At 62.2% G+C, this 59,272-nt stretch overlaps 1 protein-coding gene and 1 long non-coding RNA gene across 3 annotated transcripts; one reads left to right on the top strand and one right to left on the bottom strand.

Annotated features, from left to right (window-relative positions):
- Positions 1–2,267: 2,267 nt before the first annotated feature.
- Positions 2,268–8,715, top strand: LOC306640624. 2 transcript variants are annotated; one of them, XR_013757835.1, is made up of 3 exons: positions 2,268–2,325; positions 3,964–4,018; positions 7,730–8,715. It is a non-coding gene; the product is annotated as an uncharacterized lncRNA (long non-coding RNA). The 2 variants fall into 2 exon arrangements; XR_013757836.1 differs by lacking the exon at positions 2,268–2,325 and adding an exon at positions 2,878–3,719.
- A 162-nt stretch (positions 8,716–8,877) lies between these two features.
- MUC5AC (mucin 5AC, oligomeric mucus/gel-forming) lies at positions 8,878–32,509 on the bottom strand (the record flags this gene model as incomplete). Its single annotated transcript, XM_079101808.1, has 46 exons — positions 32,115–32,509; positions 31,778–31,895; positions 31,320–31,410; positions 30,525–30,631; positions 30,201–30,414; positions 29,974–30,099; positions 29,674–29,788; positions 29,429–29,567; positions 28,807–28,917; positions 28,334–28,403; positions 28,111–28,248; positions 27,873–28,037; positions 27,145–27,239; positions 26,642–26,768; positions 26,259–26,514; positions 26,122–26,174; positions 25,729–25,829; positions 25,334–25,485; positions 25,015–25,153; positions 24,805–24,918; positions 24,522–24,701; positions 23,513–23,752; positions 22,962–23,118; positions 22,531–22,659; positions 22,241–22,403; positions 21,693–21,736; positions 21,409–21,597; positions 19,229–20,750; positions 17,776–18,014; positions 15,570–16,064; positions 15,180–15,367; positions 14,531–14,897; positions 13,968–14,218; positions 13,689–13,872; positions 13,214–13,421; positions 12,698–12,876; positions 12,373–12,460; positions 12,123–12,226; positions 12,015–12,046; positions 11,233–11,512; positions 10,988–11,089; positions 10,685–10,722; positions 10,207–10,329; positions 10,029–10,127; positions 9,328–9,688; positions 8,878–9,221 (listed from the first exon to the last, which is right to left on the bottom strand). Exons 1-46 carry the CDS (start codon positions 32,441–32,443, stop codon positions 8,878–8,880), a joined length of 9,066 nt encoding a protein of 3,021 aa, XP_078957934.1. The 5' UTR covers positions 32,444–32,509.
- Positions 32,510–59,272: the final 26,763 nt, after the last annotated feature.

Raw genomic sequence — 59,272 nt, 5'->3', positions numbered from 1 at the left:
TGTGACATTATAGCTGTACATAATTATGGGATTTGTTGTTATATATTGTGCATGGACACAGTATAACTATATAATTTAGGCAATATCTTCCCCAACACTCTCCCCTACTTCACTAAAGTTTTAAAAGAGATTTTCTTGATTGACAGGAGTGTCCCCAGAGTTCATATCCTGGCTGTGGGTTGAAGCCATCGTTTGACACTGAGTTCAGCTCATTCTGAACCCATGAATTAGCATGAGGTGAGGTCTTGCCTGGCCACGATGGCAGCTTTCTAAATTCCCCTGTATACAGGCTGCTTTTGGATGTCTTAGTTTCCCAGATTCTTCCTCAGCTTGTCTAGGCCCTGAAGTCCGTTGGATATCTCCACCCTTAATCTCTTGCCCCAGGATTCTGGGCCTGTGGCCTCTGGAAGCTTTTATAAGTAGTGCACACTGCTTTTCCCACCTGAGTTCCAAATTAAGCAAAATAGTGCTGAAACTGGGCATCTCACATCAGTCCTCCAAGAGTCCTCCTAACAGGGTGGAGCAATTGGCCTTCTACGGCAGGGAGGTGACTCTTCAAGACTGGGGAGGCTGTGGGTGGTGTGAGTCAACGTGCTGGGAGCACTCTGCCCTTTTGAAGAGGCTTCTGCGTGCTGGGTGTTTGCTGGCTGCTGCCCGCCTGGCTCTGCCGTTCTCCAGAGCCCTGGTGAAGACGGTCAGGCAGTTTCTTCTTGCTTCCGGTGTTGTTGGTGGCAGTGTCGTTAATGCTCCTGTGGAGGAGGGAACTCAGAACTTTCTAGCCCACTATTTTGCTGGCTAATTTATAGCTTTAAAAATATCCATTCTGAAATAGGAACCTCTACTGAGATAAATGGAAAATGAAAAACAAATAAATGGAAGAGAAGAGAAAGCCCTTCCTGTAGCAACACCCACTAAGAAGGGTGGAAGGACTCCGCAGACCCCGGCAGAGTGGTAAAGGCAGGCTGAGGGAGCAGGAAGCCACGTGGTCCCAGCACCTCCCACAGGCACTTCTTAATTCCAAGGGGAAAATGGCAACTTCCCAAGAAAGCCCCGAACCAGGCAAGGAAGGTGGCCCTCAGGGAGGGCTCTGATGTGGCGCACTGGGAGGGCCTGTCTGCACCGCGTCCTTGCCTCAGTGTGCGCCCAGCCTGAGCGTGACAGTTCCGCGTGGTGCTGTGCATGCCCCACCAACGTCAGGGCCGAGAAACAGGGTGGGGGCAGTTCCAGACAGGAGACAAAAGAGGCACACTCCTGTGGCGCGTGGCCTCAGATCAGCTGTGGGGGCGCAGCCAGCGCATGGGGTCCCGAGTCAGGGCCCTGATGCTGTGGACACCCTGCGTCTCTGGGGGAAGGGGCTTGTTTGCTACACTCGAGTGGTTCAGGAAGAACTTGTAGATACGAAGAGTGACGTGCACGAAGCGGAATCTATGCCGGCCCATCGGGGAGAGGGCAGCGGGAGCTCTTGGTTCTGTTCCCACACTTAACCTGGGAATTCAAAATGGCATCAAGATAAGAAATCCCCAGAAGCTCTGCGTGGTTTGAAGAATGAGCTCGTGGGCAGCTAGGAGGGGCCAGCACAATAGCCTCACGTGGACATGGACAGGAGGCAAAGAGGAATGGGGAAGACTGGGGGGTGGGGGGGCAGCTGTGTCCAGGCAGAGCCACCTGAGCAGCTAGCTGAGGAGCCGGGCTGGCCACACCAGGCTCCCAGCAGCTGCTCCCGGCATCCCTGCCCACTGCCCCACCACTTGGGGTGCCCTCCCCCCGCCCCACTGACACCCTGTACAAGGCCATGGCCTTGGGCTGGCTCTCCGCAGTGGGCAGGAAGGGCCCTGATGCAGGCGGGTGTGCTGCAGGACAGAGCGAGGGGCAGCCCTCTGGCCATCACGTTTGCTCAGGCTCAGACGAGAGGAAAGCAAACATGAGCAGGGCCAGTGTCCTGTCCCGGGACTGCAAGGCCAAGTGTCCGTCAGCAAACAGGCCCTCCCTTGCTCCAGGAACCTAGTGTTGACTCAGGGACGGTGGGGTTTGCAGAGGGTGCTTCCCCAAAGGCCCAGTGCTGAGAGGAAGCGGTGCCCAGGCTGGCCAGGCCCCTCCCCCAGCTGCGGTCAGGGAGACCTTGGCCCTGCCTGGCCCAGGCACTGGGAAGGGGAAGCACAGGCCTGCCCTCAGGGCCAGACCTCGCAGGGGCACAGGCCCAGGTGTGGCCCTCAGCCTGCTTTCCTGCCTGGCTGGGAGTTTCCTGTCCCCATATTCTGGCCTCCCAGGGCCACAGCACCATGCCAGGGATGTGGAAGCTCAGAAACGAGTCTGCAGGTCACTGAGGTGAGTCGGCACTCCTGAGGGCCATGGGTCGGGGCTGCCCAAGGTCAGTGGCCGGCAAGCAACACTGAGCTGTACCTGGGGTGGTGGGCCTGAGGGCCTGGTGAGGACTGGTCTGTGTGGCTGGGCCAGGCAGTCACAGGGCCTCCCTCCCAGCAGTGCTCGGCCCCCAGCTGCTGGGGACACAGGAGCTGCCCCCAGGTCACCCCCATGCATTATTGTTTGGAAGAGGGGACCCCAGCCGGGGAGAGCCCCTCCTGCAGGGCCACGGCCCTGGGTGAGCCCTGGTGTGCACGTGGCGTGTCAGGCTGGCGACCTGCAGCACATGGCTGCACAGGCACGCCCATGTGCAAGCAGGCAAGCCCAGGCCCCGACCGCTGCAGACAGCAGGGGAAAGTGGCCTTCGCGGCCTCAGAGTCCCCAGCGGAGGCAAGGATGCCGCCCCAGGGACAGCTGCCCATGGCATCCTGGAGAAGAGACTGGGTCTCTGGAGTTGCGTGGGGGCTTCCTGAACCTGGAGCAGGTACCACAGTCCATGGCGGGCAGGTGCCAGCAACAGGGGATTCGAGGCAGGTCCTGCCACGGCGGTTCAGCCCCACCGTTTCCACACGAAACCCATCCAAATGGGGTTGCCCGTCAGGCCGGGAATCCTCAGTCTGTTTTCCTGCTCCCTTTCATGGAACAGGAGGCTCAAGAGCACAGCCCTCAGCCAGGAGGGGACTCGTCAGCAGTGGGGCCAGGAGGAGATACAGACCCACCCAGAGATGGAGCCCAGAGGGACGCAACAGGAGCTGCCCACCCCTGCCCCACAGGCTGGAGGCCGAGGCTGATGGAGGGTGTCTGGAGACATCCCTCCCCTCAGGCTCCACTTGGGAGTGGAAGGGAGATGGGTCTTGACATGAAGGCACAGGCTCTGCTCTTGCCTGGGGGCAGTTAAGGCTCCCTGCGCCGCCTGGCTCCCTGCTCAGATGCTCCCTGGGTCCGATGGGTGACCCCTTGGGTGTAAGCCGAAGGGTCAAGGGCCAAAGTGGGAGGGTGGCAGGAGGAGGCCTGTGTGTGGGAAGGGCCACCCTGCCAAGTGCCCCAGAGGTCCACTCCCCCAGCCTCCGCACTCAGATTGGGGTCTTTGGAGATGGCCCCGGAGGCTGGGGAGAGCTGAGACACTCACAGAACAGCTCCTGGGCTTGGCACTGGCCAGGGGCCTATTGATGGGCATAAGCCTGGCTACTCTGGAACATCACGGAGCTTCAGTTGTTTGTGTTGGAGGAGGAGAAGGTTTGCACAGGGCTGTGGCTGCTGTGACCTGTTTTGGGGACCCTTCTCTGGTGCCCTCCTGCAGTCCCCCTCTCAGCCCACAAAGGCCCACATCAGTTGCGGGGGCCTGGCAGAGGCAGCAGGTCAGGGGTGGGCCCAAGCCCTGGGGTGGGAGCCAGCCTCCGAAGCTCCAGATCAGCTGGGAGAAGCATCTGGGGGCTATGCACCATCCCGGTTTGGGGTACAGAACATCCACCGGTGGGTCTGGGGCTTAGGGTGGTGTGTGGGGCAGTGGTCATGGTGAGGAAAGCTCCCAGGAGGACAGGGCCCAGCCCAGGGCTCTGCCACGGCTCAGGAGGCCGAACCCTGTTTGTCCGCTTGTGCCAGGTTGAGGCAGAGCCAGGTGGGGTCCAGCACAGGAGACCCTGACCCAGGGTTACAGGTAAGGCCCCTGAGGCTGGGGCCCTGCACAGGGCTCTCAGGGCTGAGAAGCCCCAGACTGAAAGAGGGGGTGTGCGGGGTGGGGACAGTGGGGACAGGCAAGAAGGTGGCAGGGCATGGCCACCAGCAGGTAAATCGAGTCACTCCTTGGTAGTGGAGGATGAGGGAAGGGTGTGCACTCGCTTGCGAGCTCACTGTGTCCCGACTCACCGCCCACCAGCTTCCCTCCCTGTCTTCCTCCCAGACCCAGATTCCACATGGCCACAAATGGGCTGCCAGGGGCCACGCTATCATGGAAGGCCGGGGCAGGACCCCACTCAGAAGCATGCCACGCACGTCCCTGTGTGTGTTTGGGCTGCTTGGGGTCCTCCTGGTACAGCCACCGCACACTGGAAGCCTCAGTTGTAGGCCCAGGACGTGCTGAGGGTGGCCCTCCTCGTCCTGAGTCTTGCTGTGCTCTGTGAAAGGTGAATTCCTGGCACAGCCCACTAGCTGGGGTAGGAGGGGAGCGGCCCCCTCTGAGGTGAGGAGGGAAGCCCCCACAGTGAGAACAGGCTTCCAGGCCTGGCGCTCTGGCCCCTGTCCTGGGACCCTGCGGGCAGACCCCTCTGCGTTTGCCCATCCAAGCCCTGAGAGGTCTCTGTGCTTCTGTGTGGAGGGAAACAGTCTCCCGCTCCCACCTCCCCTCCCCCGGCTTTGCCACCCTAACCTCCAGGAGGCAACGGGGGTCTGGAGGCCCCTTCTCCACCTGGCCCTCTCTCCCCTGCCCCAGCCTTGCCCCTCCCACCTGTGCTGTCCCACCCTGCTCTGCCAGGATGGCCCAGGGGCCCAGTGCTCTGGCTCTGGCCTCAGACCTGGGTCAGGGCTGGATCATTTCTGCCAGGATCCAAGAAGTCCTGGGGCAGAGGGTCTGGCAGAAACTGTCCCCAGTATGAATCCCTGAGCATGAAGGAGGCGGAACTCACGTTCATGGGCCCCTGAGGCAGCCCCTAAAGTGAGCCCGCTCGGGGCCACCAGGAGCTGCCCAAGCCACGCCCACAGGTCCTCTTCCTGCTTGTCTCAAGTGTGACAGGTCATCCTGTCCCCTGCCCTGTTCAGGAGGAACAGGAAGGAGGGAGCCGCCCCTGCGGGCAGAGGAGCGGCCCGCCAAGGTGTTTGAGGCCACGTCCAGCTTCTGCGGCTCTGTCCGGAAACAGCGGCTTGCATAACCTGGCCTGGACTGCGGGGGGCAGGGTGGGCAGGTGCTCCCGCCCAGGGACATGCGATCCGCTACTTCCCGCCGCTGCACCAGGGTTCCAGGCAGGGCAGTGACGCAGGCCCGTGAATGCTCTGGGGCTGGAGGGTTGTCCTGCGGCGCCTACCCGCCCCCGACAGGAAGAGGCGGCTCGCTGAGACACCCGATCCTCTCCAGGGGTCAGCAGCACCAATTAGGGCCCTGGCAGCAGCTGCGAGGTCAGCAGGGTCAGCAGGCCTGCAGGACTGGCCAAGCTCCCAGGTTGTGCTTTGCCCTGCCACCCGTGGTCACAATGAGGGAGGCCCCTCTGCTGCCCCCACATGGTCACTAACGGAGTTGACCCTCCCCCCAGGTCAACTCTGTGGCCCACACAGCTAGGAGCAGATAGCCCCGTCCCATGAGGCAGCTGGGGACAAGACCTCTGGGAGAACCCAGGCACCCCGCCTCCACGCTGGCAGGACCTGCCAGACACCCCCAGGCAGGCAGCCTGCCAGGTAACCAGCCATCAAGGTGAAACCCTGTGGCCAGAAGCCCAGTGAGGACCGGGCCCAGGAGTGCTCCCTACCTTCCAGGCCTGCAGACAGCCTCAGGCAGGAGCTGGAAGGGCCTTGGGGGCCACAGGGCAGAAGGGTGGGAGGGCCACGGTCCTCCAGCCAGTCCCAACCTCCCCTGCCCAGTGGGACCCTGGAACCCTGAGAGGACGTCCTCACCTCACCAGGAGCCACACCACCCAGCTTCCCACTTGGGGCTATCTTGAGGGACGGTCTGCCGAGAACCTAAGCCCAGCCCCAGGCCCCGAGCCCTTGGCCCGGCCTGATCCCCTGGCAGACACAGGGCATGCGGCCACACTCCGGAAAACAATGTGGCACCATGACGTCCAACCTGGGCCCCCAGCCCCAACACAGCCAGGCCTGGAAATTGAGGCAGCCAGTGGCCAAACAGGGACATCAAACTCCAGGAGCCAGGCTGGGGAAGAGACCCACACAGACGGGACTCAAGTCCAGCTTCCCACGTCCATACTGCTGGTGGCCAGCATGCAGCCTCTCTGGGCCTCAGTTTCCCTTGATGAGACACGGACCAGACATGAGGGCTGTGTCCCCCACCTCCCGCCATCACAGGACATCTGGATGGAGTTGACTTCGCCCTGCCCACTCCAGCACTCCACATGCCTGCCCAGTGTCCACAGGTCTGAGGCCCTTTCTGCCTGGACAGAGGGGCTTTGGGCCCCTTAGATGTTGGGAGGCCTGGGCAGGACCCTTGGCCCCAGGATGTGCCCAGGTGTGCAGCTCCATCCAGCCTGTCAGCCCCTGCCCTCCAGAGCCCAGCTCAGGCCTCCCCACATGTGGCCAGGACTCAGCAGGCCGACACCTTGCCCATGGGCATCTGCTCTGGGTGCACTCGCCTCGCCCCGCCTGCCCAGTGCTGGGGCTGGGTCAGGTCTGAAACCCCTGGGACTGATGTGCTAGTGTGGCCCCTGGGCTGACTGCAGTTCCCTGCTCCTCCCAGGCCTGTCTGGGTCCCTCTGGCTGTTCCTGGAGCCTGGGGCCAGCAGTGCCTGCCACCTCCACTCCTGGTGTGGCTGGGGCTGAGTGACTGAGGCCAGGTGTCTCTGGGGGTCAGGCCTCCCTGGGGCTTCACAGAAGAGAGAGATACTAAGGTCATGGCAGTTCTGGGGGCCAGAGGGTGGGCGCAGGGAGGAGCAGGAGACAGCTGGACCCAAGAACTCTAGCCATACTCTGCAAAGCGTCCTTGGGTCCTCTGTGGGGTGCTGACCTCCCTGGGACCACACAGGCACACACAGGCTGGGCCAGGAAACAGCCTCTGCAAGCTTTGTGAGGTGCAGCGCGGGTTCACAGGGAAGCCTCAGCTCAGAGACCCTCACCTGGTGCATGGACATGTCTGGATGCCTCTGGTGGGGCCACCTGGATCCACTTCCTCACCCACTCACTCACTGAGTCATTCATTCATGCACTGACTCTCATTTATTCACTCACCCACTCACTCACCCACTCACCCACTCACCCACTCATTCACTCACCCACTCACTCACTCACTCACCCACTCACTCACTCACTCATTCACTCACTCACTCACTCACTCACTCACTCATTCACTCACCCACTCATTCACTCACTCACTCATTCACTCATTCACTCACTCACTCACTCACTCACTCATTCACTCACTCACTCACTCACTCACTCATTCACTCACTCACTCACTCATTCACTCACCCACTCACTCACTCACTCACTCACTCATTCACTCACTCACTCACTCATTCACTCACTCACTCACTCACTCATTCACTCACTCATTCACTCACTCACTCACTCACTCACTCATTCACCCACTCACTCATTCACTCACTCACACATTCATTTATTCATGAACACACTCACTCACTGATTTATTCACTCAATCACTCACTCTTTCACTCACTCTCTCACTCATTTGTTCATTCATTCATCCATCCAGGCACTCTGTGACTCTCCATGTGCTGTGACCAGATGCCTCCTTGACTCTGGTCAACAACTGGACCATCAATGGCCTCTGCAGAGTGACTATCACCTCTGGCAAACCTAAAGTCATGCCTGTCTTCCTCCTGGAATGGATGGACATTTCAAGGAGCTGGGGGCAGCAGGGTTCCCCCAGTAGCCCTAGTGTCCAGCCTAGGGTGTGAGTTCCCGGGCCTGGGCCTGACCTCACCCTATTCCTGGATTTATGACCAAGGTCAAGAATGCACATAGTCCACAAATTGCAAAATGCTCCAAGTGTATTTATGAAACAGATTGGTCATTTCCTGAGGAGGGGTACATGGGCCCAGGGCCGAGGTAGGAGCAAGGCCAGGCAGGCACTACCCACGTCCAAGAGACTGTCGTTAATGAGAGCTTTGTGTGATGCTGAAGTCCCAAGGAGCAGGCCAGAGCCACAGAGGAGCCCACTGCTCCATATTCCTGAACAGAGGGCACAGGTGGATAAGGGCTCCCCACTTCCAAGGACATCTCGAGGGTCAGATCGGCCCTGGAGAAGAACGTAGTGAGTGCATGATGTGTCCCAGACTGCAGTCACCTTGACGAGGGTGCACGGTCTACTGGCCTTGGAGGATGCAAAGGATGTTTTCCTTGGTGTGTCCAGGAAGACACAGCAGCACTGGCCAGCTCACTGGAGAGGACCAGGTGGCCCCTCCTGGCTACTACTCTCTGACTCTGAGCTCTGCTCTTTGCTCTCCTTAGACTCAGACTCCGATGACTCTGAGTGGCTGGCGTCACCTGGTGAGTGGCACCGCTGGCCCAGGCAGCCGCAGGCCTCGGCCTGGATGTAGCGGAAGGTCCGGCTGGAGCCATCGGGACAGCTCAGGCTCACCTTCCTCTGTGAGGTCCGCAGCGCCTGGCAGCAGCGGCACTTGTGCTGCACCATGCTGGCTTCCAGGGAGTACCTGTGGGCAGAGCCCGCTCAGGACCAGGTGCGCCCGCCCCTGACACAACCCAGGCTCTGGGGTCGCCCGTGGCCTGCGTTGAGCTTCCAGCTCCCGTTTGGAATCAGCCCTGATGGGAGCATCTGTCCCCAAACAATTGCGCCACAGGTCCAGGGGTCAGGAGAGACACACAGTGGGCTGGCTGCAGCTAACTAACACAGGGCGCTGGTCTGCGGTCAGCAAGAAGAGCCGATTCCACACAGGCCTCGCCTGTCCCACCCTGCTCGCCGCTGGCCCTCACAGCCTCCAGCCTCCTCCTCTCCCTTCGTGGTCCTGCCCCGTCTGCCCCCGACTGCACCCCACTGCCCACATCTGTGAACACTGCCCCACGGGACTCCCTGTGGATCTGGGAGGCACCAAGGAAAGGGGTCCCGTACATGGAGGTGCTGTTCCCGCAGTCCCCCTGACAGTAGGCGAGGCGCACAGGCTGGGCGGAGCTGCAGGCCCCCTGCCGGATGGTCTGGTCCCGGTGGCGTAGCACGCAGGATGTCTCTGGGGAAGGACAGACGCAGCAGGTGAGGCCATGGGAACGCCCGCCCAGTTGTTTCCTGGGCCTCTCAAGCTGGAGCCAGGCCTGCCAGCAGACATGCCCTCTTACCAATGGGTGGACAGACGAGGCAGCAACCATCAGAGCTCAGCTGGGCCTGGTCCTGTGCCAACAAGGGACTGCGGTTAGTGCCAGGGTGGCAGCTCAGCAGCCTACCCAGGAAAGGGGCTGCAGAGGGGCAGGCCAGGTTCAGACAGGAGTGGCCCCCTTCAGGAGGGCGACAGGCCCACTGGCCCCACAGGACTTGACCAGCCCAGTGAGCTGCAGCTGGGGTGGGAGGCCTGGAGCTCACCCGGGCACAGTTGAGCGAGGAACACTGCTTCTCCACGGTCACCACCACAAGCCCGTCTTGGTGCTTCTCACACCGGTGGGTCACACAGCGGTTCCCAGGGTCTGACCAGGACTCACCAGGCTGAAAGGACAAGAGTAAGTGCCCCTCGCCTAGGCATCTGCCTCGTCTCTGTCTGCACCCAGCCTATGGGCTTCCAGGGAGATTCTGGCTCTTCCCAGGCACAAGCCTTGTAGAGATGGCGCCCCAAGGACCCCCAGTGCACAGTGCCCCAGGACCCTGCCCGCTCAGGACACGCATGCTCTCTGTGCCTCCTTACCCTTGGACAGGGGCTGGCCTGGGCCCTCCTGGAGCTCCCACAGGGGTGTGGCAGCTTTGCCCCCTTCCAATCTGGAGCCCAAGACCTGCTTCTCCAAGCACCCAACACCCTGCCCCGAGGCCACCAGGTGCAGCAGCCACTCACGTAGAAGAGTCCGTCAGGGCCTCTGCTGGTGTTCGCAACACAGGTCTCCTGCACGCACCGTCCGCAGCACTGCCCGCTCTGAGCTTGGTACCTGAAGCCCTGAAGGGAGAGCGGATGTACAGCCTGAGCTCAGGCTGGCTGTCCAGTGGTCGAGCGTGGTGATGGGGCCGGCACTCACCAGGGGGCAGTGGGTGTTGCAGATCTGGGTCTCACAGTTGACCAGAAAGCTGCCCCACGGGGCACTGCTGAGCTTCTCACACCAGCAGTTCTCACACAGGCTAGAGGAGACCACAGCGCCAGGCTGCAAAAGTCAGACCAGCGTTAGTGGACTTGGACTGAGCCCAGGGAGAGGCTCCATCCCTCACTGGTCATCTGCCCCAGCCTGCCCACCAGCCCAACTCACACCCCTGGGGTGGCCCTGGGCATCCCTTGGGTGCAGAGCCCTGTCACAAGGATGAGCACCCAGCCCGGGACCAGGCTTGGGCTGCAGCCACACCATGCTATGGACTGGGCCCCTGGTCTGGGCAGGGGTCTGCAGGGGCTCAAAGTTCCCCAGCTGTTCTGAAGTCTGCTTGAGCCCCAAGAGTGTCAGGGAGCCCAGGAGCGGGAAACCCAGCCCCTGAGGCTGTGGGGTCTGAACGCTGGACAGTCCTTACCTGGTAGAAGGTCCCGTTGACATTGCAGCCTATCTGGCCTGTCCGGGAGATACAAGCTGTAGTCCTGGCAGGCAGGGACGCAGCCTGCCCCCTGCCGCACCCGCCTCCCTGCTCCTGCCACCTCCAGCCTCCCAGGCTCCGTCGTGCTCTGATGCCCCCTGCTCGAGTGATCAGGCCGACGGTGCCAACAGGCCAGCCCAGCCCAGCCTCGGCTTCTTCCAGTCATGCTCCTGGGAAACCCCAGGCCAGGTCCCTGGCCTGCAGCGTCCAGCATGGCCTGTGCCAAGGGCCAAGGACACTCACGGCAGTTCTGGCTTGGGCAGCAGGCCCCCTCCTCATGGGTCAGGACCAGGTGGGAGCCCCTGGGGCAGTCCAGGGGCTCGGGGCAGTAGCTGGCGTTGCAGGCTGCAGGATGAGGGAGGCACTCAGGCGCCGGGCCCCCTCTGCGCCTATGCCCACCCAGCCTCAGGGCCTGGCCCCAGGGGCTTCCAGGAGGGCAGGCAGAGCCGCACGCCCCCCACCCTGGGAGCTCCTGCAGCAGGGCGGACCCCACAGGAGCAGCGACTGGAGGACAGCCTCCAAACCCAGCGCCAAGCGCCCCGCCCTCCCAGCCCCCGGGTGTGGGCACAGACCACCCCCACCGAGCAAGGGCTCACCGCAGCTGAACCGGGGACAGCACTGGCCAGGCTCTGGAGCTGTGGGCACAGGCACGAAGCCGGGCCAGGGGCAGGCGGGGGGCAGGGGACAGGGCTTTCTGCGGCAGGTCGTGTTCAGGGAGCCATCCGTGCAGGTGCACTCCTGGCAGCCGGTGCTGATGGTGTGGCCCGGCTGCGAGGAGGGGTGTGTGAGCCCGCCACAGGTCAGCGGTGGGCCTGGGGCAGCTGCAGCCAGGCTGGCTCGCGGGCCGGGCCCACAGCAGATGCGGGGAGGCACTCAGGAGGGAGGGGAACTCAGGTCGGCCGTGGTACTAGAGATCCGGGAGGCCCGGAGGTGAGGTGGGAAGGGCTTTGGGGGGCGCCTGCTCCTCACACCCTCACATGTCTGTGGAGGGCAGAGGGGTCTCAAGAAGAGCAGAACATGGTCAGGCAGGATCTCAGCACCCACGAAGTAACTCCAGTTCACCCCAAGGCAAGCAGGGAGGGCACCTGAGAAGAGGAGCCTCCCGGGTCCTATTGGGCCACAGGCCGATTTCCTGCCCTTCCTCTGGGCCTCTGGCACTGACGGCAAGCCCCCAGTCCCAGCCCACACTGGCCATTCTGGGGCTTCTATTTCAGGAACCTCCTGCCCCGGCCTCCTAGGGTTCAGGGTTGGCCCGTCCCTGCACACTCACCTCCACCGGCTCCCCATGGGGCCCCAGGCACCCTGCAGAGGGAGAGATCAGAGGTTACCACCAGCAGGCACATCACCCTGCCACCCCCACCAAGCCCCGGGGACATACAGCTGCAGTTTGCAGGCACACAGACTTGGCTGTCGCTGCTGAAAAGCATCATGCTGTCCGGACAGAAGCAGCCCTCCGTGATGGGGCCAGCCTCCGGGAGGGCCCTGCAGGGAGGCAGAGAGTTGGCTGCGGTCCCTGCTCCCCAGGGCAGGGGGGCCTGGCCAGGGATGGCCAGGTGCCAGAGTGGGGTCTCCAGGGTGGCTCTGGGGAGGGTGGACCGAGGTGGGTGGGGTGGGGTGTGGGCACGTACAGGAAGCTGGTGCTGTCCTTCCCATAGCAGTAGGGGAGGTAGGATGGGCCGCAGGGCCGGTACACCTTGTTGGCTGGGCAGGTGAACGCTGCAGGGAGGAGAAGCCACACCTGAGAGGCCACCACAAGGCTGTGCCTCTGGGCTCCTGTCCCCAGCCACCCACCCAGCCCCCAGGAGCCTTTGGTAACTGCCAGTGGCAGCCTGTCCATCCAAGCTCTGCTGCTGCCCCCCAGGGGCCACAGGGACCCTGACTTAGATGCCCCCTCCTCCCCCAGGAAGCCCGCCTGTCGCTCTGCCTGGGGCAGCAGCCGGATCGAGCACTCACGGCAGGCTTGGTGGGTCTGGCCCCTCCAGTCGATGCACACGCCCTGGGAGGCACAGAGCCCGGCGTACAGCTGCAGTCCAGAGCACACCACGTCCAGGTTGGTCATGTGGCAGTGGTCGAAGAGGCAGCCCTCGTAGAAGGACTGTGGGGAGATGGTGCTGTGGCAGGGCTCGAAGACCCTGCAGGCAGATGGGGCAGACGGTGGGTCACAGCCAGCTCTGCAGCAGGCTTCCTGCACCAGGGAGGGCCTTGTCCCGCACACCCTTCCAGCAGACGCCTTTCACTAGGCCCTGTCCCCAGGTCGGCCTGCACCGGTGAGTGGACCAGCAAAGGACCTCAGTGCCGAGCGGCCAAGCCGTGGTGGTGTTCTGGCTGTGGCCACCGTGCCCAGAGCCCCAGGACAGCATTCTAGGCCGGTGACAGGCAGCCCTGGTCCTTTCCAGGAGGCTCCTGAGGCCCTCCAGCCCTTGGCAGGTGGGGCCAGCGGGCTGCAACCCCACCCCTATAGAGTCTCACTCGCTCAGAATCAGCTCGCAGAGTGGCGACGGTGGGCACTGGACAGGAGTGGGCGTGTGTGCGGCCGGGGTGGGTGTGGGGGGAGGCCCGTGGCAGCCTGGTTGACCGGGGATGTCCACCTTCCAGTGGCCTGCCATCTCAGAGCACGAGGCGGCCGCTGCACCCCCAGGCAGGCGACACTCATCCCTCTTGTCGTTGGTGCAGGTACCTGGGCAGACGGAGGTGATCAGAAGGCTGGAGGGCAGGGCCAGCACCCTGCCCGCTGCAACACCCTGTGCGCCCTTGCTGGGGTCTGGCCTGACACCTCCACCCTCACCTGCGGGACCCGCCCAGGCCCCTTCCCTTCCCTGGGCTTCATTGTCCCCACAAGAAGCCCACCCGAGGTGGTTCCCGCAGTGAGCGGGAGGGAGCCCCTGCAGCCCAGTGCTGGGCACCTCAGCCCACAAGCATGCTTCCAGGTCCCTGGGGGGCTCACCACACTGCCCCTCCGTGTTGTTGGCAAAGGTGCTGAAGGGCACTTCCACAGAGAAGATGAGGCCCGAGAACATGACCTGGACCCCAATCTCCCGGATGGTCACGTACATCTTAATGCCCACGCGGGAGACAGCGATGCCGTTTTTCTGGAAGCCAGGGCTGACCACCTTGTTGTTGAACAGGATCTGGGTGTGGGACACAGCCAATGGGAGTCAGGCCGGCCGGCGGGCCGCAGAGGCTGCAGGCTGAGCCCCCGCCTGCACCAGCAGGGCAGCCCCACCTGGTTGGTCATGACCCCGCCGACCAGCCTGCGGGTCAGCAGCACGAGGTCCTGGTGGTACTCAACGATGATGGACTTCGGGCAGGACAGCCCGTCCTTCGGGTCACAGAAGTCATTGTCCACCAGCACCCGGAGGTGGCCGTACACGGGCACCACCTGCTGCAGCAGCACGTAGGTGCAGTTGTCCAAGAACGTGTAGTAGGTGCCGTCGAACGTGATGTAGTGGGGGTCGCCCCAGCCGCTGCACACGCCTGGGGGAGGGAGGCCCTGCGAGCTCAGGCCTCCGTGCCCTGGCTCCCCGCCCCTCCAGGCTGGCAGCTCACCCCCCGCACTGTTGAGAAGCACGTGCCCAGCAGGGGCTTCGTGGGGCCTCAGGGAAGCAGGGAACGATGCCCCTCCCCTCCCCCGGCCGGCAGGGCCCAGGCTCTGGTGGCCCCACTAGACACTCGGTGCTGGGGGTCTCAACACCACCCATCCAGGCCTTTTTGCTGAAAAGTTCTGCCTGAAGTCTGACCCAATTCTGTCCTCCTCTGTCCTGACCCCACTCTGGGTCCCCAGCTCACACTGGCACTGGTAGTGTTGGCAGCAGCCGTCCTGGTCAGCCACCTTCAGGGCCGGGTAGCCGTTGGCGCAGGTGGGTGCCTTCAGCTCAGGACACTGGCGTGGACGCAGGGAGATGACACCATGGCCCTCGCAGGTGGCCTGAGTGCAGTTCGGCATGGCCCAGCTCTGGCCTTTCTGCAGAAGCAAAGCCCGCTGCAGGGTCCGACCCCGGACCTGGGGCCTCCCATCGGCTCTCAGGGAGATCGTCCCTGCGGTCCTCGTGGGAACAGGGGATGGCCACTGTGCTGTCTGGACCACTCCCGACCCAGCCTCCTCCTGCCTCGTGCCCCCACCCCAGGCCCCCAGGCCCAGGCTGCCCGGAGGGGTCTGCTGGTGCAGGTACCCCTCCCGCTCTCACCTGCTCTGGCTGTGCGGCCAGGTTCACACCATTGGCCACCTGCTTGGCCCCCACTTCACCCTCAGCCAGTGGAGTTCCAGCTTCAAGCCCACCCATCCAAAGTCCTGGGGGACAGGACCCCCAAGTGCACAGCAGGGCCATCTCCTGATGGTCAGCATGGCCCTCATGAGGTCTTGGGGTGAGGTCACATATAAAGACACGGAGGCCCCTGCAGTGGCCTCAGGGCCCAGATGGGCAGGAGGTGGGCTTACCTTCCTCTGGGGAAGCACGTTTGGGCATCCTGTCTCAGAGACGGGCGTCGACAGGGACGAAGCTGGGGTGGGGGGCCGTGTGGTAGAAGGACAGTCGTAATCAACCCCTTTGGTCACCTGGCAGTCCTGGCTACACAGGGCGTAGTAGCAATGGCCAGAGAGGTCTCTCCGGCGGTAGATGATGGACCCTGCCAGCAGGAGACACCAGGGGTCAGCACCAGCAGCTCTGTTGGCACAGCAGGGACCCCACAGGGAGCAGGACGACCAGCCTGCCCCGAGGAGGGAGGACAGGAGTGCAAGGGGCTTGTGGCTCCAGGGAAGGACAAGCGCTAGCCCACTCGACTCCAGGACGCCCGGGCCTGTGCTAGGACGAATCTGCAGGCAACCTACCTGCCGGGTAGAGGTGGCCGGCCACACTGCAGAAGCAGCGGGTGGTGGAGGACACGGCAGAGCTGGGCGGCCACGCGGACGACACGGCTGCAGAGGAGGGCTTGGGGGCTGGGGTCGAAGAGCAGCCCTCGGGGGTGTGGCAGCACAGCACGCGCACCTCGTAGTTGAGGCACGTCCCCAAGGGCCCCTCCTGGTCCCGGTTGCGGCACACCAGGCCCACGTCAGGGTCACACTGCACCACCTGGCCCAGAGTCTCGATGCTCACCTCCGGGTGGTTCTCGGCTCGGCACTCCAGCCGCGTGATGTCCTCCGCCCGGCGGCAGAGCCTTTCTCCCCGCCTGAGGATGTTGCTATAGGTTTCCGCGTCTCCCCCGTGCGGCCCGGGGTCGGGGGAGTCCACGTCGAACCACTTGGTCCAGGAGCACTGAGGCTGGCAGTCTGTGTTCGGGGGCGGGGAGGGAGTGCTTCCAGGTGCTGTGGTGTGGCCGGTGCTGGCTGTGGGGGTGGAGGTGGAGATTGGGCTGACTGTGTGCGCAGAGGTGGAGCTGGTTTCCCTTGAGGAGGTTGGACTGACTGTGTGCACAGAGGTGGAGCTGGTTATTCTTGAGGAGTTTGCGCTGACTGTGTGCACAGAGGTGGAGCTGGTTATTCCTGAGGAAGTTGGGCTGACTGTGTGCGCAGAGGTGGAGCTGGTTTCCCTTGAGGAGGTTGGACTGACTGTGTGCACAGAGGTGGAACTGCTTATTCCTGAGGAGGTTGGGCTGACTGTGTGCACAGAGGTGGATCTGGTTTCCCTTGAGGAGGTTGGACTGACTGTGTGCACAGCGGTGGAGCTGGTTATTCTTGAGGAGTTTGCGCTGACTGTGTGCACAGAGGTGGAGCTGGTTATTCCTGAGGAAGTTGGGCTGACTGTGTGCGCAGAGGTGGAGCTGGTTTCCCTTGAGGAGGTTGGACTGACTGTGTGCACAGAGGTGGAGCTGGTTATTCTTGAGGAGTTTGCGCTGACTGTGTGCACAGAGGTGGAGCTGGTTATTCCTGAGGAAGTTGGGCTGACTGTGTGCGCAGAGGTGGAGCTTGTTTCCCTTGAGGAGGTTGGGCTGACTGTGTGCACAGAGGTGGAGCTGGTTATTCCTGAGGAAGTTGGGCTGACTGTGTGCGCAGAGGTGGAGCTGGTTTCCCTTGAGGAGGTTGGACTGACTGTGTGCACAGCGGTGGAGCTGGTTATTCTTGAGGAGTTTGCGCTGACTGTGTGCACAGAGGTGGAGCTGGTTATTCCTGAGGAAGTTGGGCTGACTGTGTGCGCAGAGGTGGAGCTGGTTATTCCTGAGGAAGTTGGGCTGACTGTGTGCACAGAGGTGGAGCTGGTTATTCCTGAGGAGGTTGGGCTGACTGTGTGTGCAGAGGTGGAGCTGGTTTTCCTTGAGGAGATTGGACTGACTGTGTGCGCAGAGGTGGAGCTGGTTATTCTTGAGGAGTTTGCGCTGACTGTGTGCACAGTGGTGGAGCTTGTTTCCCTTGAGGAGGTTGGGCTGACTGTGTGCACAGAGGTGGATCTGGTTTCCCTTGAGGAGGTTGGACTGACTGTGTGCACAGCGGTGGAGCTGGTTTCCCTTGAGGAGGTTGGGCTGACTGTGTGCACAGAGGTGGAGCTAGTTTCCCTTGAGGAGGTTGGACTGACTGTGTGCACAGAGGTGGAGCTGGTTTCCCTTGAGGAGGTTGGGCTGACTGTGTGCACAGAGATGGAGCTGGTTATTCTTGAGGAGTTTGCGCTGACTGTGTGCACAGAGGTGGAGCTGGTTATTCCTGAGGAAGTTGGGCTGACTGTGTGCGCAGAGGTGGAGCTGGTTTCCCTTGAGGAGGTTGGACTGACTGTGTGCACAGAGGTGGAGCTGGTTATTCTTGAGGAGTTTGCGCTGACTGTGTGCACCCTGGTGGAGCTGGTTATTCCTGAGGAAGTTGGGCTGACTGTGTGCGCAGAGGTGGAGCTGGTTTCCCTTGAGGAGGTTTGGCTGACTGTGTGCACAGAGGTGGAGCTTGTTTCCCTTGAGGAGGTTGGACTGACTGTGTGCACAGAGGTGGAGCTGGTTATTCCTGAGGAGTTTGCGCTGACTGTGTGCACAGAGGTGGAGCTGGTTATTCCTGAGGAAGTTGGGCTGACTGTGTGCGCAGAGGTGGAGCTGGTTTCCCTTGAGGAGGTTGGACTGACTGTGTGCACAGAGGTGGAGCTGGTTATTCTTGAGGAGTTTGCGCTGACTGTGTGCACAGAGGTGGAGCTTGTTTCCCTTGAGGAGGTTGGGCTGACTGTGTGCGCAGAGGTGGAGCTGGTTTCCCTTGAGGAGGTTGGACTGACTGTGTGCGCAGAGGTGGAGCTGGTTATTCTTGAGGAGTTTGCGCTGACTGTGTGCACAGCGGTGGAGCTGGTTTCCCTTGAGGAGGTTGGGCTGACTGTGGGCACAGAGGTGGAGCTGGTTATTCTTGAGGAGGTTGGACTGACTGTGTGTGCAGAGGTGGAGCTGGTTTCCCTTGAGGAGGTTGGGCTGACTGTGTGCACAGCAGTGGAGCTTGTTTCCCTTGAGGAGGTTGGACTGACTGTGTGCACAGAGGTGGAGCTGGTTATTCCTGAGGAAGTTGGGCTGACTGTGTGCGCAGAGGTGGAGCTGGTTTCCCTTGAGGAGGTTGGGCTGACTGTGTGCACAGAGGTGGAGCTTGTTTCCCTTGAGGAGGTTGGACTGACTGTGTGCACAGAGGTGGAGCTGGTTATTCTTGAGGAGTTTGCGCTGACTGTGTGCACAGAGGTGGAGCTTGTTTCCCTTGAGGAGGTTGGGCTGACTGTGTGCGCAGAGGTGGAGCTGGTTTCCCTTGAGGAGGTTGGACTGACTGTGTGCACAGAGGTGGAGCTGGTTTCCCTTGGGGAGGTTGGGCTGCCTGTGTGCACCAAGGTGGAGCTTGTTTCCCTTGAGGAGGTTGGGCTGACTGTGTGCGCAGAGGTGGAGCTGGTTATTCTTGAGGAGGTTGGGCTGACTGTGTGCACAGAGGTGGAGCTGGTTATTCTTGAGGAGGTTGGGCTGACTGTGTGCACAGCGGTGGAGCTGGTTTCCCTTGAGGAGGTTGGACTGACTGTGTGCACAGAGGTGGAGCTGGTTATTCTTGAGGAGTTTGCGCTGACTGTGTGCACAGAAGTGGAGCTGGTTATTCCTGAGGAAGTTGGGCTGACTGTGTGCGCAGAGGTGGAGCTAGTTTCCCTTGAGGAGGTTGGACTGACTGTGTGCACAGAGGTGGAGCTGGTTATTCTTGAGGAGTTTGCGCTGACTGTGTGCACAGAGGTGGAGCTGGTTTCCCTTGAGGAGGTTGGGCTGACTGTGTGCACAGAGGTGGAGCTGGTTATTCTTGAGGAGGTTGGGCTGACTGTGTGCACAGAGGTGGAGCTCGTTTCCCTTGAGGAGGTTGGGCTGACTGTGTGCACAGAGGTGGAGCTGGTTATTCCTGAGGAGGTTGGGCTGACTGTGTGCACAGAGGTGGAGCTGGTTATTCCTGAGGAGGTTGGGCTGACTGTGTGCACTGAGGAGGTGCTCTGAGCCCGGCTGCTCAGGGTCTCTCTCCAAGTGCTGGAATGTGTCACTGGGACCGTGGATCCGCAGCCCTCGGGGGTGTGGCAGCACAGCACGCGCACCTCGTAGTTGAGGCACGTCCCCAAGGGCCCCTCCTGGTCCCGGTTGCGGCACACCAGGCCCACGTCAGGGTCACACTGCACCACCTGGCCCAGAGTCTCGATGCTCACCTCCGGGTGGTTCTCGGCTCGGCACTCCAGCCGCGTGATGTCCTCCGCCTGGCGGCAGAGCCTTTCTCCCCGCCTGAGGATGTTGCTATAGGTTTCCGCGTCTCCCCCGTGCGGCCCGGGGTCGGGGGAGTCCACGTCGAACCACTTGGTCCAGGAGCACTGAGGCTGGCAGTCTGTGCTCGGGGGCGGGCTGACCCTTGTGCCCACTGATGTCACACTGCTTGTGTGCACTGGTTTGGAGTGGACGGTGTGCCTTGTGGAGGGGACCTGGCTTCCCTGGGTCCCGCTGGTCTTTGTGGTAGGCTTGGGGTGTGTGGAGGCAGGTGCCTGGGTCCCCGGGGCCGTGCTTGTGCAGTGGTCCACCAGCTCGCAGCACTGGACCCGGATCTCGTAGTTGTAGCAGATGGGTGGCAGCTGGTCCTTGTTCAGGCAGATCAGCCCCTCCCTGGTGTTGCAGGTCACCTGCTGCCCCAGCTCCTCCAGCGGCGTGTCGGGGAAGAACTGGGCTCTGCACTGCACCCTGGTGGGCCTTTCACAGAACTTGTATCCCAGGGAGCGCAACTTGTAGAAGGTGTCAAAGTCTCCGCTGTCTCTCCCGGGCCCAGGGTAGCTGCCGTCCATCCACTGGGTCCAGTGGCAGAACTCCTGAGCACAGCTCACCGTGCTGGTCCCAAGGGTCGGCAGAGCCGTGACCTGGGAGGTCCCTGGGGGAGTTGCCGACACAGAGGTGGCTCCTGAAGTGGTTTTGGGCGTTTGAGTTGGGCTGGAGGTCGAGAGCGATGTGTGGACAGGAGTCGAGGTATGGGGAGCCCTAGGTGTGGGCAATGTGGCGCTGGCAGTGGGGATGGTGCCTGGGCCCGTGGTGGCCACAGGAGGGGCCGGGGATGGTCCCTCTGGGGAGGTCGCCCCAGTGCCGGTTGTCCTGGACCTGGCTGGGTGGGTGGTCTTGTTTGGAGGGCTGAGGGTGGGGCAGGCCAGGGGGCTGCAGCACAGGAGCCTGATCTGGTAGTTGTGGCAGAGCCCTGAGGCCTGGTCCCTGTTGTGGCAGGTCAGCCCTGCAGCGGGGCTGCACTCCAGCTGCTGCCCCAGGGCCTGGAGGGGCACTGCAGGGGTGTCCTCAGCGCGGCACTCCACTGCCCTTGGCGCACGGCACACCCGGAACCCATGGGCACGGAGGTTCTGCAGCGTCTCAAAGTCCCCGCTGTCCATGCCCTGCCCCGGGTGACTGACGTCCAGCCACGGGGACCACAGACACTTCTCCCCACAGGGTGGGGAGGATGAGGTGGTGGCTGTGGCGGGCGTTGTCCCCGGGGACGTGCCTGTGGCTGGGGATGAGGCTGTGCCCACAGGAGCCGAGTGCACGGTGCTCCGGGTGGGGCCCGGGCTCTGCCTGGAGCTGGTGGCTGTGGGCAAAGACAGGTGCGGGCTGAGCACCGGGCACACTCGGGGCCTTATTGGGCCCTGGCTCTGACCACCCTTCCTGGTCCTGCTGGCTGCCCGTGGGATCCCCCACAGCAGCGGGGCTAATGTTGAGATGTGAATGACCGGGCTGCACAGGTGAGCCTGTCCGCTCAGAACCTGCCCAACAGGGGCAGCTGCGGGTCCCAGTGGTGCGCTCAACAGGTGCGTTAGCCCCCGTGATGGGAATCTGCCCCCAGGCCTGCCCTGAGCAGGACACATGGCCCCGAAGGCCACCTCCCTCTCTAAGGCCCAGGATGTGTGGCCCAGTGCCCCACGCTGTGTGGGGGTAGCAGGCCTCCTGGGGCCCCCTGGGGCTGATGAGGGCCGCCCTGTGCTGGACGCCTCCCCGGACCTGAGCTCCCAGAGCAGCCGTGGACTCCAGGTCTGCCAGGGCAACCCTGGAGGCTGGCGCCTTCCCACTGCAGGGTGACTGGTGGAAGGAGACCGTGAGTCACCACTGTGCCCAGCCCCCAGGGGCTGCCACCACTGCCCAGAGCTGGGCATGAACCTGGCGTCCAGCAAGAGAAGCTGTGCCAATCAGCTGGAGAGCGACACCCCACAGAGAGCCCGGAGCCTTGGCCAGCGGCCCGTCTGCCTTACCGTGTGGGGCCGTGGAGAAGGAGAAGGTGGTTGGGGGGCCGGGGGTGGTGGGGCTGCAGGCGTGGACCTTCCTCTCCACAGTGCCGTTGGCCCTGCAGAGGGCCGAGATGCAGCCGCCCATGCCGTCTGTGGTGTTGTAGATGACATCCCCTGGGTGGAAGTGCCGCCCGTCGTAGGTGCAGACGCAGGCTGTGGGAGCAGAGCCGCCGTCCGTCCCGTCAGGCGGCTGAGGCGCAGGCAGAGACCCTCCCCCAGCCCCCAGCCCCGGGGCCGTGGCTGCTCACCACCAGGGTCGTAGGCACAGTGCAGGCCGCTGTCGGTGCAGATGCTGGTGGGAGGGAAAGGGGTGGGCTGGGGCAGGGGGCCGCGCAGGGGGCGGAGTCCCTGCCCAGGCCCCAGGCTTCAGCCCTTCAGGCTTGGTGTCCTGAGGTTCCACCCTCCTGGGACCCCATTCAAGATAGTGGAGCTCGGCTGGGGGCCAAAGAGCTGAGCTCCCCAGGTGACAACTGCAGGGAGGCCCATCCCCGTGCCCTGGGGATCCTCACTCAGTGTCCGCCTCTGCTCCTGTCTACCCGGCCCTGCATCCCAAAGGTCCTCTCACGGACAAGCACCCTACACTCAGCTGCACCTCTGAGCCCTGGGAGACAGGGAGACAGGCCCTGAGATGTGCCTGCGTGGCCCAGAACACCCAGGGCCTCGGTGCCCATCACGGTAGCCCGCCCCCGAGAGCCAGGCCCCTCCCAGACCTGGCCCTGGGCACCTCTGGACCCTGCAGGCTCGAGTCCTGGGCCTGACCTGGATCCCTCATGTGCCATCCAGCCCAGTGACTCACCAAGAGTGGCAGTTCTTGTCCGAGGGCACCGTAGCCCCCGGCCGGTAGGACTTCCCGTGGATGCGGCAGGGCGGTGGGGGCGTCGGGCTTGGGCACTTGTCCACACACTGCATACTGTCCTCATCAAAGATAGGAGCTGTCGGTGGGCACTTGGGGTAGCAGCCTGTAGGCCAGAGAGGACTGAGTCCTAGCCACACAGGCCAATTGGCCACCCCTCCAGCGACACCGAGGCCTTGGACCCCAGAGCCCCCAGGCCAGTCCCACCCCTCCCTGGCCAGTCCCCTGCCTACCTTCGAGGCCCTGCAGATCGTGCGGGCAGCGCCCACTGGGGTTCCTGCAGGTGCGCATGCAGGGGGCCCCGCAGGGCTGGTAGTGCCACTCGCACCCGCCCTGGGGGTTGTAGTAGTCGCAGAACAGCGCTGGGGAGGCAAGAGGGCTGTCCAAGCGCCGCTGCCCTGCGGCCTTCTAGATGCCCCTCCCTGCGCCTCCAGGATGCGGGGGAGAAGCGGAGCGAGGGTGGGCCAGATGGCGGCACACCACCTGGGGTGGGTCTCCACCGGAGGCCGGGCTGTGCCCTCCCCAGGGCTTCTCCTGGGCCAGGCGGAAGCGTGCTGAGTTCCCCGGGCGCCCACCCACCTCCTTCCCTCCTGGGGCGGCATGCGGCCAGGCCCACAGTGCCGCACAGCCTCCCTGCCCTGCAGCCCCTTGCCCGTGCACTCACGGCAGACGTCGGGCGTCCTCCAGGACACACACACGCCGGCCTCGTGGCAGGCCTGGGCGTAGGCGGCCACGGCGGTGCAGAAGCACTCGCAGTCTCCCCCTGTGTCACAGGCACACGCGTCGCCCACGCAGGCCTCGTAGTACGTGCCCGGCTCCACCTGAGGGACAGGGGCCTCAGACTCCAGGGAGCCACTTGGGCTCTTGGGGGTCTGGCCCATGGCCAGTCACTGACCGGGGCCAGTTTCCACTGGAGCTCAGGGGAGCAAAGGCACAGCCCACGGTGGCTGCCCGGGACTGCCTTCCTGCCCACAGGCCAGTGCCGGGCTGGCCCACAGGCTCCGCAGGTGGGGCTCCTGTGGAGTGCTCAGAGCGCCACCCCACAGAACCCTGGCAGCAGCGCCGGGAGCGGAGCGCCAGCCCAGCCACGTGGCTCGTCCCCAGCTCTCTGCACCCTTGGCTGATGTCTCCCTCCCCCTCTTGTCCCCTCTGCCTGCGGGACCACGGCCCATCTCTCCAGCCCAGAGACCACCCTCCCTGCTTGGCTGGCCATACGTGGGAGTGGCAGGTGGCGAAGGTGGCACTGTGGATGATGCTGCACTGCTTCTGGGCCCAGGCCTTGCGGTAAGGGTTGGTGGTGCAGGGGTCCTTGGGCACCAGGGCGTCCGGGCAGGACGGGGAGAACTTCCAGCTGTTGCCAAACTCCAGCGCGTCGCTCACCACGGCCTGGCTCCGTGTGGTGAAGTCATTGAGGGCATTGCCGTCGAAGTTCCCGCACAGGCCGCAGACCCTGCCCTGCAGAAGCCCAGGAGAGAGGGTGGGCCCAGAGCCCCTTCCTCAACCCCACCACCCCTGAGCTTCCCACAGGCAGGCCCCAGCGGGGAGGGCGTGTGGTTTGCTAGGCCGCCTCCGGTCCCGCTGCGTCCTGCTGCCCTCACACTCACAGAGCCTGCAAGTTCCCCAGGCGCCAACCGCAGCCTGTCCCCGCCACCCTCCTGCTATGCGGGGCCGCAGGGGCCAGCCTGGTCTGTCCTGGAAACAGGGAGCCAGAGCACTCTTGCCCAAGTCCCATCCCTGGGGCCAGAGAGGGGCCTTGATGGAAAGAGGGTCTTTCCAGGTGTGGTAGGTTGAGGTCAGGCTGGGGGAGAGTGGGGCTTAAATCCAACGTTCAATGTCCCTATGAAAGAGGGACATGTGGACACGGGCACACAAGGAGGGGGCCAGACGATGACAGAGGAGAAGGGAGTGACCCGGCCACGGACAAGGATGCCCAACCCAAAGCCAAGGCAGAGAGTTCCCACCTGGCAGCCTCCGAGGAGGTGCGTCCTGCGCCTGGCTTGGACTCCCAGTGTCCAGATGGCAAGTGTTGGCAGCCTGCCCTGGCCATGTGCACCAGGGGACCCTCCTCGCTGCTGCCCAGAGGCTCAGCCCTGCCCCTGCTGTCCTCCCCTGCGTCTGCTCTCTGTCCCCATCACTCCCTCTCTCTGGCTCTGGCTCTGCCCCTCCTAGTGTGTCCCATGGCTCCCCGCAGGCGTGATGACCGTGGCCTCCCTCTCAGCCTCACCTTGAACTCAGGGCTGAGTCTCAGGAAGATGCTGGTCCTCCTGTCCCACAGTAGCACCAGGCCTGCGTCAGTGTCTACCACCAGGTAGATGCCCATCTGGCGGATGGTGTAGGGTGGCTCCTGTCCTGCGCTCTTCTGGGCCACCTCCACCTTCACGCTGCTCAGCTTTAGCTCGTAGCTCTGGAAGGCCAGGCGTCCCTTAGGGCCCTGGGGGGACCCTGCCCCTGTCCCATGCCACTGTGGAACCCCCAGGGTACCCCACACAGCCCTGCCCCTCACTCACCCCCAGGAAGATCTTGATGTCCTTGGAGCAAGTGGCCCCCGTGGTACCACAGGGGACATTTTCTGTGACCACACGGAAGGCGTCCTCCATGCTGCCATTGCCACCACAGTGGTCCTAGGGAGACAAGGCTGTTGGGGACGGGGCTTTGGGGGCCGCGGCCCCCAAGTGGGGGCCAGGCATGGCTATGGGCAGAGACGGCAGCCCACCTACCTGCACCAGCGTGTACTGGCAGTCCCCACTGAAGGTGTAGCGCTGGCCGTCGAAGGTGAGGATGTGGCCATCCCCGTACAGGGCACAGGTGGCCAGGCAGGGCTCCTCCGTGCAGCGCCACACCCTGTTCTGACAGGTGCTGCGAGGGCGAGGGGTCAGGGTGGCACCCCAGGGGCTCGGCAGGGACCCCCAGGGAGGATCCAGCCGACCCACAGAAGCCCCGAGGTCTCACGGCCTGGCTGCCCAAATGTCCCCCTGAGAACCCAGGCCTCGCCAGGGCTCGCTCCTGACAGGCCCTCTCCCTGGGCTGTGTCCATACCAGGTGTTGCAGCCTGCCCGGATGGTCTCCCCGGGCCTGTAGCTGGCCCCGTTGTGCACACAGGGGCAGTCCTCCGCCGCGACGCAGCCCCCGCTCCCGTCAGCCACCAGCCCCGGCGGGCACACACAGCCTGGCTCACACTGGGGGCTGTACTGTAGGGCACAGGGACACGGCTAGGTGGGTGGCGATGGCTGGCTGGACCTGCCCTGTCCTCCTCGGGGCCAAAGGGCAGCGGGACCAGCGAGCAGGCAGGCAGGGGTCCTCCAGGGACCTGGTCCAGCAGTTGGCCCAGCTTGGCCACCCCCCCCAGGAGCAGCCGAGAGGGACCCTGGCATGAGGGGTCGTGGGGGACCTGGGCGCCATCAGGGAAGCTGTCGGGACCGTGGGTCACTCACACAGGCCATGTCCAGGGTGTGACAGCTCTCCTGGCAGCCAGCCCCAGTGTCCCCGGCCGTGGCGTTGCGACAGTCGACGTAGACCATGGGTGCGGCACACACTGGGGAGAGGAGGGAGGGTCAGGTGCCCCAAGCCCCTCCAGCCAGCTCTGCTGTGTGTGGCCTCAGGTGTGGGAGGGGCCCGCCTGTGCAGGTGTGCGAGGCATGGACTGCGTGTGCGGCACGTGTGCTGCCAGCAGAGGTGTGTGCCACCGCGTCCCAGGCTGAGCCCAGGCACGGACTGTGCCAGACACAGAAGCCACTGACTCCTGGCTTGGGGTGGGGTTGTGAAGCCATCTGGGGGCTTCTCAGGGAGAGGACGGGCCTGAAGACAGCCATGCCCCCCAGGCTCACCTGGGGCGGGCGCTGGGCCTCCGATGCAGGTCAGCTTCCCCTGCGTGCAGGTACTGCGAGAAGGGCGTGGTCAGCCGGGCCGTGACAGCCAGTGGGCCCCAGGGACCCGCCCACCCGCTGCCTGCCCACACTCTCACCAGACGGCCCCACTGTCATGCACAGACTCGCCGTTGGGGACCACGGAGCCCCTGTGGTAGCAGGGGCAGCTGGCAGCCTGCACACACTTGTCCGAGGCATCCAGGAAAGTGCCCTCCGGGCAGGTGCAGCCATCCACAGGGACAAAGCTGACCTGGCAGGTGACATCCTCCTCGCTCAGGGCCCGGCAGGTGGGCTGGCAGGTGCTGATGTGGTAGTGGTAGGTCATCGACTTGGGGCAGGTGGTCATGGGCTTCACTGTGGGAAGCCGGGAAGAGGGACACTCAGGACGCTGGTGGGCACAGAGCCAGGCGGGCAGCAGCAGGCAGCCCAGGGGCCTCCTGGGCCCGGGGCAGAGGACGGGGCTGGAGGGGAGGGCACTCACCGCAGACGCCGGCCCTCCAGTCGCGCAGCAGTATACCCTCGGCCGCGCAGGCCTGCACGTAGGAGGACAGGGCCGCACACAGGCAGTCCTCGCTCTTCTCGCAGTTGCAGGTGTCGAACACACAGTTCTGGGGCAGAACCGCGGGCGTCAGGCCCCGGCACGCGCGGCACACATCCCCTGCCCTGCCAGCCAGGACCCCTCCCGAGCGTGAGCAAAGCCCCATGCAGGCCGACCACCCCATGGGGCTGGGGCTCCAGCCTCCACCCCGCTCAGCCTCCACCCCAACACGCAGTTCCCCTCCTGGCTGGGTCCCCACTTGGGTCAGCTCCTGCGTCCAGGGCAGGGCTGGAGTCCCAGACGGAGGCAGTCACCAGTGAGGGGAGAGTCAACAAACGAGCAGCTCCGTCCCGGCTGCCAGGCACCCCTCGGCCTCCCCTGATCCTGGGTGTCCCCACGGCCCCCAGCAGGACATTGGTGGCAGGGGAGTGGCAGGCGGGCAGTACCGAGTAGTAGGTGCTGGGGCTCACGGTGGCGTGGCATGGGGCGAAGGGGCCGTCTGCATCCGTCAGCCGCGAGCACCAGTGCTGGGCATACTTCTCTGTGGACAAGAGGGAGGCTGTCCACAGGCCGGCTCACCAGCCTGGGCGGCTGCCGCCTAGGGTAAAGGCCCCATCTGTGCCGACAGATGGGCACGTGGACACAGACGGCACTCGGGGCCTGGAGAAGCCACCGCCACCACTTCTCTCCTCTCCTGTGTCCCCAGCCTGGGCCCTCAGTGCTACCACCTTTAAGGACATGAGTGGCCACTACCAGGGACAGAGTAGGGGTGGGTCCCAGGAGGGAAGGGAAGGGAGCCGGGACCAGCCCAGGAGCTGGATGGTCAGCAGCATGGGTGAGGCCCCAGCAAAGGGTGTCCTTCCTCCTGCCAGGCAGCATCTCCACACAGGGCAGCAACAGCAGGGGAGGCACCTGCCCGGCCCCAGGCTCCTGCTGGCCTCGTGCCAGTCCGCAGACAGACGCAGCTGCACGCTGCCCCGAGTGCCCGGTTCCTTTCCTCCTGGCTCACCTCTCCTGGGACAGTGCACATGAGGGCTAGTTCACCACGAGCCTGGAGTGGGGGCAGCTGGACCCCAGGACAGAGTCAGGGGACGCCGCGCAAGGGACTGGCTCAGACTGAAGTAGGTGGACAGCCCCCGAGCGGTCTTCCGGGAGCCAGCAGAGGTCCACGTACCATTCTCCACGCTGAGCGAGCAGGGGTCCTCGAAGCTGCTCTTGGCGTTGGGGCAGGCGGCCTGGGTCTTCCAGGTGTTGGCGAAGGCGGCCCCCGTGCCCTCCACCACCCCGCTGAGGGTCCGGAAGTCGTCGGCCTGGATGCTGTTGAAGTTCCCACACAGGCCTGGGGGTGGAAGGCAGGTTGAGGCCCCACGCGGGCTCAGGGATGGGGGCGCGAGGACAGGCGCATCTCTTACCGCAGGTCAGCCCCCGGAGTTCCGGGGCCAGCCGCACAAACACCTGCATGGTGGGCACCAGCTGGATGGCCAGCTGCAGGCCCAGGTTGGTCTGTGCGATGATGAAGAAGGTCGAGGGTCTGAAGAGGGTGACGTTGGCTGTGGACACAGCACAGGGGTTTCACTGGGCTGTGCGGGGCAGGACCCAGCGGCAGCCCGGGCGGGAGGGGGCCGGCGCCCTCACCTGTGGACACGGGCAGCTGCGTGTAGATCTGGTTCACGAACACCTCCCCGCTGGCCTTCACCACCACAGCCTGTGAGCAGCCGGCGGGTCAGTGCGGGGCTGGGGCGGTCTCCGCCACCGCCCCCTGGTCTCCGCAGAGGCTGTGGCACGTGCCTGCAGCTCTGGGAGGACTTGGCCGGTGGCCTCACAGGGTTGGGGCACCTGAGCTCTGCCCCTGACTCATCTGAGTCTCTGAACTTTCTGAGGCTCACAGGTGGTTTAGTAGCGTAAAACCCAAACCCAGTGTCCACTCCAGCAGAGCCCGTGCTGACCAGAGGCGTGCCCCCCCTTCCTGGGCCCCGGGTGGGGCTGGCATAGGCATCAGGGCAGCCGCCAAGCTGCCCCACTGGGGGACGGTCACTAGGAGGCCCCACGCAGGGCTTGGGCAGAAGTGCCTGGCCATGGGCCACGCCCCCACCAAGGGCGACGCTCACCGTCTGGCCCCCGGCCAGGCTCAGCACCACGCTCTTGAGGCAGGTCTCGCTCTCCGTCAGTCCGCACCTGCGCAGATCCGCCAGCACCGTGAAGGCGCTGTTGTTGCAGGCCTGCGGGAAGGGACGTGGTCCTCACCTGCGCCCAGCCCTCGGCCCCGCCACCTGTCCTCCAGCCCACACTGCCCCTGCGGGAAGGCCCCAGGGAGAAATCTGAGTGCCCGCCGAGGGAGGGAGTGACTGAATCCAACCAGAGGCCCTGGGGGAGGCCCAGCAGGGAGGAGCCAGTAGACCAGGGGTCTGGGGGCAGGCAGGTGTGAACAGGGAGCAGCTGTCCAGGGCAGCGGCTCCCAACCACACTGCCATGATGGACGCAGGACACCAACCTTGTCCACCCCACAGAAGGTACCCTGCCAGAGAGCCCGCTGGAGGCCATGACGCAGATGACCACAGCCCGTGGGTTTTGTGCCCAACCAACAGTCGACCCTAAAACTGCTCTTAAAATAAAGCCACTGGAAACCCAAATGCAAGGTCGGAGGGGCCAGGGCACTGGACAGGGGCTGCCGAGTGACCCAGGCCCTCCTTCGAGGCCCCCTGATGCCGCCGCGCGCAGTGTGGGCCGCACCTTGGTCAGCACGTAGCTGCAGTCCCCATGCACCGTGTACTGCCTCCCGTCGAGCGTGGACAGGTGGGAGCCTCCCAGCACGGAGCAGCTGCCCTGGCACGGCAGCTCCTGGCAGCGCCAGCGGCCTCCGGAGCAGGTGCTGGGAGAGCGAGGGGAGCGCCGTGTGTGCCAAGGGGCCTGGCCTGCCACACGGCCCCTGGAAGTGGGGCTGGCCCCTGGACACTGGCACCCGGAGGACCTACCACCGGCTGCAGTCCGTGGAGTAGTTGGCCCCGGGGGCATAGGAGGTCCCGTTGTACATGCAGGAGCACTGGGACACAGGGACACAGCCCGTCTGGCCGATGTCATCAAACACCATCCCTGTAGGGAGCAGGCCAGTGGTGGGACGGGCGCTCCCAGGGCCCAGCCAGCCTCAGGCCCAGGGACGCCCCAAGCCAGGGTCAGAGGGGTCTTCTGTCTGTGGCTCAGCTGTGACCATCTGGCACCAAGAAGGCATCTGTGTTTGGGGGTCCTGGCCTGGGCTGGTGGGGTGGGGCCCCACGTACCCTTGGGGCAGAAGCAGCCGGCCACACAGTGGTCCTCGCAGAGCTGGGAGCGCTGGGGGTTGGAGCAGGTGTCCACGCAGGGCGAGCCACACTCCTGGTGCTGCATGTTCAGGGGACACGTCCGCGCTGCAGGGCGACCGGAGGGCAGGTGGTCACAGCCTGCTCCCCCTCAGGACAGTGTGGCAGAGTGGGGGCGCTGGGGCTAGAGGGGGGGGCCGGGCACTCACAGCAGAGGTCGGGACCCCTCCAGTCCTGGGGCAGCCCCCCGGCGTGGGCGCACTGCCGCGAGTACTCAGCCAGGGTGTGGCAGATGCAGCTGGGAAGGTCAGCCTGCTCACAGTGACACAGGTCCTGCTGGCAGGCGTCCACATAGCTGCTGACGTCCACCAGGCCTGCACAGCCCGAAAACAGCTGGCCTCTCAGGATCTCCTCGCAGATGCCCTGGGGCCAGGCCAGAAGTCCAGGCTCAGGGGCGCTCTATGGGGAGTGGAGGCACCCCTGGGCCCACAGCCCATCCTCCCCACCCGCCGGGCCCCGGTTCGGAGGCTTACGAAGCTGGCGGAGCAGTTCTGGGGTGCAGGGTCAGGGTCCTGACACTGCTCCGTGGGTCCGTCCATCTTCTGCAGGTTCCCAAACTCCATGGGGGTCAGCCTGACATCTGCAGGAAGCTCCTGTTCAGCTCTTCCTGCAAACCCCAGACCCTGCAGCCCAGCACCCCGGCTTGAAGGGCCCCCACTGGGATGCCCCACCCTCCCCACCCTGGGACACTCCGGGAGTCTTGAAATGACTCAAGGAAGCAGCAGGAGCCTGGAGCATCCACGGACATGGGACTGGATCCTGCCAGCCGGGCTTAGACGCACCCATGGTCTGCAGAGTGAGCCTGAGCTTCCCTGGGCAGCCCTGCACAGGGTCTTGCTGACCAGGGGCAGCTGGAGACTTGATGTCCCCTGACTGGACCACACTTCTGGGGGGCCTGGCAGCATGGGGGACCATCAGGGAGGCTGATTGTGCAGCCACTTCTTGTGCCAAGGACTCCAGTGTGGAGCAAGCAGATGTGATTTCCAGGGAGGCTGCTGGCACTGGGCCCCTGTCCAGAGCAGCATCATGGAGGACAGGGCCCTGACAGGTGGTCAGCTTCCCACGTGCCCCCATGAGGCAGGCAGACGTGCATGTGTGTCTGCACAGGTGCGTGTGAGTGTGAGCAGGTCTGCCTGTGCATACGCCTGTGCGTGGGCAGCACGTGTGCGGAGTGTATGGGACCCTGTTGGCACATGCCGTGGGATTCTGGGGGACCGGGCCTTCCAGGGAGCCCGAGGAGGGGCCAAGTGGCCTCAGAGGTGCCTCACCGTGGGAAAGGAACTCGCTGACCACAGGGACGCCATTGAAGTCCCCGCACAGCCCACAGGTCTGGTTGGCGAACTTGGTGTCCAGCTCCAGCTGGAATTAGAGGGGATGTCAGATTCCATCCCCGGGGACACTCAGGATAAGAGGGACCATTCCCGGAGGGAATGGGGTCCCAGAGCAGACTCATCATGGCCCCCCAGGAGCCGTAGGACACACAGCCCTGAGCAGGGCTGCATCTTGGCTCTGCTGGTCCTGCCCCTCGCCTCTGTGGACAGGGTCTGATGCGCTCACCCACTTGGCCCAGGCAGTTCTCACTCTCTGGGGAGCTAATCAGGCCAGGCCAGGCCCTGCGAGGGCTGGAGGTAGACCCCAGCCCATCCCTCCCATCTTACCTGCCTCCCCCAGAGGCCCACCCACCCTGCCTCACCAGGAGGCCCGTCCTCCCACCCCACAGACTCACCAGGAGGCTGTCATCATCCTGGTTCCACATGAAGACTAGGCCCAGCCTGGCTGTGACCTTCAGGTAGCTACTGCTCTGCTCCATCAGGACCCCCGACTGGCTGAAGGGCAGCTGGACCCTGTGGGGAGAGGGTGGAGCTGAGGTGCCAAGAGGCAGGATGAGGAGGGGGTCAGCAGCCAGGAGGGTCCCCCGGCCACAGGTGTGACAGGAATGGACCCTGGGGCCCTGTGTTCTGGAAGAACTGGGAAGGGCCCAGGAGAGCAGGTGGTTGTGTGCAGGGCCCAGGGAGCCTGGCCAGCCTCCCTCCACCCAGTACCACCCCAGGGCTCGGACTCACGGGTGGCCGTTGACCAGGACGGAGCTCTTGTTCAGCTGGACGACCAGGCCGTCAAGCTTCATGACGACCCTGCTCAGTGTGGTGACGTTGGCCTCGCGGCTGCGGCGCAACTGCACATTGAAGTCCTCGTAGGCGGCTCCGCAGTGGGCGGAGAACACGTAGTTGCAGAGCCCGGGGAAGCGGAAAATGTCGCCGTCGAAGGTCTTGTAGTGGAAGTCGCCCCAGGTGCTGCACACCCGCCCGCTGTGCGCCGGGCTCCAGGCTGCGGGCCAAGCAGTGGCGGCCTTTGGAGGGGCTTGCCCTGCACCCCTGTGCACCACCGGGACCATCCTACCCCTGGCCCTGGGGTCCCCCGTTCCAGGGTGAGGTATCTGGGGTCCCCTCTGCACCGAGGACACTCTGGGGACTGGCCCGTGGCAGGGTGGACAGTTTCCCAATGCTTCCTCCCTGCTGGAAGTGGGGCTTCCCTTTCCTGGAGCCCCTCCAGGCCTGAGGGAGGGGAGCCCAGCTAACCCACGCCTCTTCCTGGGGCCTTGGGTCTCACTCACCTTGGACCACGGGGATGGTCCTCAGAGGCGGGATCATGGTCACCCGGAGGAGGGGGTCACCTGGGGAGACAGGGGCTCATGGGATGTGTACACAGCCTCCAGGGCCTGGGGGTGCCCCTGCCCAGAGAAGACAGGTCAGGGCCAGCCGGTCCCAGCTCTGCATGTTGAGACCTCCCGAGAGCTCCTGGCCCACAGCCTTCCCTGGGCCTTCCCGACGGGCTTCCCCAACCCCTCTCCACTGCAGTGCCACAGGACCCAGAACCTTCCACTTCCATGTGGGGTCTCCCTGCCCCTGAGATGTATTCAAAAAACCCTGAATCAAGGAGATCAGGCACAAACAGTCCCTGGTTTGGACTGTTTCGGGAAATGCAAAGAGCCATGGGTTTGACCTGAAGCACTCCCCCACACTCCCTGCTTTGAGACCTCTGGCCACCCCACCAGCCCCCAACAGTAAAGCCTGGAAGGTGTGCCGTTGCTGAAGTACGAGGAGTCAAACAGGGAGACGGAGGGACCCAGCCACACAGCCTAGAGCCTGAGTTTCAGAGGCCATGACCCGCGTGGGGCTGGGCCAGGCAGGCCAGGCAGGGACCAGCCAGGCACCGTACGCCGGCATGTCTCCCGGTCCCAAGTTCTGATGCCTTGGCTGCTGTCACCTGTAAAGCCAGCCCAAGACAAGTGGCTTCTGGGGGACCCTGTGCCAGTCTGGATGGGGTCAGGGGCTTTGCAGGCAAGGGGTAGGGAAGGGAGCCAAGACTCACCACGGTGCACTGAATGGGGAGAGAGGTTTGGGCTATGCTCATGGCCGGGTTGCGGAGAGCCCTCCTGGGCCTGACCTGCGGGGGGAAGGAGGTCAGCCTGAGGGGACGTGCCGGCCCGGTGCCTCGGGCAGCCCAGGCCGTGCCACCAGGCATGCAGATGGAAGAAGTTGCAGGAGGCCAGCAGAGAGGGTTCCCTGTGCGCCCTGCTGGGTGCTGGGCATCTCCATCCACAAGGGCTTTGACCGAGTTCAGGCCAACGGCTCAACAGAGACCCCTGAGGGTGTTCCCTCTGCTGGCCCCGTTGAGCCCTCGGCATGGGCCCCTCACACTGGTCCTGCTTCTCCAAGGTCCATGCCTTCATTCCTGTCCCTCAGTTACACTGTCTACCCCGTGCCAGGCCCTGTCCTCTGTGCGGGAAGTGGGAACAAAGCTGACAGTGCCCACTCTGTGCAGTGATCCCCTGGGAATCAGGCAGCAGAGGTGTGAGTCAGTGACGACTTGTCACAGGAGGCCAGGCGTCTGGGGCTGGGTGGGCCAGAACTTCTGGAGGTCAAATAAGCCAGGATGGCCAGGGCAGCTGGGACAGACCCAGGAAGACTGGGTCCTCCATGGCTGTTCCAAATGGGCAGAGTGTCCCCAGACACTGGCCTGATGGCCCCACCCAGAGCCGGGTGGCGGGAGAGGGCCTGGCCCACCCAGGGCCCTGCTTCAGCCAATCATGGTCTCACTCCACGGAGCCCACTCCCCACTTCCTGCACCGCCACAGGGATCTTTGGGCCAGGCTGGGAGTCCCCATCTCCCCTGTGCCCTGCTGCCCAGGGGTTCTTATGAGGGTGACAATTGGCTCGCCCCAAGGGGAACAGACACAGTGACAGAGAAAGACCAGGACCCACACGAGCTCTCCCTAGGGGCTGTCCTCTCCTCTACTGGCCAGGACCACCTTGCTATGCTCCTCTCCCCTCAGTGGGCTGCTGGGACGCCCTGGCCCTGGGAGGGGCCAGCGAGGTCCATGGCAGAGCCGTCCTAGTTCTTGGAATGTGTTGGCAGAGGCCAACGGGAAGGTCGGTGGAGCTGAGGACTCAGGCAGGCAGTGCCGGCTGGGCTGGGCAGCCCTCCTGGGAGCCCCACTCACCCTGCCCTGCCCTGCAGGCCCCACACTCCTCCATGTGGCCCTGGGGAGACTTCTGAGCCCCAGGGAGAGCCAGCGCTAAAGGAGAGGAGGTGCCAGCCTGGGCAGGGAGCCCAGCAGATTCCTCCGGGAAGTGCAGGGCAGATGGGAGCGAAGGTTTCTTTGGTTCAGGACTGCCCGGCAGGGGGGCGTGGGGAAGGGCGGGCTGGGCCTGGGGCTGTGCGGCAGCCCTGAAGGCTGGGACCTGGTCAGCTGGGTCAGGTGCCAGGTGCTGAGTGCTGGCACCTGCTGGCCTTTCCAGGGGCCCTGTCCCAGCCCAGTCCTCCCCGGTAGACTCACTGCAGCACCCATGGCAGAGGCAGGAACACCACCCCAACCTCAGGACCGTGAGCCCCGGTCTGAGGGAGACGGTTCCCCTGTGGACTTCAGGCCTCAGGCCACCCCTGGAGCCCAGACAGGACAGGAATGGTGAACTGAGCACGTGGGGGTGTCCGAAGGGCAGAGAGCCAGCCTGCACCAGTCCTGGCAGGGGCCTCTGAACGGCTCCTGCTTTTCCCCTCAGAGAGCACCCAGCCTCAGAAGCCTGCAGTCCGAGCCCAGCCCAACCCACCAAGCCGGGACCACTTGAGGGCAGGCAGGGGCACATGGCTGGCGCCCCTCATGGACACACTTAGCTAGCCCAGGATCTAGGGCAAGGAGTCCGCTGCCACTGCCCATCTGGAGCCAGAGCCACCCCAGGCTTGGGAGAGCCCCTGGTGAAGCCAGACGGTTCCAGCCTACCTGTGTGCTGGGCATAGGCCAGGGCAAGAGCCAGGGCCCAGAGTGGGGCCAGCTTCCTCCGGCCAGTGGCCATGGTGTGCAGTGTGGGGAGATTCCCCACAGGCGGCCTCTGAGGAGTGACTCTGGTCAGCAGCAGCCTTTTATAGCCCCAGGGCTGGCTCCAGCCCCAGTGGCTTCACGTGGGTGGGCGGGGCAGTCTGTGATCCCCCTCACCCAGGCAAACAGTGGGCGCTGGCTTTAGGCTGGTCAGTAGCCGGCAGCAGGCAGAGGGGGGTGTATCTGTGGGAGAGGCCTGGCTTCCCAGGGGGCCCCAGGCCCTGCGGCGGGGAGTCCTTCCCACATCTCCCCACCCGGACCTTCCTGACACCCATGTGTCCGGCTGCTCGAAGCCACAGCGTCTGCCAAACTGACTAGTACCACCTGCGACTACACAGGCCGGGCCTGGCGGGTCCTCCTCGCCTTTGCTGGGGAGGGGCTCTGTGGGCATCACCCTCCCCCAGTGTGGCCCTCAGCCCCACCTGCCCGAGACCCCCGCTGTGCCTCAGGCCTGAGCCCCAGGCAGGCCGTGGGCAGCAAGGTTAGTTGCCTCCAATGGTGGCCTCTGGCCACCAGGAGCTTGGAGCTACTCTGCTGGAGAGCTGCAATGGGCTCTGGCCCGAAGGAGCCCCCCAACCTTTGCCCTGCTGGCTCTGGCTGAGAAGAAGCCGTCATGTCGTGAGCATTGTCAGACCTGGCATGGGGCCTCGGGGGTCCCCAGACTGGCCCTGAGGCCTACAAGTGTGAGCACCCAGGAGTCCCACCCATCCTGAGGGCTTCCCCATGGCCTCTGGCCCCAGTGCTTCCGGACCCCTCCTGCCTGCCCAGTGCGGGCAGCCCACTGGCTCCTTGATGGCTTCTCCCTTGCCCTGGGGCAAAACCAGCCCCACCTTTGGGGGGCCAGAGTCCATTCTTAGGCCAGCAGGAGGGCAGTTTGGGCCCAATGACTTGGCCTCAAAAGTCAGGGCCCTCTTCCCATGACTTGCCAGGACAGGGCTGCCAGGCCAATGGAACCTCACTCACCCTGGAGGACTTGCCTCATGCGGGGCACCTAGTCAGGGCAGCAGCCCGTGGGCCTCGCCCCTGCTGGGCCAGGGCCCTCCCTGTGGGCTCTGATAAGCTTGTTTCTAGAGCCCAGCAAAGAAGGACGGGGACCATGGCCCTGGCGGGATGGCCCCAGGAGTTGCCATGGAGACAGGGATTGTTGGGGACCTGGGCAGGGCGGGGGCCGCGGCACGTCCCACGGCACCGCTGCACGCTGTTGTCAGGCTGCTAATCCTGCCTCCAGCCCCCTGGGACAGGAAGGGAGCACCAACCACCCCTCTGCCCTGGCAGGCTGTGCCCAGGTGACTCAGTGGAGATTAAGCCCCAGGTCAGCCCAGATCCGGTTTGTCTCGGGCCCCACGTTGAGGCGCGGCATGCCAAGTCTGGATATCCTGGACCCCACAGAGCTGGGGAGTAGGGCCTGGGGAGCAAGAAAGTGCCATCGATACCACACAACGGCCCCACTTCCCTTGGGGGCAAAGACAGACCTGTCCCCAGGACCCCCAGGATGCCAAGTGCTCCCCATGGGCAGAGCGTTCAGCCCAGCACCCTTCAAATGTGTGACCTGAACACAGAGCCAGCCCCAGGCCCTCAGGTCCTGCCCACGCTGCCTCTCCCAGTCCACCAGTAAAGGAAGAGGCTGCTGAGCTCTGGAAAACAGGGCCCCAGCCCCGCCCAGCCAGCCCAGCCTGACCCTGGCCTAGGCGAGCAGGACAGGGCCTCTGGTTTCAATATCTCTTGGGTCCCCTCCACCGTCCCAACTTGTCACCTCCATTGCTGTTACATGCAGGACATCAGGTCAGTCAGTTCTGGTCAGTAGGACCTGGGGAGGCCATGCCCACATTATGTCCAGACTAGCCAGGCCTCAGCCTGCCTTCTCCTGCCCAGGGATGAAGGGCAAGGAGCTCTGTCCTGTGAGGTCAGGGAGGGCAGCTTCCCACGCCCCCCACATGGGGCCCACAGGGCTCCGTGGGGCTGGTGTATCTCCCTCCAGGGCAGGAGGCAATGGCCCGGCTCTAGTGCCTACGTGGACCAGCCCATCACCCTCTCTGTGCCTCAGCTGTAGAACCCACTGCTCAGGGGACAAAAGCAGTGGGCATCCTCTGAGCCACGCCTGGCCCTGGACGGTGCCAGCAGAGACGCTCCGCATTTGTCTGCAGACACTGGTCCACTCTGGCACAAGCACCCCTCCAGGGTTACGAGGTGGCATGTGAAAAACGGCAGGTTTACTGAAGGGCTGTCAGCCTGAGGGTCCAAGGCTGGGCCCACCAAGACCAGCACTCCGACGGCAAAGCCCGTGATTTGGGGAAGGACCACAGTGTCCCGTTTGATGAGTTTGCATGAAATCTGGAGAATGATTTCGTGAGCTCTCGAGGAGGAAGCGGCTCCTGGCCTGGGGAGGGCCCTGCGGACCAGCAGAGCAACCTGACACTTAGAGGAATTACCGCTGCTGTTGACAGAAGGCGCAGGCTCCCCGTGGATTTCCACCAAGACAGGAACTTCCTTGATAAGCGGACGCTGTCTTGAGTTTCTCCCTGGCTCTGCTTGGGGGCCAGGGTGGGCGATGTCCTTGGCGGGGCCTGCCTGCCCTGCCCAGAGGAAGCTGAGGCCCAGCCTGGCCGGGCAGGGTCAGCACCCCAGCACCGGAGAGAAAAGGAGCTGCGTGCATTTGGTTTTGTGGCGGGGCTGCACTGATTTGAGCCCTTTCGCGGGTTTGTTTTCTCTGAATCACTGGGCAAACAGAATTCCTCCCAAGATCTGGCCCAGCTGAAGGAAGTCCTGTCCCCCTCAGACCCATGGTTCTGACTGAGGGACCAGCTCCCTGTACGCACGTTCACAGCCAGGACCAAGGGATGGACGCTGACAGGGGCTGATGCCAGCCTCCTGCCAGCCGTAGCTCCCAGCTCCTGACCTCCACCTGCCTGGTCTTCACAGGGCTCCTGCTCCCCTACCCACGGTTCCTGGTTCTGGCCTGGCTCCTGGGAAGCTGATCTCCTGGTGCTGCTCCTCCCGTACCCAGGGCCCCCATACCTCACTCCTCCAGCCTCTGACCCCCTGTCACCATCCCATGTCCCCAGGCACCTCAGAGCAGCTCCGAGTGCATAAGGGCCCGGAGACCCTGGGACAGAGTCACTGCCAGGTCCTCTTTGGGACCATGGCTCAGCCAGTTTCCTCCTCCCAGACCTTTCCTCCCAACGCTGAGGGCCCTGAGTCTGTGGCAGTTGGGCCACAGTGGGTACCAAGCCCAAGCACCCCCCATAGCTCTGTATTCCCACTCTGGGCCGGGGACCTGGTCAGGCTGCTTGCCCTTCCTGAGGGTCACCTCAGGGTCACGGTGCACTGCCCTCCAAATGTCCTCATTGTTGATCCCAAGGATGGGCCCTGGCCAGGCCACCGGGCATAGCGAGACTCTCCAACCCTGGGACAAGAAGAGCATCAGTACAGGGACAGGACGGGACGCTGAAGGGAGCGTTTCTCCACGGGAAGCACCGTGAGTTCAAGTGCCACCTCTGGGTAAGCACCCGAAAAACTGGAAGAGCCCTTCACAACCTGGTTCACAGCCCAGCGGTCACAAGCCAAGATGCAAGTGACCCCTCCTAGCCACCCCTGTCTTGAGGACAGACGTGCACAGCAAACGCTGGCTCACCCAGGAGGAGCAGGGACGGGCCCTTCTGGACAAGGTAGGTGCAGAAGAGAAGCCCTGCGGTGTCCCACTGCAGAGGGGCCCCTGGAGACTCCAGGTCCAAGACAGAAGGCAGGAGGGAGCCAGGCTGGGAGCGGAGCAAAGTTCGATGGCACAGAGCTGGGGTCTGGGGAGGCGAGGAAGCTCTGGAGGTGGAGGAGGGATGGCCGCACAGCAGGGCGAGTGTGCCCAGCGCCCCTGGACTTGCTTGAATGAGGTCAGGATGGGAATGTTAGGTCTATGGACTTGCCCACGCTTTAGTCTCCTCCCTGGGTAGCAGTCGCCTGCCAAGCTTGAAGTGGGTCCTCTCAGGTCTGGGGACGAGCTCTTCGCGAAGAGGCACTGTGTCCATGCAAGCCCTGGGCCTTGCCCGGGCCCACCCCGGGTCCAGCTGCTGCTCTCCTGAGCAGGAGGCCCCACCCTGGCTCCAGGGGCTTCTTCAGGGCTGACTCTCCTGGGGAAGGGCTTTCTCTCCAGGGCTGGGGCCACGCCCAGCTCCAAGGGCAGCCAAGCCTGGGACGCCCACCTTCTAGGGCTGTCCCTCCAGAGGCACGGGCAGCCACCCTGGCAGCCACAGCAAGCATGCCCAGAGCTCGCCCCACTGGGACCCCTGAGGAGCAGACAGGTAGACAAGCCGGGGCTCCAGGGTGCACACGCCCTCCTGGACTCCACCTGCCCCCTCCCTGTGTGGGGCCCAGGGAGCCGGCCACCAGGGGCACACCTTGTCTGACCAAGTCCCCAGAGCAGTGGGGGCAGCACCAGGTCCACCCAGAAGGACCAAGGTCAGAGAAGCCAGGGGCCCAGGCAGCCAGCAGTGGCCCCAGGGAGAGACCCTTAAGAGAGGACGGCACTGTGCACAGACAGCACACAGCCCACACACGACCTCGAGCTGTGAGACTGAGCAGAGGGGTGAAGGACAGCAGGGACCGCAGAGCTCATGACCAGGGCAGGGCAGACGCAGTGCCAGAGCCACGCGCCACCAACTGGGGCACAGAGGCACAAGTGAGTACGACCACACACAGCCACACAACCACACACACAAATGCACCACCACATACTCACACACACACCACCACACACAACCACGCACACAAGCAACCACACACAACCATGCACACACACAACCACATGCAAATGCACCACTGAACACAACCGCACACCCACAGACACACAACCACACATGCACACACACAAAAATGCATATCCACACACAAAGCACAACCATACAAAAACATAACCATACACACATGCAACCACACGCAAACCACAAACACACACAACCACACATTCTCCCAACCACATACCCCTCACAAATGCTCAAAAATACAGCCATAACAACACAAGCTCACAAATGCTCAACACAAGCCAAGATGTACATGCAGATGCACTAACCAATCACACACCTATAGACTCACAACACCCAGACTGCAAAGAGCATGGAAGGACAGCAGGTGAACCTGGACTCTCTCAGGGCCTCCTTGTGGCTGCCTGGCTGTGGCCCCAGGTGTGGCCCCCTACCCTTGGCCTGCACGGGGGAGCTCTGTCAGGACCAAGTCTCTCCTGGGGCCGCCGCCACCACGCCTCTGCCTGCACCTCCTCCGCTGTGGTGTGCAGAGGGCTTCCTCCGACCAAGTGCTCCCGGGGACTCTGGACCCCTGCGTGTACCTTGTGTCCCCATCCCAGGCCCCCTCCACCTGTCCCCATCCCAGGCCACTGTGGCACTAGCTTAGGTGGTGAGAGGCACTTGCAGGGGGACAGGGAAGGTCTCCCAAGGACAGTGTTCTACATCTCCTGGGCGAGCCTGAAGCAAGGATAGAGGCTGTGAAAGGTGGGAGGCAGTGAAGAAGGCAGGTCAAGGAGGCCGCAGCTCCAGATTCACGAGAAGACAGGAGCTAAGGGGGAGTCTGCCTCCTGCAGACGGTGAGTCTTGAAGACACGTCACAGCCGCGACCAGGACCCAATGGCTGCCCTGTGGTGGCCCATACAACTCCACAGGTAAATGACCCCAGGCATAGGCAGTCCTCAGGAATGTACGGCTCACACCGGTGGGACAGCGCCTTTGGAGCCGGTTGGAATGGCGCCCCGAGACAGTCCCCCACACAGTCCCCCACACAGTCCCCCAGACAGTCCTCCAGTCAGTCCCCACGACAGTCCCCCAGACAGTCCTCCAGACATTCCTCCAGACATTCCTCCAGACAGTACCCCAGACAGACCTCCAGACAGTCCCCAAGACAGTCCTCCAGACAGTACTCCAGACAGTCGCCCAGACAGTACTCCAGACAGTCCCCCAGACATTCCTCCAGACAGTACCCCAGACAGTCCTCCAGACATTCCCCAAGACAGTCCTCCACACAGTCCTCCAGAAATACCCCAGACAGTCCCCCAGACAGTCCCCCACACAGTCCTCCAGACAGTCCCCAAGACAGTCCCCCAGACAGTCCCCCACACAGTCCTCCAGACATTCCTCCAGACAGTCCCCCAAAAAGTCCCCTAGACAGTCCTCCAGACAGTCCCCCAGACAGTCCACCAGAAAGTACCCGAGACAGTCATCCAGACAGTCCCCCAGACGGTCCTCCAGACAGTCCTCCAGACAGTCCCCCAGACAGTCCCCCAGACAGTCCTCCAGGCGGCCTCCAGACAGTCCTCCAGACAGTCCTCCAGACAGACCCCCAGACAGTCCTCCAGACAGTCCCCAGAGAGTCCCCCAGATATTCCTCCAGACATTCCCCAAGACAGTACCCCAGACAGTCCTCCTGACAGTCCTCCAGATAGTCCCCAAGACATTCCCCCAGACATTCCACCAGACATTCCCCCAGACAGTCCCCCAGACACTCCTCCAGAGAGTCCTCCAGACAATCCCCCAGACGGTCCTTCAGACAGTCCTCCAGACATTCCTCCAGACATTACCCCAGACAGTCCTCTAGACAGGCCCCAAGACAGTCCTCCAGACAGTCCCCAAGACAGTCCTCCAGACAGTCCCCCAGACAGTCCTTCAGACAGTCCTGCAGACAGTCCCCCAGACAGTCCTCCAGACAGTCCTCCAGACAGTCCCCTAGACAATCCCACAGACAGTCCTCCAGACATTCCTCCGGACGATCCTCCAGACAGTCCCCAAGACAGTCCCCCAGACAGTCCTCCAGACATTCCTCCAGACAGTCCCCAGAACAGTCCCCCAGACAGTCCTCCAGACAGTCTTCCACTCAGTCCTCCAGACATTCCTCCAGACAGTCCCCAAGACAGTCCCCCAGACAGTCCCCCAGACAGTCCTCCAGACAGTCCCCCAGACAGTCTTCCACTCAGTCCTCCAGACATTCCTCCAGACAGTCCCCAAGACAGTCCCCAAGACAGTCCTCCAGACATTCATCCAGACAGTCCACAAGACAGTCCCCCAGAGAGTCCTCCAGACAGTCCCCCAAACAGTCCCCCAGACAGTCCTCCAGACAGTCCCCCAGACAGTCTTCCACTCAGTCCTCCAGACATTCCTCCAGACAGTCCCCAAGACAGTCCCCCAGACAGTCCTCCAGACATTCCTCCAGACAGTCCCCAAGACAGTCCTCCAGACAGTACTCCAGACATTCCTCCAGACAGTACCCCAAACAGTCCCCCAGACAGTCCCCCAGACAGTCTTCCACTCAGTCCTCCAGACATTCCTCCAGACAGTCCCCAAGACACTCCCCAAGACAGTCCTCCAGACATTCATCCAGACAATCCACAAGACAGTCCCCCAGACAGTCCTCCAGACAGTCCCCCAGACAGTCCCCCAGACAGTCTTCCACTCAGTCCTCCAGACATTCCTCCAGACAGTCCCCAAGACACTCCCCAAGACAGTCCTCCAGACATTCATCCAGACAGTCCACAAGACAGTCCCCCAGACAGTCCTCCAGACAGTCCACAAGACAGTCCCCCAGAGAGTACTCCAGAAAGTCCCCAGAACAGTCCCCCAGACAGTCCTCCAGACAGTCTTCCACTCAGTCCTCCAGACATTCCTCAAGACAGTCCCCAAGACAGTCCCCAAGACAGTCCTCCAGACATTCATCCAGACAGTCCACAAGACAGTCCCCCAGACAGTCCTCCAGACAGTCCCCCAGTCTTCCACTCAGTCCGCCAGGAATTCCCCCAGACAGTCCCCAAGACAGTCCCCCAGACAGTCCTCCAGAAAGTATCCCAGACAGTCCTCAAGACAGTCCCCCAGACGGTCCTCCAGACGGTCCTCCAGACAGTCCCCAAGACAGTCACCCAGAGAGTCCTCCAGGCAGTCCCCCAGACAGTCCACCAGACAGTCCTCCAGACAGACCCCCAGACAGTCCTCCAGACAGTCCCCAGAGAGTCCCCCAGATATTCCTCCAGACATTCCCCAGGACAGTACCCCAGACAGTCCTCCTGACAGTCCTCCAGATAGTGCCCAAGACGTTCCCCCAGACATTCCACCAGACATTCCCCCAGACAGTCCCCCAGACAGTCCGCCAGAGAGTCCTCCAGACAGTCCCCCAGACGGTCCTCCAGACAGTCCTCCAGACATTCCTCCAGACAGTACCCCAGACAGTCCTCCAGACCGGCCCCAAGACAGTCCTCCAGACAGTCCCCAAGACAGTCCTCCAGACAGTACTCCAGACAGTCCGCAAGACATTCCTCCAGACAGTCCCCCAGACAGTCCTTCAGACAGTCCTCAAGACAGTCCCCCAGACAGTCCTCCAGACAGTCCTCCAGACAGTCCCCAAGACAGTCCCCCATAAAGTCCTCCAGACACTCCTCTAGACATTCCTCCAGACAGTCCCCAAGACAGTCCCCAAGACAGTCCTCCAGGCATTCCTCCAGACAGTCCCCAAGACAGTCCCCCAGACAGTCCTCCAGACATTCCTCCAGACAGTCCCCAAGACAGTCCCCCAGACAGTCCTCCAGACATTCCTCCAGACAGTCCCCAAGACAGTCTCCACACAGTACTCCAGACATTCCTCCAGACAGTATCCAGACAGTTCCCCAGACAGTCCCCCAGACAGTCTTCCAGTCAGTTCTCCAGACATTCCTCCAGACGTCCCCAAGACAGTCCCCAAGACAGTCCGCCAGACAGTCCTCCAGACAGTCCCCCAGACAGGCCTCCAGACAGTCCTCCAGACATGCCTCCAGACAGTCCCCAAGACAATCCCCAAGACAGTCCTCCAGACATTCCTCCAGACAGTCCCCAAGACAGTCCCCAAGACAGGCCCCCAGACATTCCTCCAGACAGTCCCCAAGACAGTCCCCAAGACAGTCCCCCAGACAGTCCTCCAGACAGTCCCCAAGACAGTCCCCAAGACAGTCCCCCAGACAGTCCCCCAGACAGTCCTCCAGACAGTCCTCCAGACAGTCCCCAAGACAGTCCCCAAGACAGTCCTCCAGACATTCCTCCAGACAGTCCCCAAGACAGTCCTCCACACAGTACTCCAGACATTCCTCCACACAGTATCCAGACAGTCCCCCAGACAGTCCCCCAGACAGTCTTCCACTCAGTCCTCCAGACATTCCTCCAGACAGTCCCCAAGACAGTCCCCCAGACAGTCCTCCAGACATTCATCCAGACAGTCCACAAGACAATCCCCCAGACAGTACTCCTGACAGTCCCCAGAACAGTCCCCCAGACAGTCCTCCAGACACACTTCCACTCAGTCCTCCAGACATTCCTCCAGACAGTCCCCAAGACAGTCCCCCAGACAGTCCCCCAGACAGTCCTCCAGACAGTCCCCCAGACAGTCTTCCACTCAGTACCCCAGACATTCCTCCAGACAGTCCCCAAGACAGTCCCCAAGACAGTCCTCCAGACATTCATCCAGACAGTCCACAAGACAGTCCCCGAGACAGTCCTCCAGACAGTCCCCCAAAGAGTCCCCCAGACAGTCCTCCAGACAGTCCCCCAGACAGTCTTCCACTCAGTCCTCCAGACATTCGTCCAGACAGTCCCCAAGACAGTCCCCAAGACAGTCCTCCAGACATTCATCCAGACAGACCACAGGACAGTCCCCCAGACATTCCTCCAGACAGTACTCCAGACAGTCCTCCAGACATTCCCCAAGACAGTCCTCCACACAGTCCTACAGACAGTCCCCACGACAGTCCCGCAGACAGTCCTCCAGACATTCCCCAAGACAGTACCCCAGACAGTCCTCCTGAGAGTCCTCCAGATAGTCCCCAAGACATTACCCCAGACATTCCACCAGACATTCCCCCAGACAGTCCCCCAGACAGTCCTCCAGAGAGTCCTCCAGACAGTCCCCCAGATGATTCTCCAGACAGTCCTCCAGACATTCCTCCACACAGTACCCCAGACAGTCCTCTAGACAGGCCCCAAGACAGTCCTCCAGACAGTCCCCAAGACAGTCCTCCAGACAGTACTCCAACAGTCCCCAAGACATTCCTCCAGACAGTCCCCCAGACAGTCCTTCAGACAGTCTTCAAGACAGTCCCCCAGACAGTCCTCCAGACAGTCCTGCAGACAGTCCCCTAGACAGTCCCCCAGACATTCCTCCAGACAGTCCCCCAGACAGTCCTTCAGACAGTCTTCAAGACAGTCCCCGAGACAGTCCTCCAGACATTTCTCCAGACAGTCCCCAAGACAGTCCCCCAGACAGTCCTCCAGACACTCCTCTAGACATTCCTCCAGACAGTCCCCAAGACAGTTCTCCAGACATTCATCCAGACAGTCCACAAGACAGGCCCCCAGACAGTACTCCTGACAGTCCCCAGAACAGTCCCCCAGACAGTCCTCCAGACAGTCTTCCACTCAGTCCTCCAGACATTCCTCCAGACAGTCCCCAAGACAGTCCTCCAGACAGTCCCCCAGAAAGTCCCCCAGACAGTCCCCCAGACAGTCCTCCAGACAGTCCTCCAGACATTCCTCCAGACAGTCCCCAAGACAGTCCCCAAGACAGTCCTCCAGACATTCATCCAGACAGTCCACAGGATAGTCCCCCAGACAGTCCTCCAGACAGTCCCCCAAAGAGTCCCCCAGACAGTCCTCCAGACAGTCCCCCAGACAGTCTTCCACTCAGTCCTCCAGACATTCCTCCAGACAGTCCCCAAGACAGTCCCCAAGACAGTCCTCCAGACATTCATCCAGACAGACCACAGGACAGTCCCCCAGACATTCCTCCAGACAGTACCCCAGACAGTCCTCCAGACAGTCCCCAAGACAGTCCTCCAGACAGTCCTCCAGACATTCCTCCAGATAGTCCCCAAGACAGTCCCCCAGACAGTCCTCCAGACATTCCTCCAGACAGTCCCCAAGACAGTCCCCCAGACAGTCCTCCAGACATTTCTCCAGACAGTCCCCAAGACAGTCCCCCAGACAGTCCCCCAGACAGTCCCCCAGACGGTCCTCCAGACGGTCCTCCAGACTGTCCCCAAAACAGTCCCCCAGACAGTCCTCCAGGCAGTCCTCCAGACAGACCCCCAGACAGTCCTCCAGACAGTCCCCAGAGAGTCCCCCAGATATTCCTCCAGACATTCCCCAAGATAGTACCCCAGACAGTCCTCCTGACAGTCCTCCAGATAGTCCCCAAGACATTCCCCCAGACATTCCACCAGACATTCCCCCAGACAGTCCCCCAGACAGTCCTCCAGAGAGTCCTCCAGACAGTCCCCCAGATGGTCCTCCAGACAGTCCTCCAGATATTCCTCCAGACAGTACCCCAGACAGTCCTCTAGACAGGCCCCAAGACAGTCCTCCAGACAGTCCCCAAGACAGTCCTCCAGACAGTACTCCAGACAGTCCCCAAGACATTCCTCCAGACAGTCCCCCAGACAGTCCTTCAGACAGTCTTCAAGACAGTCCCCCAGACAGTCCTCCAGACAGTCCTCCAGACAGTCCTCTAGACAGTCCCCCAGACAGTCCTCCAGACATTCCTCCAGACAATCCTCCAGACAGTCCCCAAGAAAGTCCCCCAGAGAGTCCTCCAGACATTCATCCAGACAGTCCACAAGACAGTCCCCCAGACAGTCCTCCAGACAGTCCCCCAGACAGTCTTCCACTCAGTCCTCCAGGCATTCCTCCAGACAGTCCCCAGGACAGTCCCCCAGACAGTCCCCCAGACAGTCCCCCAGACAGTCCCCCAGACAGTCCTCCAGACATTCCTCCAGACAGTCCCCCAAAAAGTCCCCCAGACAGTCCTCCACACAGTCCCCCAGACAGTCCTCCAGAAAGTATCCCAGACAGTCCTCAAGACAGTCCCCCAGACGGTCCTCCAGACGGTCCTCCAGACAGTCCCCAAGACAGTCACCCAGAGAGTCCTCCAGGCAGTCCCCCAGACAGTCCACCAGACAGTCCTCCAGACAGACCCCCAGACAGTCCTCCAGACAGTCCCCAGAGAGTCCCCCAGATATTCCTCCAGACATTCCCCAGGACAGTACCCCAGACAGTCCTCCTGACAGTCCTCCAGATAGTGCCCAAGACGTTCCCCCAGACATTCCACCAGACATTCCCCCAGACAGTCCCCCAGACAGTCCGCCAGAGAGTCCTCCAGACAGTCCACCAGACGGTCCTCCAGACAGTCCTCCAGACATTCCTCCAGACAGTACCCCAGACAGTCCTCCAGACCGGCCCCAAGACAGTCCTCCAGACAGTCCCCAAGACAGTCCTCCAGACAGTACTCCACACAGTCCGCAAGACATTCCTCCAGACAGACCCCCAGACAGTCCTTCAGACAGTCCTCAAGACAGTCCCCCAGACAGTCCTCCAGACAGTCCTATAAAAGTCCCCAAGACAGTCCCCCATAAAGTCCTCCAGACACTCCTCTAGACATTCCTCCAGACAGTCCCCAAGACAGTCCCCAAGACAGTCCTCCAGGCATTCCTCCAGACAGTCCCCAAGACAGTCCCCAAGACAGTCCTCCAGGCATTCCTCCAGACAGTCCCCAAGACAGTCCCCAAGACAGTCCTCCAGGCATTCCTCCAGACAGTCCCCAAGACAGTCCCCAAGACAGTCCTCCAGGCATTCCTCCAGACAGTCCCCAAGACAGTCCCCCAGACAGTCCTCCAGACATTCCTCCAGACAGTCCCCAAGACAGTACCCCAGACAGTCCTCCTGACAGTCCTCCAGATAGTCCCCAAGACATTCCCCCAGACATTCCACCAGACATTCCCCCAGACAGTCCCCCAGACAGTCCTCCAGAGAGTCCTCCAGACAGTCCCCAAGACAGTCCTACAGACAGTCCCCCAGACAGTCCCCCAGACATTTCTCCAGACAGTCCCCTGACATTCCCCCAGACAGTCCTCCAGACAGTCCCCCAGACATTCCTCCAGACATTCCCCCAGACAGTCCCCCACACAGTCCCCCAGACAGTCCTCCAGTCAGTTTCCAGACATTCCTCCAGACAGTCCCCCAGACAGTCCCCAAGACACTCCTCCAGACAGTCCTCCAGACAGTCCCCCAGACAGTCCCCCAGACAGTCCCCAAGACAGTTCTCCAGACAGTCCCCCTGACAGTCCCCCAGATAGTCCTCCAGACATTTCTCCAGACAGTCCTCCAGACAGTTCTCCAGACAGTCCTCCAGACAACCTGCAGACAGTCCCCCAGACTGTCCCCCAGTCAGTTCCCCAGACAGTCCTCCAGACAGTCCCCCAGACATTCCACCAGACATTCTCCCAGACAGTCTCCCAGACATCCTCCGGACATTCCCCCAGACAGTACCCCAGACAGTCCTCCAGACATTCCTCCAGACATTCCCCCAGACAAAACCCCAGACAGTCCTCACAGTCCTCCAGACTGTCCTCCAGACAGTCCCCAAGACAGTCCCCCAGACAGTCCTCCAGACATTCCTCCAGACAGTCCCCAAGACAGTCCTCCAGACAGTACTCCAGACATTCCTCCAGACAGTACCCCAGACATTCCCCCAGGCAGTCCCCCAGACAGTCCTCCAGACATTCCTCCAGACAGTCCCCCAAAAAGTCCCCCAGACAGTCCTCCAGAAAGTACCCCAGACAGTCCTTCAGACAGTCCTCCAGACATTCCCCCAGACAAAACCCCAGACAGTCCTCACAGTCCTCCAGACTGTCCTCCAGACAGTCCCCAAGACAGTCCCCCAGACAGTCCCCCAGACAGTCCTCCAGACAGTCCCCCAGACAGTCCTCCAGACAGTCCTCCAGACATTCCTCCAGACAGTCCCCAAGACAGTCCCCAAGACAGTCCTCCAGACATTCCTCCAGACAGTCACCAAGACAGTCCCCAAGACAGTCCTTCCGGCCAGTACCCCAGACAGTCCCCAAGACAGTCCCCCAGACAGTCCTTCAGACATTCCTCCAGACAGTCCCCAGAGAGTCCCCCAGACAGTCCTACAGACATTCCTCCAGACAGTCTCCAAGACAGTCCCCCAGACAGTCCCCCATACAGTCCTCCAGACAGTCCCCAAGACAGTCCCCCAGACAGTCCCCCAGACAGTCATCCAGACAGTCCTCCAGACAGTCCCCAAGACAGTCCCCCAGACAGTCCTCCAGACATTCCTCCAGACAGTCCCCAAGACAGTCCTCCAGACAGTACTCCAGACATTCCTCCAGACAGTACCCCAGACATTCCCCCAGGCAGACCCCCAGACAGTCCTCCAGACATTCCTCTAGACAGTCCCCCAAAAAGCCCCCCATACAGTCCTCCAGAAAGTACCCCAGACAGTCCTTCAGACAGTACCCCAGACGGTCCTTCAACGGTCCTCCAGACGGTCATCCAGACAGTCCTCCAGACAGTCCCCCAGACAGTCCCCTAGACAGTCCCCCAGACAGTCCCCCAGGCAGTCCCCCAGACAGTCCTGCAGACAGTCCTCCAGACAGTCCTCCAGACAGTCCCCAGACAGTCCCCCAGATATTCCTCCAGACATTCCCCAAGACAGTACCCCAGACCGTCCTCCTCACAGTCCTCCAGACAGTCCCCAAGACATTCCCCCAGACAGTCCTCCAGACAGTCCCCCAGACAGTCCTCCAGAGAGTCCTCCAGACAGTCCCCCAGACGGGTCTCCAGTCAGTACTCCAGACAGTCCTCCAGACAGTCCTCCAGACAGTACTCCAGACAGTCCTCCAGACAGTCCCCCAGACAGTCCTCCAGACAGTCCTCCAGACAGTCCCCCAGACAGTACCCCGACAGTCCTCCAGAGAGTCCTCCAGACAGTCCTCCAGACATTCCCCCAGACAGTCTCCCAGACAGTCCTCCAGACAGTCCCCCAGACATTTCCCCAGACAGTCCCCCAGACAGTCCCCCAGACAGTCCCCCGACATTCTCCCAGACAGTCTCCCAGATAGTCCTCCGGACAGTCCCCCAGACATTCCCCCAGACAGTCCCCCAGACAGTCCCCCAGACATTCCTACAGACATTCCCCCAGACAGTCCTCCAGACAACCTCCAGACAGTCCCGCAGATAGTCCCCCAGTCAGTCCCCCAGACATTCCTCCAGACAGTCCCCCAGACAGTCCCTCAGACATTCCCCCAGACAGTCCCCCAGACAGTCCTCCAGACAGTCCTCCAGACAACCTCCAGACAGTTCCCCAGACAGTCCCCCAGTCAGTCCCCCATACAGTCCTCCAGACAGTCCCCCAGACATTCTCCTAGACAGTCTCCCAGACAGTCCTCCGGACATTCCCCCAGACAGTACCCCAGACAGTCCTCCAGACAGTCCTCCAGACAACCCCCCAGACAAAACCCCAGACAGTCCTCACAGTTCTCCAGACTGTCCTCCAGACAGTCCCCCAGACAGTCTTCCAGACATTCCTCCAGACAGTACCTCAGACAGTCACCCAGACAGTCCTACAGATATTCCCCCAGACAGTCCTCCTGACAGTCCCCAAGACAGTCCTACAGACAGTCCTCCAGACAGTCCCCCAGACAGTCCCCCAGACATTTCTCCAGACAGTCCCCCAGACATTCCCCCAGACAGTCCTCCAGACAGTCCCCCAGACATTCCTCCAGACATTCCCCCAGACAGTCCCCCACACAGTCCCCCAGACAGTCCTCCAGTCAGTTCTCCAGACATTCCTCCAGACAGTCCCCCAGACAGTCCCCAAGACAGTCCTCCAGACAGTCCTCCAGACAGTCCCCCAGACAGTCCTCCAGACAGTTCCCCAGACAGTCCCCAGACAGTCCTCCAGACAGTCCCCCAGACAGTCCCCCAGATAGTCCTCCAGACAGTCCCCCAGACAGTCCACCAGACAGTCCCCCAGACAGTCCCCAAGATAGTCCTCCAGACAGTTCCCCAGACAGTCCCCCGACAGTCCTCCAGACAGTCCCCCAGGCAGTCCCCCAGACAGTCCCCCAGACAGTCCCCAAGACAGTCCCCCAAACAGTCCTCCAGACAGTCCTCCAGACAACCTCCAGACAGTCCCCCAGACAGTCCCCCAGTCAGTCCCCCAGTCAGTCCCCCATACAGTCCTCCAGACAGTCCCCCAGACATCTCCCAGACAGTCTCCCAGACAGTCCTCCGGTCATTCCCCCAGACAGTACCCCAGACAGTCCTCCAGACAGTCCTCCAGACATTCCCCCAGACAAAACCCCAGACAGTCCTCACAGTTCTCCAGACTGTCCTCCAGACAGTCCCCCAGACAGTCTTCCAGACATTCCTCCTGACAGTACCTCAGACAGTCCCCCAGACAGTCCTACAGACATTCCTCCAGACAGTATCCAAGACAGTCCCCCAGACAGTCCCCCATACAGTCCTCCAGACAGTCCCCAAGACAGTCCCCCAGACTGTCCCCCAGACAGTCATCCAGACAGTCCTCCAGACAGTCCCCAAGACAGTCCCCCAGACAGTCCTCCAGACATTCCTCCAGATAGTCCCCAAGACAGTCCTCCAGACAGTACCCCAGACATTCCCCCAGGCAGTCCCCCAGACAGTCCTCCAGACATTCCTCCAGACAGTCCCCCAAAAAGTTCCCCAGACAGTCCTCCAGAAAGTACCCCAGACAGTCCTTCAGACAGTCCTCCAGACATTCCTCCAGACAGTACCCCAGACAGTCCTCACAGTCCTCCAGACTGTCCTCCAGACAGTCCCCAAGACAGTCCCCCAGACAGTCCCCCAGACAGTCCTCCAGACAGTCCTCCAGACATTCCTCCAGACAGTCCCCAAGACAGTCCCCAAGACAGTCCTCCAGACATTCCTCCAGACAGTCACCAAGACAGTCCCCAAGACAGTCCTCCAGACAGTACCCCAGACAGTCCCCAAGACAGTCCCCCAGACAGTCCTTCAGACATTCCTCCAGACAGTCCCCAGACAGTCCCCCAGACAGTCCTACAGACATTCCTCCAGACAGTCTCCAAGACAGTCCCCCAGACAGTCCCCCATACAGTCCTCCAGACAGTCTCCAAGACAGTCCCCCAGACAGTCCCCCATACAGTCCTCCAGACAGTCCCCAAGACATTCCCCCACAGTCCCTCAGACAGTCATCCAGACAGTCCTCCAGACAGTCCCCAAGACAGTCCCCCAGACAGTCCTCCAGACATTCCTCCAGACAGTCTCCAAGACAGTCCCCCAGACAGTCCCCCATACAGTCCTCCAGACAGTCCTCCAGACAGTCCCCAAGACAGTCCCCCAGACAGTCCTCCAGACATTCCTCCAGACAGTCCCCAAGACAGTCCTCCAGACAGTACTCCAGACATTCCTCCAGACAGTACCCCAGACATTCCCCCAGGCAGACCCCCAGACAGTCCTCCAGACATTCCTCCAGACAGTCCCCCAAAAAGCCCCCCATACAGTCCTCCAGAAAGTACCCCACACAGTCCTTCAGACAGTCCCCCAGACAGTCCTTCAATGGTCCTCCAGACGGTCATCCAGACAGTCCTCCAGACAGTCCCCCAGACAGTCCCCTAGACAGTCCCCCAGACAGTCCTCCAGGCAGTCCCCCAGACAGTCCTCCAGACAGTCCTCCAGACAGTCCTCCAGACAGTCCCCAGACAGTCCCCCAGATATTCCTCCAGACATTCCCCAAGACAGTACCCCAGACCGTCCTCCTGACAGTCCTCCAGACAGTCCCCAAGACATTCCCCCAGACAGTCCTCCAGACAGTCCCCAAGACAGTCCTCCAGACAGTCCTCCAGACGGTCTTCCAGACATTACACCAGACATTCCCCCAGCCAGTCCCCCAGACTGTCCTCCAGAGAGTCCCCCAGACAGTCCTCCAGAGAGTCCTCCAGACAGTCCCCCAGACGGGTCTCCAGTCAGTACTCCAGACAGTCCTCCAGACAGTCCTCCAGACAGTACTCCATACAGTCCTCCAGACAGTCCCCCAGACAGTCCTCCAGACAGTCCTCCAGACAGTCCCCCAGACAGTACCCCGACAGTCCTCCAGAGAGTCCTCCAGACAGTCCTCCAGACATTCCCCCAGACAGTCTCCCAGACAGTCCTCCAGACAGTCCCCCAGACATTTCCCCAGACAGTCCCCCAGACAGTCCCCCGACATTCTCCCAGACAGTCTCCCAGACAGTCCTCCAGACAGTCCCCCAGACATTCCCCCAGACAGTCCCCCAGACAGTCCCCCAGACATTCCTACAGACATTCCCCAGACAGTCCTCCAGACAACCTCCAGACAGTCCCGCAGATAGTCCCCCAGTCAGTCCCCCAGACATTCCTCCAGACAGTCCCCCAGACAGTCCCTCAGACATTCCCCCAGACAGTCCCCCAGACAGTCCTCCAGACAGTCCTCCAGACAACCTCCAGACAGTTCCCCAGACAGTCCCCCAGTCAGTCCCCCATACAGTCCTCCAGACAGTCCCCCAGACATTCTCCCAGACAGTCTCCCAGACAGTCCTCCGGACATTCCCCCAGACAGTACCCCAGACAGTCCTCCAGACAGTCCTACAGACATTCCCCCAGACAAAACCCCAGACAGTCCTCACAGTTCTCCAGACTGTCCTCCAGACAGTCCCCCAGACAGTCTTCCAGACATTCCTCCAGACAGTACCTCAGACAGTCACCCAGACAGTCCTACAGATATTCCCCCAGACAGTCCTCCTGACAGTCCCCAAGACAGTCCTACAGACAGTCCTCCAGACAGTCCCCCAGACAGTCCCCCAGACATTTCTCCAGACAGTCCCCCAGACATTCCCCCAGACAGTCCTCCAGACAGTCCCCCAGACATTCCTCCAGACATTCCCCCAGACAGTCCCCCACACAGTCCCCCAGACAGTCCTCCAGTCAGTTCTCCAGACATTCCTCCAGACAGTCCCCCAGACAGTCCCCAAGACAGTCCTCCAGACAGTCCTCCAGACAGTCCCCCAGACAGTCCCCCGACATTCTCCCAGACAGTCTCCCAGACAGTCCTCCAGACAGTCCCCCAGACATTCCCCCAGACAGTCCCCCAGACAGTCCCCCAGACATTCCTACAGACATTCCCCCAGACAGTCCTCCAGACAACCTCCAGACAGTCCCGCAGATAGTCCCCCAGTCAGTCCCCCAGACATTCCTCCAGACAGTCCCCCAGACAGTCCCTCAGACATTCCCCCAGACAGTCCCCCAGACAGTCCTCCAGACAGTCCTCCAGACAACCTCCAGACAGTTCCCCAGACAGTCCCCCAGTCAGTCCCCCATACAGTCCTCCAGACAGTCCCCCAGACATTCTCCCAGACAGTCTCCCAGACAGTCCTCCGGACATTCCCCCAGACAGTACCCCAGACAGTCCTCCAGACAGTCCTACAGACATTCCCCCAGACAAAACCCCAGACAGTCCTCACAGTTCTCCAGACTGTCCTCCAGACAGTCCCCCAGACAGTCTTCCAGACATTCCTCCAGACAGTACCTCAGACAGTCACCCAGACAGTCCTACAGATATTCCCCCAGACAGTCCTCCTGACAGTCCCCAAGACAGTCCTACAGACAGTCCTCCAGACAGTCCCCCAGACAGTCCCCCAGACATTTCTCCAGACAGTCCCCCAGACATTCCCCCAGACAGTCCTCCAGACAGTCCCCCAGACATTCCTCCAGACATTCCCCCAGACAGTCCCCCACACAGTCCCCCAGACAGTCCTCCAGTCAGTTCTCCAGACATTCCTCCAGACAGTCCCCCAGACAGTCCCCAAGACAGTCCTCCAGACAGTCCTCCAGACAGTCCCCCAGACAGTCCCCCAGACAGTCCCCAAGACAGTCCCCCAGACAGTCCTCCAGACAGTTCTCCAGACAGTCCCCAGACAGTCCTCCAGACAGTCCCCCAGACAGTCCCCCAGACAGTCCTCCAGACAGTCCCCCAGGCAGTCCCCCAGACAGTCCCCCAGACAGTCCCCCAGACAGTCCCCAAGACCGTCCTCCAGACAGTTCCCCAGACAGTCCCCCGACAGTCCTCCAGACAGTCCCCCAGACAGTCCTCCAGACAGTCCCCCAGACAGTCCCCAAGACAGTCCCCCAGACAGTCCCCCAGACAGTCCCCAAGACAGTCCCCCAAACAGTCCTCCAGACAGTCCTCCAGACAACCTCCAGACAGTCCCCCAGACAGTCCCCCAGTCAGTCCCCCAGTCAGTCCCCCATACAGTCCTCCAGACAGTCCCCCAGACATCTCCCAGACAGTCTCCCAGACAGTCCTCCGGACATTCCCCCAGACAGTACCCCAGACAGTCCTCCAGACAGTCCTCCAGACAACCCCCCAGACAAAACCCCAGACAGTCCTCACAGTTCTCCAGACTGTCCTCCAGACAGTCCCCCAGACAGTCTTCCAGACATTCCTCCAGACAGTACCTCAGACAGTCACCCAGACAGTCCTACAGATATTCCCCCAGACAGTCCTCCTGACAGTCCCCAAGACAGTCCTACAGACAGTCCTCCAGACAGTCCCCCAGACAGTCCCCCAGACATTTCTCCAGACAGTCCCCCAGACATTCCCCCAGACAGTCCTCCAGACATTCCCCCAGACTGTCCCCCACACAGTCCCCCAGACAGTCCTCCAGTCAGTTCTCCAGACATTCCTCCAGGCAGTCCCCCAGACAGTCCCCAAGACAGTCCTCCAGACAGTCCTCCAGACAGTACCCCAGACAGTCCCCCAGACAGTTCCCCAGACAGTCCCCCAGACAGTCCTCCAGACAGTTCTCCAGATAGTCCCCCAGACAGTCCTCCAGACATTTCTCCAGACAGTCCTCCAGACAGTCCTCCAGACAGTCCCCAGACAGTCCTCCAGTCACTCCCCCAGACAGTCCTCCAGACATTCCCCCAGACAGTCCTCCGGACAGTCCTCCAGATAGTCCCCCAGACAGTCCTCCAGACATTTCTCCAGACAGTCTTCCAGTCAGTTTCCCAGTCAGTCCTCCAGACAGTCCTCCAGACAGTCCCCCGGACAGTCCTCCAGACAGTCTCCTAGGGCGTCCCCCCAACTCAGTCTCCCAGGGAGTTCCCCCCTCAGTCTCCCAGGAGTCCCCCAGGTACTACCCTAGGTACTACCCCAGTTAGTGTTGCTGGCCCCTCTGCAGGCCTGGAGGCCCAGGCCCTGTGATTCTGTTTTCTCTTGCCATGGAGTCCCTGCTGTGCTTAGGTGGCTGTCCCATAGGATCGCCTCCCCTCCCTGGGGCCTGAGGAGTTTAACGTGGTCAGTCTGCTTTTGCAGACAATGGGAGCACCAGCAAGATGGCGGACACGTGAGCAACTGCTTCTGGCAATGGCAGACCCTCCCTCGGCTACTCAGCAGCTGGGGAAGGCAGCAGCCCACTACCAGGAGGATGCTGTCCCCACCCCCGGCTCACCACCACACCATGCCCGGGTGGCCGCTGCTGCTGCTGTCTGTAGATGGCCTTTGTAGAGCACACCACAGGTGACCTTGGGGTCTGCTCCCTCGCTCTGCATCACGTCTTGGAGTTTGCACCTTCCTCTTCTGGGCAGGTCCACCCCACGAGGCCTCGTGGTCTATCCACTGTCCAGCCAAGGGCCTTCAGGCTGCTCCAACATGTGGTGGTGCCCTGTGCCCTGGACGGGGCTGGTGGCCAGTGCGTCCAACTCACAGCTGCCACACGGCCTCGGTACACAGCCAGGCCACCTGGCACCCTCCCACGCTGCTTCCTGGCCCCATGGCAAGCAGCTTTGCTCCAACACACGCTCAGCCATGAAGGGCCACCTCGACCAGACCCGCAGCAGACCAGACTGGAACCTTCGCCGCTTGAGCAACCTCCTCTCTTTATAAGCTGACTGGCTGCGGATTCTGCAGCAGGGACAGGAAACAGACCAGCGCACGGTTCTAAGCCCCGCCTCTCCCTGTGGATTTAAGAAGGACCTTGTCTCCATCTACAAGAACTCGTGCTGGGATCTCGAGGGGAGCAACATTGACCCACTGTGGGGAGCAGCACGACCTTGACCGCCGTGCGTCCCCCGCGCCTTGAGCAGACTCCCGTTCTTGCAGACCTCCCCCTCCTCCGCTGGCGCTCCTGGTGCTCAGCATGTGTGCGCAGGGTGCCTTCCCTGCAGAGGGTGGCATTTCATGCCGGCGACGGCGCCACGTGGCCAGTGTAGGGCCGGATTCACCCCTGGGTGGGCGTCTAGCCCCTTCCTCTTCCTGAACTCACGCTGGCCCTGTCGTCTTGTTTGGGGTGGAGAGTGCGGGCTGTTTGTTGTGCCCTGGTCCATGTTCTGTAACTCACTGAGGAAATTCCCTGTTTCCTGAGGTGTTTTGTTTTGTTTTGTTTGTTTGGGGCCCTGGGATGGAACCCCGGGCGTTCTACCACTGAGCCACCGCCAGCCCTCTTCACTTTCTATTTTGAGACTGGGCCTGGCGAAGGGGCCCAGGCTGGCCCGGAACTTGCGATGCTCCTGACTCAGCCTCCTGAGGCCCTGGGATCACAGGCGAGGCCGTGGCCATGGCTTCCTGGAGGTGTATAAAGAGTGACCGCTGACTTGCAGGTCAGTGGCTGGAGCTGGAGACGGTCCTGAAATAATAAGTGGAATAAGCCAATGCCCCAAACCAAAGGCCGAGTGTGCTCTCTGCTGTGTGGGTGCCAGCCCCCAGTAAGCAGGGTGGTGACGGAAGCTCCCTGGACAGACAAAGGGGAACGGAGGGAGCGCAATGGGGATGGAGAGGCAGCTAGCTGTACTGGACATCACTTTCCTCTGTGAAACTCCACGTCCTGTCCAACCACAGAGTGGGCAGTCGTACCCCCTGCGCGACATGTCAAAATGACTCCACTCTCATGTATGCCCGAAAAGAACAAATAAAATACTTTTTTTAAAAAAGAGTGATTGCCGAATTCAGTTGCTGCCTGTCTGCATTAGCCGGGCTCCTCGGTGCTGCTGGCTGACCACGCTTGGCTCCTCTGCATCCCTGCTGGCTTCAGACAGCAGTGGACACCTCTGCTGTGCCTGCGGCTCCTGGACTCCCTGGGACGGTTCTGAGCCTTCCTCCCCAGGGTGTCTTGGCTGGCCCTCACTCTGCCTGAGGCCTGTGCAGCGTCCTGGGCTGCCCATTCCTCTCTGCCAGTCCTGGGACACGGGTCCCTCCCCTTGGCCTTGACGGCGGTCTCCCATCAGTCCAGGGCTCCTTCCGCTGTGGGGGAAATGCCGTATCCTGTGCCTTCGACCCTTCTCTGCGCCCACACGCAGATGCCTCTTGGAGCGGCTTGCTTGGGGTTATCCCGGTTGGGGTCCTCTTGGCTTCCTGAACGCAAGTGTGTTCTGGCATTTGAGGACGTTCTTCCCCTGGCTTCCCACCGCCTTCCCAGCCCTGCCCTGTCCCTTCTCCGTGTTAGTCAGCTTTGCGTCAATGTAACGAATTCCTGAGATAAGCAACTTACAAAGAGATAAGGTTTGTTTGGCTCACAGTTTGGAGGCCCAGTCGTGATCCATTGGCCCTGCTGCTTGAGGCCCTGGGGTGCCAAGGCACGTGGTGGCGGAAGCGGAAGAGAGAGAGGGGACAGGGCGGGCCCTGTCATCCCCCAGGGGCCCACACCAGCCCCCAAGGCCTCCACCGGGTCCGGCCTCATGCAGGCCTCTCTCCTCCTGCAGAGCCGCCCTGGGACCAAGCCTGGCGCACAGGCTTCGGGAACACCCCAAGCCACAGCCTCTCGGGGACCAGTGTCAAAGCCTCATTCCCATGACCCCGACCCGGCTGGCCGACCCCTCTGCTGGCCAGGGGCGGGGGCCGGCCTGCTGCTCTGGCCTCCATCACACCGATCCCCACTCTGGGCTCCTTCCCTCCAGCCTGTCTTGGGCCCCTGCCCTGGGGTTTTGTCTTTGCTTTTTATCATTTTGATTCTCGTGACTTCGGCTCTGAGTTTCCTCT

The sequence above is a fragment of the Sciurus vulgaris genome (genome assembly GCF_902686455.1).
Source record: "Sciurus vulgaris genome assembly, chromosome: 11".
In the NCBI taxonomy this organism is placed as follows: Eukaryota; Metazoa; Chordata; class Mammalia; order Rodentia; family Sciuridae; genus Sciurus; species Sciurus vulgaris.
The sequence above is the reverse complement of the archived record's forward strand: the minus strand, read 5'-3'. Positions and strand labels throughout refer to the sequence as shown.